General features: G+C 40.4%; 3 protein-coding genes and 1 pseudogene across 3 annotated transcripts; 1 reads left to right on the top strand and 3 right to left on the bottom strand.

Moving 5' to 3' along the window:
* Positions 1-26,421: 26,421 nt before the first annotated feature.
* Positions 26,422-27,357, bottom strand: LOC109573557 (olfactory receptor 4D1). Its single transcript, XM_019980804.2, is given in 1 exon segment — positions 26,422-27,357. A coding segment is annotated over 1 exon segment (936 nt).
* Positions 27,358-39,363: 12,006 nt separating this feature from the next.
* LOC139177748 (olfactory receptor 4D2-like) lies at positions 39,364-40,837 on the bottom strand (annotated as a pseudogene).
* Positions 40,838-50,741: 9,904 nt separating this feature from the next.
* Positions 50,742-51,827, bottom strand: LOC139177747 (olfactory receptor 4D1-like). Its single transcript, XM_070774400.1, has one exon. It carries the CDS (start codon positions 51,725-51,727, stop codon positions 50,792-50,794), a length of 936 nt encoding a protein of 311 aa, XP_070630501.1. The 5' UTR covers positions 51,728-51,827; the 3' UTR covers positions 50,742-50,791.
* A 14,801-nt stretch (positions 51,828-66,628) lies between these two features.
* Positions 66,629-67,564, top strand: LOC109573545 (olfactory receptor 4D2-like). The gene has a single exon (XM_019980789.2). The coding sequence runs from the start codon at positions 66,629-66,631 to the stop codon at positions 67,562-67,564; it is 936 nt and encodes a 311-aa protein (XP_019836348.2).
* The last annotated feature ends 4,525 nt before the right edge of the window (positions 67,565-72,089 follow it).

The raw sequence follows: 72,089 nt of genomic DNA, 5'->3' as shown, positions 1-72,089 counted from the left end.
GTGCTGAGACATGAGAAAGTGGAGAGAGATTCTCTAATTAAAAACAGGTGGTGGATACTGTATGAAGGGGATTGGAAGAGCTGTAATAAAAATCCCAAGAATTTATAAAATGTTACTGAATACAAGAACAGAAGACACAGGAAGATACCGAAATAAGAGAAATAGAATGGACAAAGGAACAAAAAGGAGAAGATTAAGATTAGGGGGGTGGAAGGAAAGGGAATGAAAAGGTGGAGGGGCGGGAGATGGAAGGGAAGAAAGGTGAAGAAGGTTAGGGAGATGAGAGATAGAGGTGACAAGTGAGGGTTAAGTGGCTTCCGCACTCCCCTGTCTTGCCTCACTCTCCTCCTCATTTGCCTCCTGCAATCCATTGTCCATCAGAGATCATTTTAAGTCTTATCCTTGGGCTTCCATCTGCCTCCACTCTTGTCCGTATACTATATCACTGTCAGAGAGATCTTTCTAAACTCATATTTGATCACCTCTCCCCATCATTATAATCTTTTAATGAGTATTGAGGGCCCACAGCTTAAAACTCAAACTTTTAGAAGTGACCTAACATGATTTATAGGTTAATTCAGGGTTGAAACACATGCTTACATACAAGTGCCTCCCTCTCAGTGTGTCACACCAAGTTCTAAAATGTAGGCTCCATCTATCCTTCTCATCGGTATCCCTGTTACCCAGGAACTGGTTGCTGTTCAGGGAATTCATAGTCTATCACATATGTCATATATTCGATTGCTTCTGTAGCTTTGGAAACGAATTCTGTTTCCTTAAATACATTCTACAACTTTCTCAACCTAGAAATCCTCAGATATCATCTTCTCTCTGACTCCTTCCCCATTTCTCCCATGCAGAATTAACCCCTCCCTTCTCAGGGTTCCAATAACATTTTATAAGTACCTCTAGTATGGCATTTATCATTCCTTTTCTGTTGTCCCTTTGAATTAGATTTTAAATTTAATTATTCAGTAGCCCAAAAATATATAATAGCAACTCTGATTTAGCAGTTGCTCAAAAAACAGTTGGCTATCCTAATGTATTAGGAGAGTTACATGATCTTGTTCAGTGTGACCGTGTGGAGAATTCTGTGGTGTATTTCTTTATCCTTTGCTCTCAACATCCTCCCTCTAAATCACAGGACCACATTCTCACTTGGTTGTTAAAAGCCTGATTTTGCACATGCAACTTGAGGAATCTGTTTTCAGAACCTCATTTCCTCTGCATTACTTTCTGAGGCTCCCTTCACACTTTAGATTTCCTGCCATCAGTCCGTGTCCCTGTTTATTTTCTGCACTCTCCAGCAAGTGACTCTGGATCCTTCTTACTGTATCCACAGGTGAGGAAACCCTGGTCTCACCTTCCTTCAGCCAGACTGGGAGAGAGTCTCCAGGTCTTCCGTCTTCTTGCAGACCGTTTTTCTCCAGCATCCCAGTTACTGCCCATACATCGAGTATGCAACAATGAGTGTGACTCTAGGGGAAGAGGAGATATCCTTGGAAGAAACTACTGGACTCGGCTCAGGAGATAGGGCTGAGCTGATTAACACTTGGGGGAAGGGAGCAATGGGAGTTGTTAAAAAGTTTCTGTTTCAAAACCACATATTCATTAAAAGTTATTCCTTGGGGGCCAAAAGGACCAAGAACAACACAATTTTATAAATTTGTAGAATACAGGATTCCTTGGTCAAGATCCAAAAGTACAGGAATCTCTTCAAAAGAAACAGACTACTGGGAGTTTTAGAAGAACCCATTTCTTAGACCAGTGATTCTTACCTTTGAGACAATGACTTGCAGAACTTGTTAAAAGATAAATCACTGTGCCCAACCTCTAGACTTTTTCATTCTGTTGGCCCATGGTAAGGCCCAGAATTTGCATTTGTAACAAGTTCTCAGGTGATTCTGATCCCCTGTTACAGGGACCACACTTTGAGAACCACAGACTTGCTGCTCAACAAACTTTTCTCTCTCTTTTCTGGAATCTTATGCATAACTGCCCAATATGCTACTGGAGATCACTGGAGAAATGACTCCAGAAAGTATGAACAGACGGAGCCAAAGCAAAAACAACACCCAGTTGTGAATGTGACTGGTGATAGAAGCAAGGTCCGATGCTGTAAAGAGCAATATTGCACAGGAACCTGGAATGTTAGGTTCATGAATCAAGGCAAATTGGAAGTGGTCAAACAGGAGATGGTAAGAGTGAATGTCGACATTCTAGGAATCAGAGAACTAAGATGGACTGGAATGGGTGAATTTAACTCAGATGACCATTATATCTACTACTGTGGGCAGGAATCCCTCAGAAGAAATGGAGTAGCCATCATGGTCAACAAGAGAGTCTGAAATGCAGTACTTGGATACAATCTCAAAAATTACAGAATGATCTCTGTTCATTTCCAAGGCAAACCATTCAATATCACAGTAATCCAAGTCTATGCCTTGACCAGTAATGCTGAAGAAGCTGAAGTTGAATGGTTCTATGAAGACCTACAAGACCTTTTAGAACTAACACTCCCAAAAAATGTCCTTTTCATTATAGGGGACTGGAATGCAAAAGTAGGAAGTCAAGAAACACCTGGAGTAACAGGCAAATTTGGCCTTGGAGTACAGAATGAAGCAGGGCAAAGGCTAATAGAGTTTTGCCAAAAGAATGCACTGTTCATAGCAAACATCCTCTTCCAACAACACAAGAGAAGACTCTACACATGGACATCACCAGATGGTCAATACTGAAATCAGATTGATTATATTCCTTGCAGCCAAAGATGGAGAAGCTCTATACAGTCAGCAAAAACAAGACCGGGAGCTGACTGTGGCTCAGATCATGAACTGCTTATTGCCAGATTCAGACTTAAATTGAAGAAATTAGACCATTCAGGTATGACCTAAATCAAATTCCTTATGACTATACAGTGGAACTGAGAAATAGATTTAAGGGACTGGATCTGATAGAGTGCCTGATGAACTATAGACAGAGGTTCATGACATTGTATGGGAGACAGGAATCAAGACCATCCCTAAGAAAAAGAAATACAGAAAAACAAAATGGCTGTCTGAGGAGCCCTTACAAATAGCTGTGAAAAGAAGAGAAGCCAAAAAACAAAGGAGAAAAGGAAATATATATCCATTTGAATGCAGAGCTCCAAAGAATAGCAAGGAGAGATAAGAAAGCCTTCCTCAGCGATCAACTCAAAGAAATAGAGGAAAACAATAGAATGGGAAAGACTAGAGATCTCTTCAAGAATATAGGAGATACCAAGGGAACATTTCATGCAAAGATGGGCTCAGTAAAGGATAGAAATATGAACCTAACAGAAGTAGAAGATATTAAGAAGTGGCAAGAATACACAAAAGAACTATACAAAGATCTTCACAACCCAGATAATAATGATGATGTGATCACTCACACTCACCTAGAGCCAGACATCCTGGAATGTGAAGTCAACTGGGCCTTAGGCAGCATCACTACAAACAAAGCTAGTGGAGGTGATGGAATTCAGTTCAGCTACTTCAAATCCTAAAAGATGATGCTGTGAAAGTGCTGCACTCAATGTGCCAGCAAATTTGGAAAACTCAGCAGTGGCCACAGGACTGGAAAAGGTCCGTTTTCATTCCAATCCCAAAGAAAGGCAATGCCAAATGCTCAAACTACCAAACAATTGCACTTATCTCACATGCTAGTAAAGTAATGCTCAAAATTCTCCAAGCCAGGCTTCAGCAATACGTGAACTGTGAGCTTCCAGAGGTTCAAGCTGGTTTTAGGAAAGGCAGAGGAACCAGAGATCAAATTGCCAACATCTGCTGGATCATCAAAAAAGCAAGAGAGTTTCAGGAAAACATCTATTTCTGCTTTATTGACTATGCCAAAGCCTTTGACTGTGTGGATCACAATCAACTGTGGAAAATTCTGAAAGAGATGGGAATCCCAGACCACCTGACCTGTCTCTTGAGAAATTTGTATGCAGGTCAGGAAGCAACAGTTAGAACTGGACATGGAACAACAGACTGGTTCCAAGTAGGAAAAGAAGTACGTCAAGGCTGTATATTGTCATCTGCTTATTTAACATAGATGCAGAGTACATAATGAGAAAAGCTGGGCTGGTGGAAGCACAAGCTGGAATCAAGATTGCTGGGAGAAATATCAATAACCTCAGATATGCAGATTACACCACTCTTATGGCAGAAAGTGAAGAAGAACTAAAGAGCCTCTTGATGAAAATGAAAAACGAGAGTGAAAAAGTTGGCTTAAAGCTCAACATTGAGAAAACTAAGACCATGGCATCCGGTCCCATCTCTTCATGGCAAATAGATGGGGAAACAGTGGAAGCAGTGGCTGACTTTATTTTGGGGGGCTCCAAAATCACTGCAGATGGTGATTGCAGCCATGAAATTAAAAGATGCTTACTCCTTGGAAGGAAAGTTATGACCAACCTAGACAGCATATTAAAAAGCAGAGACATTACTTTGTCCACAAAGGTCCGTCTAGTCAAGGCTATGGTTTTTCCAGTAATCATGTATGGATGTGAGAGTTGGACTGTGAAGAAAGCTGAGCGCCGAAGAATTGATGCTTTTGAATTGTGGTGTTGGAGAAGACTCTTGAGAGTCCCTTGGACTGCAGGAGATCCATCCAGTCTATCCTAAAGGATATCAGTCCTGGGTGTTCACTGGAAGGACTGATGTTGAAGCTGAAACTCCAATACTTTGGCCACCTGATGTGAAGAGCTGACTCATTTGAAAAGACCCTGATGCTGGGAAAGATTGAGGGCAGGAGAAGGAGACAACAGAGGATGAGATGGCTGGATGGCATCACCGACTCAATGGACATGAGTTGGGTTAAACTCTACAAGTTGGTGATGGACAGGGAGCCCTGGCGTGCTGCGGTTCATGGGGTCGCAAAAAGTCAGACAGGACTGAGTGACTGAACTGAACTGAACTGAACTGATGGATAACTGGCTTGATTTCTTTCTTTCCTTCCTGTTCTCTTCTTTCTCCCTTTTTTCCTTTTCTTCTAATTTTAAGCCTAACTGATCTTTACTTAGAAATAGTCATAGATGGACAAACATATACTATCAATACAATGGAAAGTTACTGCCTGTAAACCTTGTCCTTTATTTTGTGAACCAAAGACCTGATACTGTTTTACCATCCACCCCAAGTGTTACTAGGTCATCTCTACAGTGAACTGATGATTCTTTATTCATCTATTCTAAGATCTGTTAGATATATTCATCTAAAGTATAGATGTATTCTTTACCTGTGAACTGATACTAATACAAGGATTCGTATAGGAAACCCACATATTTCTCATTATGAGGAATTGATCAACACTGGAATTAATTGGCATTATAACCTTGATGTGCTGTAAAAACTTTCTTATTTCTTAGAATTCTGTTCTGCATAGGACTTCCAGATTGGTCTGAATTATTTCACTGCAAATGTTTATTCTTGGTAAAATAGAGTATCTGCCTTTGGTAGATAAGAGTACAATGTGAAGTTCTTCCACATACAAGTGAGGTAGATTTAAATATTATCCTGTTTTTTTTTTTTTTTTCATTTTGTGTTTATTCATTAACTTAGTCATTCAATTATATTTATTTTTTAACTTTTTATTTTATATTGAAGCATAGCCAATTTATAATGCTGTGATAGTTTCGGGTGGAGAACAAAGGGACTCAGCCATACATATAAAGTATCCATTCTCCTCCAAACTCCCCTCCCATCCAGGCTGCCACATAACATTGAGCAGAGATCCCTGTGCTGTAGAGTAGTTCCTTGCTGGTTATTCATTTTAAATATAGCAGGGTGTACATGTCTATCCCAAACTCTTTAAGTATCTCTTTCCTCCCATCCTTACCCCCTGGTAGCCACAAGTTCATTCTCTAAGTCTGTGAGTCTGCTTCTGTTCTATAAATAAATTCATTTCTATCATTTCTTTTTAGATTCCTCACATAAGGAATACCTTACAATATTTCTCTTTCTCTGTCTGACTTACTTCACTCAGTATGATAACCTCTAGGTCTATTGATGTTGCTGCAAATGGAATTATTTCACTCTTTTTAATGGCTGAGTAATATTCCATTGTATATATGCACTGCATATCTTTATCCATTCCTCTGTCAATGGACATTTAGGTTGCTTCCATGTCTTGGCAATGGTAAACAGTGCTGCAATGAGCACTGGGTTCATGTATCCTTTCAGACCATGTTTTTCATTGGATATGTGCCCAGGAGTGGGATTGCAGGGTCATATGGTAACTCTATTTTTAGTTTTTTAAGGAATTTCCATACTGTTCTCCAGAGTGTCTAAACCAATTTAAATTGCCACCAACATTGTAGAAGGGTTCCCTTCTCTCCACACTCTCTCCAGCCTTTATTGCTTGTAGATTTTCTGATAATAGCCATTTTGACTGGTTTGAGGTAATAGCTTATTGTAGTTTTGATTCACATTTCTCTAATAATTAGTGATGTTGTGCACCCTTTCATGTGCCTCTTAGCCACCTGTATGTCTTCTTTGGAGAAATGCCTATTTAGGTCTTCTGTATTTTTTTTTCCTTTTTATAGATGAGTTTATTTCTTCTTTTTTTATTTTTTACATTATGAAAGTATGCATGCATGTGTCCTAAGTCTCTTCAGTCATATCTGATTCTTTGCAACCCTATGGACTGGACTGTAGCCTGCCAGGCTCCTCTATCTATGAGATTCTTCAGGCAAGGATATTGGAGTGGGTTGCCATGCCCTCCTCCAGGGGATCATCCTGACCTAGGGATCAAACCAGTGTCTCTTATGTCTCCTGCATTGTCAGGTGTTTATTTACCACTAGTACCACCTGGGAAGCCCCTAAATTACGAAAATATGATAACGCATTTACAGGAGACTTGGAAAATACAGAACAAAGTTACATATAGTTTTACTATATATTACAATTATTTTTAAGTAGATAAATAAAGATTTTTAGTTGGTGCTTCAACATCAAACTCTCAAAAATTAATAGAATGAATAGACAGAAAAGTAAAAAGACATAGTAGACCTGAAAAGCACTATGAATCAATTCAACATAATTAAGATTTGTATTATACAGTTTTCACACAACAGCAGGCTATAAGCTCTATTCAAGTTCCCATAGGCTATAAACCAGGAGTCACTGGAACATATCCAGGGATGTGAAATCCAGGAATGTAAAACAAGGTCCAAGTATTTCACAGTCTAAAGGTACTGAAATCATACAGAGTGTGTTCTCTTTTGTCACTGTGGAATTCAAATCCAGTACACTGGGACAACCCAGAGGGATAGCATGGGGAGGGAGGGTTTGGGATGGAGGGACACATGTACACCTGTGGCTAATTTATGCCAATGTATGGCAAAAACCACCACAATATTGTAAAGTAATTAGCCTCCAATCAAAATAAATTAATTAATTGAAAAAAGAAATCACTATCAAAAGATATTTGAAAATAACCTACATATTTTCAAGTGCAATGTGACATTTACCTAGAGAGATCTTTGACTTAGCCATTGAAAGCCTCAATGAAGTTAAAAGAATGAAAAAACACAGAGAGCAATTGCAGAGAAGAAAGCATTTAAATGAGAAATTAATATAAAAATCAGAAATTAATATCAAAGATAATTTTATAATCCCATGTGCTTGGAAATTAAATGTCCACTTTTAAATGCTGGATGTATCGAAGCAGCCACAACAGGGAAAATTAGAAAATATTTGTAACAATAAAAATGAAAAGAGAATGTATCAGAATTTGTTGAATTCAGCTGAAGCTGCTCAATGCACATAAATACAATGTGGAATACTGAATAAGGTATGAAAACAAATAATGGACACTAGCATAAATTTTTGTGAAATTTGAACAAAATCTCTAGTTAATAATACATGTTAATTTCCTGGTTTGTTTGTTTGTTTGTTTTTCACAACATAGTATTTGTTTATATTCTCAGAATTGGATTAGAAGTTTCAAGCCTCATTCAATCTTTTCTTAAAAAATCATTAAAATAATAAGCTTTCTAGACTTTTAGCAGTAATACTAGATGCCAGAATAAATGGAACCATCTCAAAGTTTTAAGTAAATGTAAATTAGAAGTCTAGCATTCTATTCATACTTAGTCCTGCAAGTGGAACCAAATGTCATAAATATTTAGATAAGCAAAAATTCATGTTTTCTAAAATATATTTTTTACTAATATTATGCATACTACACACACACACACACACACAAGCTTTTCTACTACACTTGATAAAGGCCTGAGAAAGAACAACCAAAAAAGAGACAGAGAAATTGGGAAATATAAACTGAATGAAATGGGAACACTGAACATGAAATAGAAAAAGTGAAACAAACTAGATAAAAGTAAAAGATCATCACACAGTCTAGCTGTTTTCAAACATGGCTGCTCATTAGAATCACATCTAGAGCTTTGGCGAGGGTGGGGGGTGGGGGGCGGTGGGAGGTGTTTCTAATGTGCGTCTGGATTTTTTTTTTTCAATTTTAATTTAAAAAAAATTATACATGTGTTCCCCATCCTGAACCCTCCTCCCTCCTCCCTCCCTGTACCATCCCTCTGGGTCGTCCCAGTGCACCAGCCCCAAGCATCCAGCATCGTGCATTGAACCTGGACTGGCATCTCATTTCATACATGACATTTCACATGTTTCAATGCCATTCTCCCAAATCTTCCCACCCTCTCCCTCTCCCACAGAGTCCATAAGACTGTTCTATACATCAGTGTCTCTTTTGCTGTCTCGTATACAGGGTTATTGTTACCATCTTTCTAAATTCCATATATATGTGTTAGTATACTGCATTGGTGTTTTTCTTTCTGGCTTACTTCACTCTGTATAATAGGCTTCAGTTTCATCCATCCCATTAGAACTGATTCAAATGAATTATTTTTTTTATTTTTTTAATTTTATTAAAAATTAAGAGTTGGACTGTGAAGAAAGCTGAGCGCTGAAGAATTGATGCTTTTGAAGTGTGGTGTTGGAGAAGACTCTTGAGAGTCCCTTGGACTGCAAGGAGATCCAACCAGTCCATTCTAAAGGACATCGGTCCTGGCTGTTCTTTGGAAGGGAGGATGCTGAAGCTGAAACTCCAGTACTTTGGCCACCTCATGCGACAAGTTGACTCATTGGAAAAGACTCTGATGCTGGGAGGGATTGTGGGCAGGAGGAGAAGAGGACGACAGAGGATGGGATGGCAGGATGGCATCACTGACTCGATGGACGTGAGTCTGGGTGAACTCTGGGAGTTGGTGATGGACAGGGAGGCCTGACATGCTGCGATTCATGGGGTCGCAAAGAGTCGGACACGCCTGAGCAACTGAACTGAACTGAAAATCACTGCAGACAGTGATTGCAGCCATGAAATAAAAAGACGCTTACTCCTTAGAAAGAAAGTTATGGCCAACCTAGACAGCATGTTAAAAAGCAGACATTACTTTGTCCACAAAGTTCTGTTTAGTCAAGGCTATGGTTTTTCTAGTAATCATGTATGGATGTGAGAGTTGTATTATAAAGAAATCTGAGTGCTGAAGAATTGATGCTTTTGAACTGTGGTGCTGGAGAGGACTCTTGAGAGTCCCTTGGACTGCAAGAAGATCCAACCAGTCCATCCTAAAGTAGATCAGTCCTGGGTGTTCATTGGAAGGACTGATGTTGAAGCTGAAACTCCAATACTTTGGCCACCTGATGTGAAGAGCCGGCTCATTTGAAAAGACCCTGATGCGGGGAAAGATTGAGGGTAGGAGGAGACAGAGACGACAGAGGATGAGATGGTTGGATGGCATCATCGACTTACTGGACTTGGGTTTGAGTAGACTCCAGCAGTTGGTGCTGGACAGGGAGGCCTGGCATGCTTTGGTTCTTGGGGTAGCAAAGAGTCGGACGTGACTGAGTGACTGAGCTGAACTGAACTGAATTCAATCCATTTACACTTAAGGTAATTGTCAATATGTACGATTCTGTTCCCATTTTCTTAATTTTTGGGGTTTATTTTTTGTTGGACTTTTCCTTCTCTGGTATTTTCTGCCTAAAGAAGTTCCTTTAGCATTTGTTATAAATCTGGTTTGGTGGTGCCAAATTCTCTTTACTTTTGCTTGTCTGGAAAGCTTTTGATTTTTCTGTCAATTCTGGATGAGAATCTTGCTGGCTAGAGTATTCTTGGTTGTAGGTTCTTCCCTTTCATCAGTTTAAATATATGGTGCCATTACCTTCTGGCTTGTAGAATTTCTGTTGAGAAATCATCTGATAACCTGATGGGAGCTCCCTTGTATGTCAGCTGTTGGAACTCTGCATGAGGGTGGAGAAGAGTGAGAAGTGGAACTTGCCCTCTGGCCTGGATACCCCACTCTAGTTCACCTTAGTCTTCACTGGGCCTGTCTAACTTATTCATGGTTCCTGTAGGCTTGTCAAGGCAGTTGGTTTTACAACTCAGTCCAGTCATCTCTCTAACACCCTGCTACCAGGGCTTCTACCTATGTGGCAGACAATGTTGATTGCCATTTCCAATCTCCTTCTTTCTAGCTGAAACAGCCAGCCATGTACTTTCCATCCTCCTTTGCATACTGCAATGACTACATGATCCTGTTTCTGGCCAAAGACTCATAAGGGAATTCTGCTGCAATCATTTTAGATAAAGATTTTTTTTTTATTTCACAGGATAAAAAAAAAAAAAAAAAAAGCCCATGAATGTCTCTCCTCTTCCTTCTTGCTGAATTGTTTAGATATAAAGATACAATGACTGGCAGGTGGTGAGAGGAAACAAATGCCCATAATCCCCGCGATGCAGAGGCCAGCCTGGGGAGCTGAAACAAGTGCACACCAGCCCCGCGAAGCAAAGGGCAGGCCTCGGGAGCCAAAACAAGTGCACAGAGTGTGCCTGGGAAAGCTGAGACAAGTGCACACAAGCCCCGCGACTCAGAGGGTGAGCCCAGGGTGCTGAGAGAAGCCCACACAAATCGCCGCGATGCAGAAGGATCCACACAAGCACCTTCCTAGCAAGTTTCTGCCAGCAGCAGACGGCGGGACAGGGGAACAGAAGTACCAGCAATGATCCCACAGACAAGTAGAGGACTGGTGGCCCTGCAGATATGCTGAGAGGGCCACTCTGAAGCAACGGTGGAAATGGACGCTCCTAACACCGTGAAAGCAAGAGTGACTGCCAAAAGGCATACTGAACCCATCAGTTCAGTTCAGTGGCTCAGTCGTGTCCAGCTCTTTGCAACCCCATGAATCGCAGCACGCCAGGCCTCCCTGTCCATCACCAACTCCCTGAGTTCACTCAGACTCACGTCCATTGAGTCAGTGACGCCATCCAGCCATCTCATCCTCTGTCATCCCCTTCTCCTCCTGTCCCCAATCCCTCCGAGAATCAGAGTCCTTTCCAATGAGTCAAGTCATGAGGTGGCCAAAGTACTGGATTTTCAGTTTTAGCATCATCCCTTCCAAAGAAATCCCAGGGCTGATCTTCAGAATGGACTGGTTGGATCTCCTAGCAGTCCAAGGGACTCTCATGAGTCTTCTCCAACACCACAGTTCAAAAGCATCAATTCTTCTACACTCAGCTTTCTTCACAGTCCAACTCTCACATCCACACATGACTACTGGAAAAACCATAACCTTGACTAGATGGACCTTTGTTGGCAAGTAATGTCTCTGCTTTTCAATATGCTATCTAGGTTGGTCATAACTTTCCTTCCAAGGAGTAAGCGTCTTTTAATTTCATGACTACAATCACCATCTGCAGTGATTTTGGAGCCCCCAAAAATGAAGTCTGACACTGTTTCCACTGTTTCCCCATCTATTTCCCATGGATTGATGGGACCAGATGCCATGATCTTTGTTTTCTGAATGTTGAGCTTTAAGCCAACTTTTTCACTCTCCACTTTCACTTTCATCAAGAGGCTTTTGAGTTCCTCTTCACTTTCTGCCATAAGGGTGGTGTCATCTGCATATCTGAGGTGATTGATATTTCTCTCGGCAATCTTGATTCCAGCTTGTGCTTCTTCCAGCCCAGCATTTCTCATGATGTACTCTGCATAGAAGTTAAATAAGCAGGATGACAATATACAGCCTTGATGTACTCCTTTTCCTATTTGGAACCAGTCTGTTGTTCCATGTCCAGTTCGAACTGTTGCTTCCTGACCTGCATATAGGTTTCTCAAGAGGCAGGTCAGGTGGTCTGGGATTCCCATCTCTTTCAGAATTTTCCACAGTTTACTGTGATCCACACAGTCAAAGGCTTTGGCATAGTCAATAAAGCATAAATAGATGTTTTCCTGGAACTCTCTTGCTTTTTCGATGATCCAGCAAATGTTGGCAATTTGATCTCTGGTTCCTCTGCCTTTTCTAAAAACAGCTTGAACCTCTGCAAGTTCACAGTTCACTTATTGCTGAAGCCTGGCTTGGAGAATTTTGAGCATTACTTTACTAGTGTGTGAGATGAGTGCAATTGTGCTGTAGTTTGAGCATTCTTTGGCATTGCCTTTCTTTGGGATTGGAATGAAAACGGACCTTTTCCAGTCCTGTGGCCACTGCTGAGTTTTCCAAATTTGCTGGCATATTGAGTGCAGCACTTTCACAGCATCATCTTTCAGGATTTGAAATAGCTCAACTGGAATTCCATCACCTCCACTAGCTTTGTTCATAGTGATGCTTTCTATGACCCGCTTGACTTCACATTCCAGGATGTCTGGCTCTAGGTGAGTGATCACACTATTGTGATTATCTTGGTCGTGAAGATCTTTTTTGTACAGTTCTTCTGTGTGTTCCTGCCACCTCTTCTTAATATCTTCTGCTTCTGTTAGGTCCATACCATTTCTGTCCTTATCAAGCCCATCTTTGCATGAAATGTTCCCTTGGTATCTCTAATTTTCTTGAAGAGATCTCTAGAACTGAACCCATAGAGACTCCAGAACTGGACACTGCACTGCCCTTCAGAGAGAGGAGATCCAACTCCGTCAACCAGAACACAGGCACAAGCTCCCCCAACCAGGAAAACATCACAGGACCCAATCCCCATCCACAGGGGCAGACTCCACAACCAGGAGCTACAACCTTGAGAAACTTTTAAAAAAATTTTTTTTTCTCTTATATAGCACACTGTTTATTCCCCCAACATATCTCCACCTCCACTAGCCATTAGCGGTGCTGTGGACTTTTCCTCTTTGTTTTCCGCGTTAAAAAAAATTCATTCAAAATTTTGTTTTTCTTTTTTTCTTATAAATCACACAGTTTATTCCCTCTACATATTTCCACCTTCATATTAGCCTATTGTGGTGCTGTGGAGTTTTCCTCTTTGTGTTTCTTGTCAAAAAAAAGAAAGAAAGAAAAATTCATTTTCAGATTTTTTTTCCTTTCTCACCTTTTGTTCTTATTTCTTGATGAGTTTTTTGAATTTTGTTTTTGAAACATTCAACTACTTTTCCTATAATTCTTTACCAGCTGTCACTATTTTGGCTGTAGCTATGCCTGAATATATATAAATCTTTTCCACATCCATCTATTCATCTTTGCTCCTCTATTTTTTCTTTTCTCTCTCTCTCTCTTTTTCTTTAATCCTCTTCCCCACCCTTTCATTTTTTCTTTTCCCTTCCTTCTCCTCTTTCTTTTCTCTCCCTCTTTTCCCCCCCTTATTTCCTTCACTCTTTCTACTTTCAACCGGTAAGTTAAATTGTTGATCTCCTATGCTATATTCCCCAGTCGGCCCTCTGCTCATGCTCAGATTTCCAGATTAAGCATTAGCTAACTCTGCTTTCAATTGGTTGATATCACCTCGGGTTTCCCTTGCTCACCAAGTCAATCTCCTGTACTCTTTTCTTTAGAACACTTTGGTTGTAACTGTATGTGTGGAAGAGTCTGTGGCTATGTCCCAGTATTTCTGTAATCACCTGCTGTATCTCTTCCCACTAGAAAATAGGCACAAGTCACCCCCAAAAAGAAATCAACACAAAGCACCAAACCAACAATTCCCTTCAAGTATAAATATCAAAAGGAAGAATTAATACAAACCTAAAGCCTGAGAAAAGGAGACACCAAGTGGAGCAAGTTAGAAAAAAAAAGATGAAAAGACAGAAAAATACAGTACAAATGAAAGAGCAAGGTAGAAACTCACAAGACTAAATAAACAAAGAGGAAATAAGTAATCTCCTTGAAAGAGAATTTAGAATAATTATAGAAAAAATGTTCTAAATACTTGAAAATAGAATGGAGAAAATGCAAGAAGCATTTAACACAGTTAATACAATCACCAAGGACATAGAAGAAACAAAGAGTAAGCAAACAGAGATGAATAACACAATTACTTAAATTAAGAACACTCTAGAAGGAACCAATAGAAGAATAACTAAGGCAGAGGAATGGATAAGTGAGCTGGAGGACAGAATGGTGGAAATAACTGCTGAAGAGCAGAATAAAGGGAAAAGAATGAAAAGAACTGAGGATAGCCTCACAGATCTTTGGGACAATATTAAAGGCACCAACATTCGAGTTATAGGGGTCCCAGAGGAAGAAGAAAAAAAGAAAGGCACTGAGAAAATTTTTGAAGAAATGATAGTTGAAAACTCCCCAACATGGGGAAGGAAATAGTCAATCAAGCCCAAGAAGTGCAGAGAGTCCCTTACAGATTAATGCAAGGAGAAACACATCGAGACACATATTAATCAAGCTAACAGAGATTAAGCACAAAGAAAGAATATTAAAAGCAGCAAGAGAAAAGCAACAAGTAACATACAAGGGAAAGCCCATATGATTAACAGTGGATCTTTCAGCAGAAACTCGATAGGCCAGAAGGGAATGGCAGGATATATTTAAAGTTTTTCTCTGAAAGAGAAAAACCTACAACCAGGATTACTCTACCCAGCAAGGATCTCATTCAAAATTGATAGAGAAGTCACAAGTTTTATGGACAAGCAAAAGTTAGAGAATTCAACACCAAACCAGCCTTGCAACAAATACTAAAGGGACTTCCATAGCCAATAAACACAAGAGAAAGGAAAGATCTACAAAAACAAACCCAAAACAATCAAGAGAATGCAAATAGGAACATAGGTATCAATAATTACCTTAAATGTAAATGAATTGAATGCACCAACCAAAAGATACAGACTGAATCAATACAAAATTAAGACATATATATATATATATGCTTCCTACAGGAGGCCCACTTCAGACCTAGAGACACATACAGACTGAAAGCCAAAGGATGGAAAAATATACTCCATGCAAATGGAAACCAAAAGAAAGCTGGAGTGGCAATCCTTCTTTCAGGCAAAATGGACTTTAAAATAAAGGATTTTATAAGAGACAAAGAAGGACACTACATAATGATCAAAAGATCAATTCAAGAAGAAGACGACATAACAATTGTAAATGTCTATGCACCCAATATAGGAACACCTCAATACATAAGACAAATACTAACAGGCATAAAGGAGAAATCGACAGCAACAAAACAATAGTAGGGGACTTTAACATCCCACTCTCACCAATGGACAGATTATCAGAGAATCAATAAGGAAACAAAAGCCTTAAATGAAACTTTAGACCAAATGGACCTAATTGATATCTTCAGGACTTTCCACCCAAATGCAGAAGAATACTCTTTTCTCAAGTGCACATGGAACATTCTCCAGGATAGATCACATCTTAAATTTACTGAGGCTGCCAAATCAAGCCTCAGTAAATTTAAGAAAATTTAAATTGTATCAGGTATCTTCTCTGACCACAATGCTATGAGACTAGGTATCAACTACAGAAAGAAAAAAAAAAAAAAAACAGCAAAAAACACAAGCTCATGGAGATTAAACAATATATTACTAAATAATAAAGAAGTTACTGAGGAAATAAGAAAGGAAATCAAAAGATTCCTAGAAAAAAGTGACAGTTAAAACATGAGGACACAAAACCTATGGGATTCAGCAAAAGCAGTTCTAAGAAGGTGGTTTATAGCGATATAATCATACCTCAAAAAACAAAAAAAGCATTGAATAGACAGCCTAACTCTACACCTAAAGCAGCTGGAAAAATAAGAACAAAAAACCCCAAAGTCAGCCAAAGGAAGGAGATCATAAAAATTGGACCAGAAATAAGTGAAAAAGGAAGGAAATAATAGCAAAGATTAATAAAACTAAAAGTTGGTTCTTTGAGAAGATAAACAAAATTGACAAACCACTAGCCAGACTCATCAAGAAAAAAAAAGGAGAAAAATCAAATCAACAAAATTAGAAATGCAAAAGGAGAAGTTAATGACAGACAACACAGAAATACAAAGGATCATAAGAGAATATTGTGAGCACTATATGCTAATAAAATGGACAACACAACCTAGAGGAAATGGACAGACACTTAGAAAAGAACAGCCTCCCAAGACTGAACCAGGAAGAAACAGTAATTATGAAGAACCCAGTTAGAAACACTGAAATTGAAACAGTGATTAACAATCTCCCCCAAAAGCCCAGGGCCAGATGGCTTCAGAGGGGAATTATGTCAAACGTTTAGAAAAGAGCTAATGCCTGTTTTTCTGAAACTCTTCCCAGAACTTTTCCAAACTCATTCTGCTGCTGCTGCTGCTGCTGCCGCCAAGTCACTTCAGTATATGAGGCCACAATCACCCTGATACCAAAACCAGGCAAAGACAAGACGAAAAAAGAAAATTTCAGGCCAATATTACTGATGAACATAGATGCAAAAACCCTCAACAAAATTCTAGCAAACAGAATCCAACAGTACATTAAAAAGGTCATACACCATGGTCAAGTTGGGTTTATTCCAGGGACACAAGGATTCTTCAATGTACACAAATCATTCAAGGTGATATACCATATCAAGAAATTGAAAGATAAAAAACTTACAATCATCTTAATAGATGCAGAAAAAAAGCCTTCAAAAAATTCAGCATCCATTTATGATAAAAAAAAAACTCTTCAAAAAATCAGCATAGAAGGAACCTACCTCAACACAGTAAAGGCCCTATATGAAAAACACACAGAAAACATTATTCTCAATGGTGAAAAACTAAAAGCTTTCCCTCTAAGATCAGGAATAACACAAGGATGTCCACTCTCAACACTATTATTCAACATAGTTTTGGAGGTCCTAGCTATTGCAACTAGAGAAAAAAAAGAAATAAAAGGAATCCAGATAGGAAAAGAAGAAATAAAACTCTCACTGTTTGCAGATGACATGATACAATACATAGAAAACCCAAAGAAAACTATCAGAAAATTACTAGAGCTAATCAGCAAATTCAACAAAGTCGTGGGATACAAGGTCAATACACAGAAATCACTTGCACTCCTATATACTAACAATGAAAAATCAGAAAGAGAAATTAAGGAATCAATCCCATTTACCATTGCAACAAAAAGAATTAAATATCTAGGGATAAACCTACCTAAAGAGACATCTGTATATGGAAAACTATAAGACACTGATGAAAGATATCGAAGACAACATTAACAGATGGGGAGATATTCCATGTTCCTGGGTAGGAAGAATAAATATTGTGAAAATGACTATACTACCAAATGCAGTCTACAGATTCAATGTGATCCCTACCAAGTTACCAATGACATTTTTCACAGGACCAGAACAAAAAATTTCACAATTCATATGGAAACATGAAAGACCCTGAAGAGCCAAAGCAGTCTTAAGAAAGAAGAAAGGAGCTGGATGAATCCATCTTCCTGACTTCAGACTATACTACAAAGCTACAATCACCAAGACAGTGTGGTACTGGCTCAAAAACAGAAATATATACCAATGGAACAAGATAGAGAACCCAGAAATAAACCCACACACCTATAGGTACCTTATTTTTGACAAAGGAAGCAAGAAGATACGATCAGGCAAAGACAGCCTCTTCAATAAATGGTGCTGGAAACTGGACAGCTACATGCAAAAGAAGGAAATTAGATCATTACCTAATGCCATAAACGAAGATAAACTCAAAATGGATTAAAGACCTAAATGTAAGACCAGAATCTATTAAACTCTTTGAGGAGAACATAGGCAGAACATTCGATGACATAAATCCAAGCAAGATCTTCTATGATCCATCTCCTAGAGTAATGGAAATAAAAATAAATAAATAAACAAGTGGGACCTAATAAAACTTAAAAGCTTTTGCACAGCAAAGGAAACTTCAAACAAAGTGTCAAGACAACCCTCAAAATGGGAGAAAATAATAGCAAAAGAGACAACTGATAAAGAATTCATTTCCAAGATATACAAGCAGCTCATACAACTCAATACCAGAAAAGCAAACAACCCAATCAAAAAGTGGGGAAGAGACCTGAAGAAACACTTCTCCAAAGAAGACATACAGATGGCTAACAAGCAAATGAAAAGATGCTCAGCATCACTCACTATTAGAGAAATGCAAATCAAAACTACAATGAAGAGACTGGAAAAAGATGGCAAAGGAGTAGGAGGACGTTGAGCACATCTCTCTTCATGGATACATCAGGTATACCCCTTCAGGCACAGAAGTGCATGCAGAACATCAGCTGGGAGCAGACAGGAGTACCTGACCAGTGGAAAAGAATACATAGAACCATGCCACACTAGGTAGGATGAAAAAACCAAGGGGAAAAACTGGAGTCTTCATACAACTGGACCTGCCCTCAGTGGATGGGGGAACTGAAGCAGAGGTCTGATCCCCACATCAGGGCAATTGTCTGAGTCAGAGGAGAAACATTTAAGGCTGAGAGTGAAATAGCTTATCTGCAGCAGCCTAAATGGAATGAAAATCAGACATACCCTGACAGGGACGCAGGTACTGGAAGACTCAGTGGCTTGGAGTTGGAGTTTAGGGGTTGTGGAGCAATTCCAGGGTGAGAGCTGCTGTTGACTGGAGAGAGATGGATCGAGGGAATGTGAGGGAGGAGACTATGATGGGAAATGCCTGTGGAGGAAAGCCAGGCAGCCATGAAAGCAAGGCGATACTACTGAGTCATGCATATGGGGTGGAGCCATCACCATAGCCTCTCAAACCACACATGCCAGCATGGGCATCTGAACAATAGAGAGGCTGGCCCACTAAATGCCTGACACACAGAACTACAGAGTAGGACCCCACACAGGGTACCTCTTTAGTGCCTGATGCACCAGAGATGTACCCCAGGCAAGGGAGCCCTCTAAGTGCCTGAATGGGCAGAGTTACAGAGAAAGACTGACCAAAGAGGCCTTCTGATCCCCAGCTACAAGAGGCTCGAAAAAGACTGATAGAGCCATAACTCCTGGGGCAGAGGCAGTGTGTGTACCTGCACACTTGGTGCTTCCAGGACGCCGGCAAGCCAAGCAGCTGTGCCAACTTCATGTTCAACCCTCACTGGGGCAGAGCTGCCACAGGCAAAAAAGTCTTGCGTCTATGTGCACAGACTGTTATATCTGACTCTTTGACTGTAGCCTGCCAGGCTTCTCTGTCTGGGGGGTTCTCCAGGCAAGAATACTGGAGCATATTGGCCAATACTGGTTGTCATACCCTTCTAGAGCACTATATTCCCTTCTTCTCTAGCCACCAATACCCCTGAGTACCTGGTGCTGCCAGAACCCCTGTGGCCCAAGCAGCTGCACCACCTCCACACCTGGCCCTTACAGGGGCAGACCCAAGTCCTCCAGGGCAGCCTCAGGAGGAAACCACAGTGGATGACGCACATGCAGAGGCGGAAATAAAACCCTAATTGAAACCCAGGGGCACTGTGACAAAGGATGAAGACCCAAAACCTTCCCACCAGCTGCACAAGCTGCAGATTAAATCCACGTGATCAACTAGGCAGACTGTGTCTATGAAATATATAAAAGGCCATTGAGAGCTGCCACACACACACACACACACACAAATGCACTAGTTCTCATAGCTGTGGACACTGGAGGCAAGAACACAGAGGAGAAGGACCAGATTGGAATCTGAGCTGCCCTCACAGCAGGTACAGAGTGCAAGGGCATCCTAGGCAGGTGAAGTGAACTGTGACTCCCATCAAGGGAAAGGACTCTGACAGCAGTGACTAAAGAAAAACACTTATTATTCTTATGTTTTGACTTGTTCTGTAGATTCTTTTAGATTTTTTTTCTTTTTTCTTTTCCCCTTTGTTGTAGTTGTCAATTTTATTGGCACTCTGAAATCTAATTAAGCTTTGGAGCTTTTTTTCCTCAGTCACATGGATTTTGCAGTTCGGTGGAGTTTTCCTTTTTTCCTCTCTCCTTTTTATTTTAAATTAATTTAGAAAGATGGTAACAATAACCTTGTGTATGAGACAGCATAAGAGACACTGATGTATAGATCAGTCTTATGGACTCTGTGGGAGAGGGAGAGGGTGGGGAGATTTGGGAGAATGGCATTGAAACATGTATAATATCATGTATGAAACGAGTCGCCAGTCCAGGTTCGATGCACGATACTGGATGCTTGGGGCTGGTGCACTGGGACGACCCAGAGGGAGGGTATGGGGAGGGAGGAGGGAGGAGGGTTCAGGATGGGGAACACAGGTATACCTGTGGCAGATTCATTTCGATATTTGGCAAAACTAATACAATATTGTAAAGTTTAAAAATTAAATTAAATTAAAAAAAATTTTAAACCGATTATTATTTTTTATACATTTATTCCTTTGTTTGCTTTTCCTACTGTTCTTTCCCCCTTGCAATTAATCCTTAATGTATATAAATCTTCTTCATCTACCTCGATTTAACTATGCATATCTATTCTTTCTTTTTTCTTTTCCTCTCAACATATTTGTTAGTTTTATTTTTATTGCTTTATTCCCCAATTAACACCTTGCTTTAGTTTTGTTTTCCTTTTTGTGCTTCAGTTAGTTTTATTCTTAACTAGTAGATATAATTTTTGGTTTCCTTTGTTTTCTGGGTAAATTTACTGTACTTTATGTTTGTTGAACTGTTTTGAGTTTGCTGCTGGGTGTATATGTGTCTGTGTATATTCAGTCACCCTTTTTATTGTTATAAACCTCTGTGTCTACGTTGGGCTTTTGCAGTTCTGTGAAGTTCCCTCCCCGCCTTTTTTTTTGGTCCTTTTTTCTTTCTTCTTCCTTTTTTCCCCTTTTCTCTTTTTTATAATATTAATTTTTAATTTTTAAACCTATTATATTTTTTCTACATTTATTTCTTTGTTTGCCTTTCCTGCTATTCTTTTCCCCTTGAGTCAATCTTTAATGTACATAAATCTTCATCTACCTCTATTTAACTTTACATATCTATTCTTTCTTTTTTCCTTTATGTCCTTTCCTCTCAGCATATTTGTTAGTTTTGTTTTCATTGTTTTATTACCCACTTGGCACCTGACTTCAGTATTGTTTTCCAGTTTGTGCTTTAGTTAGTTTTGTTCTTAACTGGTAAATATAAATTTTATTTCCTTTGTTCGCCAGGCCAATCTGCTGTACTTTATTTTTGTTGGACTGTTTTGACTTTGCTTATGGGTATATATGTGTATAGTCTATGATTTTAATTATTATTTGCCTGATTTTGTAACTGCCATTTGTCTGGAGTTCATCTTTGGTTTCTTGATTTGGGGTATTTGTTTTAATCTCACTTAATGCCATAACAAACCACTTGTGGAATTTTCGTTTCTGACCAGGGATCAAGCCCTGAGCCTTTGGAGTGGGAGCACTGACTCCAAGACTGTAGACTACCAGAGAACTAACCCTAGGGAGGATCAAATAGTGAGAACTCTCACAAAGCAAACTACTTGAATACAAGACCCGGAATCACCCAACCACCACTAGCACTCTGTGCAGGACACCTCATCTAAACCACAACAACAACAAAAGTACAAACCAAATCATAATCAGGCAGGATTACCACCTCACTCAGCCTTGCCCATCAGAGGAAAAACAACAACAGCAACAAAACTGAGCACAAATCTCACCCTGTACAAAGTTTACACAAACAACTGGACCAACTTAAGGAGGGCAGAAACCAAAAGGAAGAAAGAATTCAACCTTGAAGCCTGGGAAAAGGAGACCTCAAACACAATAAGTTAAAAAAAAATAATGAAAAGGCAGAGAAATATTACACAAATGAAGGAACAAACTACAAACCCAGAAGTCCAAATAAATGAAAAGGAAAGAAGCAAAGTACCTGAAAAGGAATTCAGAATAATGATAGTAAACATGATAAAAAAAAAAACCTTGAAAACAAATTGGAGAAGATGCAAGAATCAATTAACAAAGATATAGAAGAATTAAAGACTATACCAAGGCAAACAACACAATTACTGAAATTAAAAATACTCTTGAAGGAATCAATAACAGAATATCTGAAGCAGAAGAACGAATCAGTGAGCTTGAAGATAAAATGGTAAAATAACTTCCAAAGAGCAACATATAGTAAAAAGAATGAAAAGAACTGAGGATAGTCTCAGAGGCCTTTGGGACAATTTCAAATGCACCATACGTGAATTGCAGGGGTCCCAGAAGAAGAAGAGAAAAAGAGGCTATGAGAAAATTTTTGAAGAGATTATAGTTGAAAATTTCCCCAACATGGAAAAGAAAATAGTCAATCAAGTCCAAGAGGTGCAAAGAGTCCTATACAGGATAAACCCAAGGAGAAAAAAGCCAAGATTCATATTAACAAAACTAACAAAGACTAAACACAAAGAAAGAACCTAAAGGGATGGGATGGGGAGGGAGCTGTGAGGGAGGTTCAAAAGGGAGGGGATATATGTATTCCTATGGCTGATTCATGTTGAGGTTTGACAAAAAAACAAAATTCTGTAAAACAATTATCCTTAAATTAAAAAATAAATTAATTTAAAAAAACTACAATGAGATACCACTTCAGGCCTGTCAGTATGGCCATCATCAAAAAGTCTACAAACAATAAATGCTGGAGAGGGTGTGGAGAAAAGGGAATGTTCTTGCATTGTTGGTGGGAATGCAAACTGATACAGCCACATGGAAGATGGTATGGAGACTCCTTAAAAAGCTTGGAGTAAAACCACCATATGACCCAGAAATCCCACTCCTAAGCATTTACCCCCTGAGGAAATAAAAACTGAAAAAGACACATGTATCCCAATGTTCACTGCAGCACTTTTTACAATTGCTAGAACATGGAAGCAACCTAGATGTCCATCAACAGACGAATGGATAAAGAAGCTGTGTTACATACATATAATGGAATACTACTTGGCCATAAAAAGGATCCCATTTGAATGCGTTCTAATGAGGTGGATGAAAATACAGCCCGTTATTCAGAGTGAAGTTAGTCAGAAAGAGAAATATAAATATCATATACTGACACACATATATAGAATAGGTAGAGATGGCACTGATGAATTTATTTTCAGGGCAGCAATGGAGAAACAGACATAGAGAATAGACCTATGGACACAGTGGGAGGAGAGGAGGGAGAAGGGGAGATTTATGGAGATAGTAACATAGAAATTTACAATACCATATGTAACCTACACAGCCAATGGGAATTCGCTGTATCACTCAGGGAACTCAAACAGGGACTCTGCAACAGGCTGAAGTGTAGGGTGGGGAGGAAGATGGGAGGGAGGTCCAGGAATGAGGGGACATGGTGTATCTATGGCTGATTCTTGTTGTATGACAGAAAACCACAAAATCCTATAAAACAATTATCCTTCAATTAAAAAATTTTAAAAATGATACAGTGACTGAAGTTTTGGGAGCCATATTGCCATCATTAAGGGAAAGACAGGGAATTATAGAGCAGCCAAACCAGATCTTAAAATGCTGGAGTTGATGAATTAACCAACAATAGAATTGCCTATCCGAAACAGTGGAAACAGTGTCAGACTTTATTTTTCTGGGCTCCAAAATCACTACAGATGGTGACTGCAGCCATGAAATTAAAAGACGCTTACTCCTTGGAAGGAAAGTTATGACCAACCTACATAGCATATTCAAAAGCAGAGACATTACTTTGCCAATAAAGGTCGGTCTAGTCAAGGCTATGGTTTTTCCTGTGGTCATGTATGGATGTGAGAGTTGGACTGTGAAGAAGGCTGAGCGCCGAAGAACTGATGCTTTTGAACTGTGGTGTTGGAGAAGACTCTTGAGAGTCCCTTGGACTGCAAGGAGATCCAACCAGTCCATTCTGAAGGAGATCAGCCCTGGGATTTCTTTGGAAGGAATGATGCTAAAGCTGAAACTCCAGTACTTTGGCCACCTGATGTGAAGAGTTGACTCATTGGAAAAGACTCTGATGCTGGGAGGAATTGGGGGCAGGAGGAGAAGGGGACGACAGAGGATGAGATGGCTGGATGGCATCACTGACTCAATGGACGTGAGTCTGGGTGAACTCTGGGAGTTGGTGATGGACAGGGAGGCCTGGCGTGCTGCAATTCATGGGGTCGCAAAGAGTCGGTCACGACTGAGCGACTGATCTGATCTGATCTGAATCTTTCGAAGTGAGATAATCTCCTCATTCTTTAAGCCACTGTGATTTGGTTATGTTGCTACTTGCAATCAAAAGCATCCTTATGGTGGATGTATATTTCAAAGAGGGCTATCATAGTGTCCAAAAGACTTCACACCCCCCATATATCTGTGTGTCATGTGCCGAGCGTCACATTTTATGAGCCATGTGATCATATGAGAGTAAATACAGAGGAGACGGTCAGATTGTTGGAATCGGGAAACTTGTCACCATAGGAATAATTGAAGGAATGTAGATGCTGCATCTGGAAGAGAGACAAATTAGAGGATGAGAAAAGTATTTTCAAACATTTAAAGGACTTTAGCATGAATGGGAAAACACTGTTCTGTGTGACCTCCCAGATTAAACATGACAGAGTTCATTTTCTCTCCTGTCATCCCCAAACACCCACTGCAAATGGGGAGAAATGTGTGAAATGGAACAGGGAAGTATAAGGGAAGAAAGGATGAATTCAGAGCTGCCATAATGGCTTGAAGAGTCTGTAACTTTTATTTCCTGCATGGGATGGTTGCTGGGAGGGAAGGGGAAACTAGAAAGCTTTCTATTATCTTAACTTTGGAGCAATGTTATACATTGTTATACATTCATTATACAATGAAATGGAGTAAATAAACACAAGTTATACAGAGATGTGGGGCTCCCCTGGGAGCTCAGCTGGTAAAGAATCTGCTTGCAATGTGGGAGACCTGGATTTGATCCCTGGGTTGGGATGATCCCCTGGAGAAGGGAACAGCTACCCACTCCAGTATTCTGGCCTGGAGAACGCCAGGGTCTGTATAGTCCATGGGGTCGCAAAGAGATGGACACGACAGAGCAAATTTCACCTCACTTTATACAGAGATAAAAGAAGATTTGAACTTCACAGGGAAAGAACAGAATGCAAGAAAAAGTAGAAATGCCTATCTGAATAGGGTAATGTCTAGGTCCTGAGAGGATTGAAAGATGAATAAAGTACAGTTCCCACCCTCAAGAAGCCCTCATTCCAGGTTAGGAAGTCAAAGAGAAAGGCAAAACCCCATGAGGCAGCAGCCTTGGTCTGAACCTCAGACCAGGACCACTAATAGACATGGTCCTGCTCTCTCTGGCCTTGGTTCCCCAACCATTCTAGAGCATCCTCTTCTTAGCCACATCATACAAATGATGTAAGGATTTGGTTCGGAAAGTAGAATAGTTTTCATATTATCCAAAGAGTATTTGGTAGAAAAGGAACAAATCTAAAGGGCAAATACCCTTATGGGAATTTTTAGATGATGCTACAAGTGAGATCTCTTCCAAAATACCACACTGAGGTTGAGGTAGAGAGACAGAGAGCAGAACAAATGTGATTGCTTCAGAGTTGAGATGAAAATATAGAGCATTCATCACAGGTATTTATCCATAGAAGAGGAACTCTCTAAGTTTTCCTTTGTGATTGTCTGAGACCCCGAGTTTCAAATTCTACCCATATCCTCTGCCTCGAAACTTGGAGTCAGAGAAACTGTCCCCTAGCCCAGCTCTTCACCTCACTTGCTCCTCATTATTGAACAAGTCACTTCTCTCTGAGTTTTCCCATTTGTAAAACTGTTTCATTCATTTAGTTGCTAAGTCATGTCCAACTCTTTGGAACACCAAGGACTCTAGCCCACCAGGCTTTTCTGTCCATGGGATTTCCCAGGCAAGAATATTGGGGTGGGTTGCTATTTCCTTCTCCAGGGGATCTTTCTGACCCAGGGATTGAACTCATGTTTCCTGCATTGGCAAGCACATTCTTTACCATTGAGGCACCAGGGGTGGGCAAAACTGTTTAATATAATAATAGCATATCCACTGTCAGTTTTCTGAGAATGACACAGAAGTATGAAAGTGCCTAACACAATACCTGACACAGGAGGAGGTCCATAGAAATATTACTTTAATCTCAGCTGCCACACTCAATAAAATCCTTTCTCCACTTCTCACATGGAAAAACAGTTCAGAGAAAACATTTGTCATTTAAAGTCAATCTATCTTAAGTTCACTTCCTGCTGGAAATCACTAGGCGCTTGCCTAATCTCTTCATGGCTGCCTGCATCTCCTGGTTCCTCAGTGTGTAGATGATAGGGTTGATCATGGGGGTCAAGACAGTGTAGCTGATAGACACAGCTTTGTCCATGCAGAAGGAACTGAAGGGTCGGGCGTAGATATAGATACTAGGAATGAAGATCATAGACACAGCGATGATGTGGGTGGTGCAGGTGGAAGCTGCCTTCCTCCTCACCTGCCCTGAGTGGGACCTCAGCATCACCAGGATGACAGTATAAGAGATCAGAAGAAGGAAGAACCAGATGAAGACCAGCATCCCACTGTTGGAGATCATAAGGAACTCTAGGAGGGAGGTGTCCATGCAGGCAAGTCTCAGCACTTGTGGAATGTCACAGTAGAAGTTATCCAAGGTGTTGGGGCCACAAAAAGGCAATGGAAGCATCAAAACAAGCTGGACAATGGAGCGGACAAAGCCCCCTATCCAGGCAGCCACCACTAGCCCCACACACACTCAAGTGTTCATAATGGTGATATAGTGGAGGGGTTAGGAGATGGCTATGTAGTGGTCATAGGCCATCACTGAGAGGAAAAAGACAGTCCCACCTCCCAAGAGGTGGAAAAAGAAGATCTGGGCCATGCAGCCCTGGTAGGAGATGGTCTTCTTCTCAGTGAGGAAGTCCATCAGCATCTTTGGGGCAGTGACTGAGGAGAAACAAAGATCTAAAACAGCCAGATTTCGCAGCAGGAAATACATGGGTGTGTTGTGCCTGGAATCAGAGGTCACCGTGACTATGATGAGGAGGTTTCCCATGACAGTGGTGGTGTAGACAAACAGTAACACCAGGAACAAGAAGAGCTGGAGCTCCTGAGTCTGTGAGAGCCCCAAGAAGACAAACTCTGACACCCATGTGTTGTTCCCTGAATCCATGCTATCTTCTCCATACACCTAAAGAAAACACACCACAAACAGAGATGTATAAAGTTACTATGCACCATTCTAGTCCTCAGTGACTCAAAGCAATTGTCCAAGTCCAGACAAAGGACACCCTCATGTGCAGATCATAATACCCTGGGCTGATATAAATGATCTTGTCTTTGGAGAGCTGATACAGGAATACTCATTCACAAGACACCTTAAATTGATCTAGAGACACATGCAACCTGCTTTTCAAAGATTCAGTGGTAATAGAGTGGTGGGAAGACACACAGAGCCCAACAGAACAGAAGTTCATAACTATATTTCTCTGAGAGTTGACCTTGAGTAAATTTCTTATCTGAGTCTCAGATTTCATCTCTGTAAGAAAAAGTTTTGTCTGTAAATTTGTCTAGGAGCTTGAATAAAATAATACATAAGTTTTCTAGAACACTGTGTAAAATAATAAATGGTAATCACTCTCCTCTGTGTAGTCTCCTACTCTTAAGATATTCTCCCTTTTCCAGTCTCTAATACATTTTTGTACCAATCATTTTTCTTTCATGCAACAGTAAACAGATAATAATGTTAATGAACTTTTTCACGTGTCTATGTTTTTCTTCTACAATTCAACAAAAATGTGCTATGGATACAATCTTCATTTCAGAATTTATTTGTGCTCTGCAGCACTCATCCTTGCTGTTAGTAACTAATAAGTACCTGGTATTAACTCTAGCTTGAGTGAAATATGCAGGTCCATGCAGGAGAACTTCTGGCCACAGCTGCACACCTGGGACATTTCGTTTTTCCCATTCTCCATGGTAGGTAGCCCCTAACTGAGTGAGGCTCAGCTCACCCAGAACATAGGTGGAGTCAAGTGGCAGAAGGGTAACTAATTAGTACAGACATAGATGAATACATTGTTTGAAGAGGAGACTTAGAGCTCTTCTGAAAAGACAGCAATTTCAGAAGCTGTCGAATCCAATCCAATAGAAGAGAAAAAAAATTATTGAAGTAGAAGAAATGGAAATAGGTGAGGAATTGAATGGAAGAAGAAATTTAAAAGCAAGGAAAATGTGGAAATAGAATGAGTGAAGGAAGGGGAATGGAAAGATGAAGGAGCAGAGGAAAAATTGGGACCAAAGGTGAAGAAAGACTCTTGGAAGGTGAGAGATAGAATGATATGTGCCCTCCCCTCCCCTTCCACTTCCTCTCATTCTCCACTCACTCTCACCTGACTCCCCAGATACATTATCCATTAGAGATCACTCCCTTCTTATTTTTCACTTTCATCTTCTCTTCCTCCAGTACACCTTCTACACAGCTGTACCTGAGATCTTTCTAAATGCTGATCTGATCACACTCCCCTCTCACATTAATTCTTGTAGTGATTCCACCATAGCCCCTTAGGAGCCACATCCAATACCCTGCAGATCAAGTCAGGATAGAAACACATACAGAAGTGTATGCAACTCAGCATGTCATACAGACTATGAAATATAATCTTCATCTTCCTTCCTAATCAGCATCTATACCTCCAATGAACCACAAGGTTTTCAATAGATTATTAAATATTTTATTTATTTATTGCCATATTGGTTTCCCAGAATTCTGATCTGACTTTCTCAAATCTAGAAAAGCCCATTCAAATGTCACCCTCTGTTACTCCTATCACCATTTCTCCCATGCAGAACAAATTCCCTGTTCTCAGGGTTCTTATAACATTTCAAAAATACTTCTGTTATGTATTTACCACCATTCATTTCCCCAGTTTCTCTCCTCAACCAACTGCATCATAATTTCAATATCTTAGTAACCCCAGAACTTGGAACAGAAACTCTGGTAACAACACATGCTCAATGAATGTTGCCAAATACTGTATTAAGTAGGTAATGGATTATGTGGAGCTATTTAAAATGAACTTACTTATCCTCTGTTTCCTATCTCACAAGGGCAGTGCTATACTTGGTTGCTAAAATTACTGGGTTTTACATGGAACCTGAAGCAGTTATTTTAACAGTACATCCACCCAAATTACTTCCCAAAGCTCTCTTCCAACATTAGACTTAGTACCATCAAGTCTATGTGAAAGTGAAGTGAAAATGAAAGTTGCTCAGTCGTGTCTGACTTTTTGCGACCCCATGGACTATACAAACCCTGGAATTCTCTGGGCCAGAATATTAGAGTGGATAGCCATTCCCTTCTCCAGGGGATCTTTCCAACCCAGGGATCGAATCCAGGTCTCCCTCATTACAGGTGGATTCTTTCCCAGCTGAGCCACAAGGGAAGCCCAAGAATACTGGAGTGGGTAGTCTATCCCTTCTCCAGAGCATCTTCCAGACCCAGGAATCAAACTGGGGTCTCCTGCATTGCAGGTGGATTCTTTACCAACTGAGCTACTATGTCATATGTTTATTCTTCAGCTGGTGTTTCAAAAAACCTAACTACCATTGACTTATATGCTTGTGTGGAAAGCCCTCAGGCTCTCACCTTCTTTCAGCCTTGAATGGGGGAAGAGAGTTGAGGTCTTACATCTTTTGGTGGGATCCTTCCTATATAGCCCCACAGCTTCCTGTTCTCTGTCCATCCCTCACACACAGGACTCAGGGGCATGACTCTAGGGAAGAGAGTATATCCTCAGGAAGAAATGATTGGACTGGGCTCAGGAAGGAGAGCTGGAATGATTCCTGCTGGGTACAAGGGAACAATGAGAGTTGTTTCAAAGTTCCAAAGTCTTTTAGAAAGACTTACTATTGGAAAGTTCTCCTTGGGCCAGAAGACAAAGAACCAAAAACAACAACAAAAACTTACACAAAACAACAAAAGAAAACAAAATCCCACCAAGAATATTGAAAACTGTAGAGATTCATAACATGCAGGATCAGGAGATGAGGATCAGAAAGGACAGAGTTTCTCCAAAATAAACAAAATTTCTGGGATTTTTGGAAAGACCCATTTCACAGTTCATTCATTCACATACTTGAACATTCACTAGAATTATCTGGAGGGGATGTTAAAACTCAGAAAACCCATGAAAAATTCTTCCTTTAGTAGGTCTTGGGTTGAGTCAGAGAATTCGCATTTCTAACAAGTTTTCAGATGATGCTAATGCTGCTTGTCTGGGGCCACAGCTTGAGAACCACCAACTTTGAGTTTTACTGCTCTTGTCAGCACAATAAAGAAAGAAAAGAAAGAAAGTGAAGTCACTCAGTTGTGTCCGACTCTTTGCGACCCCATGGACTGTGCCCATCAGGCTCTTCCATCCATGGGATTTTCCAGGCAAGAATCCAGAGTGGGTTGCCATTTCCTTCTCCAGAGGCTCTTCCCAACCCAGGGATCAAACCTGGGTCTCCCAGATTGTAGGCAGACGCTTTACCGTCTAAGCCACCAGGGAAGTTCATTGTCAGCACAATTTTCAGTTCTTTTTGTGTCATTAAAGACAACAGATTTGATAGTTTCGTTTCTTACAAAGAATTAATTGATCTTTTAAAAAATTATTTATTTTAATTGGAGGCTAATTACTTTACAATATTGTAGTGGTTTTGGCCATACATTCACATGAATCATCCATGGGTGTACATGTGTCCCCCATCCTGAACCCCCCTCCCACCTCCCTCCCCATCCCATCCCTCAGGGTCATCCCAGTGCACCAGCCCTGAGTACCCTGTCTCATGCATCAAACCTGGACTGGTGATCTATTTCACATATGGGAATATACACGTTTCAATGCTAGAATTAATTGATCTCAACTTGCACAATGCCATAGGTGGAAAACTGTTTACTACATTGGAAACAAACCTTGTAAATTCTTTTATTTTCTCAACCAGATTTGAAGGTTGACTTCCCATCCATATCCAATTATACTGAGCCATCTGTAACATTCTAGTATTCTTTATATAGGAATTATTATTCAGTAAGATCCGTCCTTTCATAAAAGTAGTAGTGCAGGATGTATATACACCATCTTCTGATGAACTGTTTAGAACTGTAATTAACTGGCTTCATAATCCTAGTGTACAATAAAAACTGTGTTTCTTGGAGTTTCCAATTCTACTTTAGATTTCAGGTTGGTCCGAATTCCTTGTTACAAATCTTTATAGCTAGCAAAATGTAATCTCTCAGATTTGTTTTTTTTTTTTTTTTTTTTAAACTGGTGAGCTCTGATTTTTCCCACATAGAAGAGATTTTAAAAACACTAAATCCTCCAAGTATTGAGTTTTAGCTCATTTTAAACTCCAGCTTCTTGTCAAAATAGCCTGGTCAATGCTAGGGAAGGGAATAGGTTTTATCGGCCTCCTTGACTATCAGATGTTAATAACGGTAGCATTATCTGTTGTTCAGTCACTAAGTCGTGTCCCGCTCATTGGGACCCCATGGACTCACTCCGCCAGTCTCCTCTGTCCGTGGAATTTTTCAAACAAGAATACTGAGTGGGTTTCCATTTCCCTCTCCCAGAGATCTTCCTGACCCAAGAATTGAAACTGGGTCTCTTGTGCCTCCACAGCAACTAATTAAATTACCTGGATTAATTCATTATTACTCTGATTTGGTTTTCAGTAAGGAAGCCCTTGTATATTCTACTTTATATATTTCTCCTCTCAAGGAATGCACTCTTTTTTTGTAAATTAATTAATTAATTTTAATTGGAGGCTAATTACTTTACAATATTGTAGTGATTTTTGCCATACATTTACATGAATCAGCCATGGGTGTACATGTGTCCCCCATCCCATCCCTCAGTGCTGTCCCAGTGCACCAGCCCTGAGTGCCCTGCCTCATGCATCAAACCTGGACTAGCGATCTATTTCACATATGGTAATACACATGTTTCAATGCTATTCTCTCAAATCATTCCACCCTCGCCTTCTCCCACAGAGTCCAAAACTCTCTTCTTTACATCTGTGTCTCTTTTGCTGTCTCACATATAGGGTCATCATTACCATCTTTCTAAATTCCATATATATGCGTTAATGTACTATATTGGTGTTTTTCTTCCTGACTTACTTCACTCTGTATAATAGGCTCCAGTTTCATCCACCTCATTAGAACTGATTCAAATGCATTCTTTTTAATAGCTGAGTAATATTCTATTGTGTATATGTACCACACTTTCTTATCCACTCATCTGCCAATGGACATCTAGGTTGCTTCCATTTCCTAGCTATTATAAACAGTGCTGCAATGAACATTGGGGTACACGTGTCTCTTTCAATTTTGGTTTCCTCAGTGTGTATGCCCAGCAGTGGGATTGCTGAGTCATATAACAGAAAGAGAAATTAAAGAAACAATTCCATTCACCATTGCAATGAAAAGAATAAAATACTTAGGAATAAATCTACGTAAAGAAACAAAAGACCTATATATAGAAAATTATAAAACACTGGGTAACGAGCAATGGCTGCACTTTGCTGGAGCAGCCATGAAGAGATACGCCACGCTCAAGGTAAGAGAAACCCAAGTAAGACGGTAGCTGTTGCAAGAGGGCATCAGAGGGCAAACACACTGAAACCATACTCACAGAAAACTAGTCAATCTAATCACACTAGGACCATAGCCTTGTCTAACTCAATGAAACTAAGCCATGCCCGTGGGGCAACCCAAATGGGCGGGTCATGGTGGAGAGATCTGACAGAATGTGGTCCACTGGAGAAGGGAATGGCAAACCACTTCAGTATTCTTGCCTTGAGAACTCATGAACAGTATGAAAAGGCAAAATGATAGGATACTGAAAGAGGAACTCCCGAGGTCAGTAGGTGCCCAATATGCTCTGGAGATCAGCGGAGAAATAACTCCAGAAAGAATGAAGGGATGGAGCCAAAGCAAAAAGAATACCCAGCTGTGGATGTGACTGGTGATAGAAGCAAGGTCCGATGCTGTAAAAAGCAATATTGCATAGGAACCTGGAATGTCAGGTCCGTGAATCAAGGCAAATTGGAAGTGGTCAAACAAGAGATGGCAAGAGTGAATGTCGACATTCTAGGAATCAGTGAACTGAAATGGACTGGAATGGGTGAATTTAACTCAGATGACCATTATATCTACTACTGCAGGCAGGAATCCTTCAGAAGAAATGGAGGGGCCATCATGGTCAATGAAAGAGTCCGAAATGCAGTACTTGGATACAATCTCAAAAATGACAGAATGATCTCTGTTCGTTTCCAAGGCAAATGATTCAATATCACAGTAATCCAAGTCTATGCCCCAACCAGTAACGCTGAAGAAGCTGAAGTTGAATGGTTCTATGAAAACCTACAAGACCTTTTAGAACTAACACCCCAAAAAGATGTTCTTTTCATTATAGGGGACTGGAATGCAAAAGTAGGAAGTCAAGAAACACCTGGAGTAACAGGCAAATTTGGCCTTGGAATACAGAATGAAGCAGGGCAAAGACTAATAGAGTTTTGCCAAGAAAATGCACTGGTCATAACAAACACCTGCTTCCACCAACACAAGAGAAGACTCTACACATGGACATCACCAGATGGTCAACACCGAAATCAGATTGATTATATTCTTTGCAGCCAAAGATGGAGAAGCTCTGTACAGTCAGCAAAAATAAGACCAGGAGCAGACTGTGGCTCAGACCATGAACTCCTTATTGCCAAATTCAGACTTAAATTGAAGAAAGTAGAGAAAACCACTAGACCATTTAGGTGTGATCTAAATCGAATCCCTTATGATTATACAGTGGAAGTGAGAAATAGATTTAAAAGCCTAGATCTGATAGAGTGCCTGATGAACTATGGAATGAGGTTCGTGACATTGTACAGGAGACAGGGATCAAGACCATCCCCATGGAAAAGAAATGCAAAAAAGCAAAATGGCTGTCTGGGGAGGCCTTACAAATAGCTGTGAAAAGAAGAGAAGCGAAAAGCAAAGGAGAAAAGGAAAGATATAAACATTTGAATGCAGAGTTCCAAAGAATAGCAAGAAGAGATAAGAAAGCCTTCTTCAGCGATCAATGCAAAGAAATAGAGGAAAATAACAGAATGGGAAAGACTAGAGATCTCTTCAAGTAAATCAGAGATACCAAAGGAACATTTCATGCAAAGATGGGCTCGATAAAGGACAGAAATGGTATGGACCTAACAGAAGCAGAAGATATTAAGAAGAGATGGCAAGAATACACAGAAGAACTGTACAAAAAAGATTTTCATGACCAAGATAATCACGATGCTGTGATCACTGACCTAGAGCCAGACATCCTGGAATGTGAAGTCAAGTGGGCCTTAGAAAGCATCACTACGAACAAAGCTAGTGGAGATGATGGAATTCCAGTTGAGTTATTCCAAATCCTGAAAGATGATGCTGTGAAAGTGCTGCACTCAATATGCCAGCAAATTTGGAAAGCTCAGCAATGGCTACAGGACTGGAAAAGGTCAGTTTTCATTCCAATCCCAAAGAAAGGCAATGCCAAAGAATGCTCAAACTACCACACAGTTGCTCTCATCTCACATGCTAGTAAAGTAATGCTCAAAATTCTCCAAGCCAGGCTTCAGCAATATGTGAACCTTGAACTTCCTGATGTTCAAGCTGGTTTTAGAAAAGGCAGAGGAACCAGAAATCAAATTGCCAATATCTGCTGGATCATGGGAAAAGCAAGAGAGTTCCAGAAAAATATCTATTTTTGCTTTATTGACTATGCCAAAGCATTTGACTGTGTGGATCACAATAAACTGTGGAAAATTCTGAAAGAGATGGGAATACCAGACCACCTGACCTGCCTCTTGAGAAATTTGTATGCAGGTCAGGAAGCAACAGTTAGAACTGGACATGGAACAACAGACTGGTTCCAAATAGGAAAAGGAGTACGTCAAGGCTGTATATTGTCACCCTGTTTATTTAACTTATATGCAGAGTACATCATTAGAAACGCTGGGCTGGAAGAAGCACAAGCTGGAATCAAGATTGCTGGGAGAAATATCAATCACCTCAGATATGCAGATGACACCACCCTTATGGCAGAAAGTGAAGAGGAACTCAAAAGCCTCTTGATGAAAGTGAAAGTGGAGAGTGAAAAAGTTGGCTTAAAGCTCAACATTCAGAAAACTAAGATCATGGCATCTGGTCCCATCACTTCATGGGAAAAAGATGGGGAAACAGTGGAAACAGTATCAGACTTTAGTTTTCTGGGCTCCAAAATCACTACAGATGGTGACTGCAGCCATGAAATTAAAAGACGCTTACTCCTTGGAAGGAAAGTCATGACCAACCTAGATAGCATGTTCAAAAGCAGAGACATTATTTTGCCAACAAAGGTTCGTCTAGTCAAGGCTATGGTTTTTCCTATGGTCATGTATGAATGTGAGAATTGGACTGTGAAGAAGGCTGAGCGCTGAAGAATTGATGATTTTGAAGTGTGCTGTTGGAGAAGACTCTTAAGAGTCCCTTGGACTGCAAGGAGATCCAACCAGTCCATTCTGAAGGAGATCAGCCCTGGGATTTCTTCGGAAGGAATGATGCTAAAGCTGAAACTCCAGTACTTTGGTCACCTCATGCAAAGAGTTGACTCATTGGAAAAGACTCTGATGCTGGGAGGGATTGGGGCAAGAGGAGAAGGGGACGACAGAGGGTGATATAGCTGGATGGCATCGCTGACTCGATGGACATGAGTCTGGGTGAACTTTGGGAGTTGGTGATGGACAGGGAGGCCTGGCGTGCTGCAATTCATGGGGTCGCAAAGAGTCGGTCACGACTGAGCGACTGATCTTATCTGATCTGATCTGATCTGATGAAAGAAATCAAAGAGGACACAAATAGGTGGAGAAATATACGGTGTTCATGGATTGGAAGAATCAATATAGTGAAAATGAGTATACTACCCGAAGCAATCTGTAGATTCAGTGCAATCCTTATGAAGCTACCAACGGTGCTTTTCAGAAGACTAGAACAAATAATTTCACAATTTGTATGGAAATACAAAAAACCTCGAATAGCCAAAGCAATCTTGAGAAAGAAGAATGGAACTGGAGGAATCAATCTTCCTAATTTGAGACTATACTACAAAGCTACAGTCATCAAGACAGTATGGTGCTAGTACAAAGACAGAAAAATAAAACAATGGAACAAAAAGGAAGACCAGAGATAAATCCACGCACTTATGGACACCTTATCTTTGACAAAGGAGCCAAGAATGGAGAAAAGAAAATCTCTTTAACAAGTGGTGATGGGAAAATGGGTCAACCACTTATAAAAGAATGAAACTAGAACACTTTATAACACCACACACAAAAATAAACTCAAAATGGATTAAAGATCTAAAGGTAAGACCAGAAACTATAAATCTCCTAGAGGAAAACATAGGCAAAACACTCTCCGACATAAATCACAGCAGGATCCTCTATGACCCACCACCAAAAATATTGAAAATAAAAGCAAAAATAAACTAATGGGACCTAATTAAAATTAAAAGCTTCTGCACAACAAAGGAAACTATAAGCAAGAATAAAAGACAGACTTCAGAATGGGAAAAAATAATAGCAAAGCAACTGACAAAGAATTAATCTCAAAAATATACAAGCAACTCCTGCAGCTCAATTCCAGAAAAATAAATGACCCAATCAAAAAATGGGCCAAAGAACTAAACAGACATTTCTTCAAAGAAGACATACAAATGCTAACAAACACATGAAAAGATACTCAACATCACTCATTATCAGAGAAATGCAAATCAAAACCACAAAGAGGTATCATTTCACACCAGTCAGAATGGCTGTGATCCAAAAGTCTACAAGCAAAAAATGTTGGAGAGGGTGTGGAGACAAGGGAACCCTCTTACACTGTTGGTGGGAATGCAAACTAGTACAGCCACTATGGAGAACAGTGTGGAGATTCCTTAAAAAACTGGAAATAGAACTGCCATATGACCCAGCAATCCCACTGTTGGGCATACACACCGAGGAAGCCAGAATTGAAAGAGACACATGTACCCCAATGTTCATCGCAGCACTGTTTATAATATCCAGGACATGGAAGCAACCTAGATGTCCATCTGCAGATGAATGGATAAGAAAGCTGTGGTACATATACACAATGGAATATTACTCAGCTATTAAAAAGAATGCATTTGAATCAGTTCTAATGAGGTAGATGAAACTGGAGCCTATTATACAAAGTGAAGTAAGTCAGGAAGAAAAACACCAATACAGTATATTAACTCATATATATGGAATTTAGAAAGACGGTAATGATGACCCTATGTGCGAGACAGCAAAAGAGACACAGATGTAAAGAAGAGACTTTTGGACTCTGTGGGAGAAGGCGAGGGTGGGATGCTTTGAAAGAATAACATTGAAATATGTATATTATCATATGTAAAATAGATTGCCAGTCCAGGTTCAATGCATGAAACAGGGTGCTCAGGGCTGGTGCACTGGGATGACCCTGAAGGATGGAATAGGGAGGGAAGAGGGAGGGAGGATCAGGATGGGAAACACATGTACACCCATGACTGATTCATGTTAATGTATGGCAAAAACCACCACAATGTTGTAAAGTAATTAGCCTCCAATATAATAAAAAAATAAATAAAATAAAAATGGCAACGAACACAAAAGGACAAAACAAAATAAACAAAAAAATGAATGAGAAACAAACAAATGATGTGGGAGACAGAAGAAAAGATTATACAATCAGTATCCTTTAAGAGAAGCAAGAATGCATTCCTGTCTGCTGAGAAAAGAATCTATGTTTAAATATTAGGTCTCAATAAACACTAACACAGAAATGAAAGATTGATACACATGACTATGTGAAAACTAATACCCAAAATAAAGAAGACAAACCACAACTTGGGTGAAAGAAAGTGAAGTCGCTCAGTCATGTCCGACTCTGTACAACCCCATGGACTGTAGCCTGCCAGGCTCCTCTGTCCATGGGATTCTCCAGGCAAGAATACTGGAGTGGGTTGCTGTTTCCTTCTTCAGGGGATCTTCCCAACCTAAGGATTGAGCCTGGGTCTCCCGCACTGCAGGCAGACTCTTTACCATCTAACCCATCAGGGGAGCCCTCAAACTGGGTGAAGGTATTATAACAAATAAAACTGAAAAAGACCAGTAACCAAATTATATAAGAACTTCTACATTAACAAGAAACAGGCAATAGAAAATCATGCTAAAGGCATTCATGGGAAATTTGAATATAATTAAAACATGGGGAAATGTTACAGAAATGCAAATCAAGGCTACAGTGAAATACCATTTTTTACCTGCTTAATTGAGAAAAATGAAAAAGTATGACAATCAACTGTTAGGAGGATGAGAATCAAGGGAAACACTGCAGTGCTGCTGATAACCAAGTAATTTGGTACAACTCCTTTGGAAAACAACTTAGCCCTAAAACTTTGAAGATCTCATGATCCAGCAATTACACTTCCAAGTAATGACCCATAGCTCCTCAACATGACAACTGGAGACAAGCTGAAGATTATTCAAAAGAGCATTGTTCCAAGAGCAAAAACTGGGAACCTTCCCAGTAAGCTTAGTCTCATGTTGGAATATTGTACAACAGAGCAAATGAATGAACTACAGCCAAACAGAACAATATGTGACGTTTAGAAACAAAATGTTGAGTGAAAAAAATCAAATGCCAGACTATTACCTTAAGTCTAATATTTTATAAACTCAATAAAACAATATAGTGCTTATGTTAAAATGTGATAAAATTGTTTTTATGAATGATGGAATGATAAACACAAAACTCAAGAAAGTGATTTCATCTGGGTGAAGTGATGTGATGAAGAGGTCCTATAGGCAGGTATAAGCTATTGGTATCACGTGGTTCTTGAACTGAGGAGCATGTACATGTGTTCATATAATATAGTGTCTTATAACTTACATGCTTATTACACACAATCATTTGCTTGCAATAATTATACTATACTAAAACATACAGTGGAAAATTGGAATACTCATGATTTCTAAATTGAAAATTAAATAAAATATAATTATATGGTTAACTCAGTGTTTTTTCACAATTTTTTGATTTGATACTTATAATAAGCCTGAGGGATTTGGGGTCAGATATTAATTTCAGTGAGTTTGTTGAGGAAGAAGTTATGAGTTCAAGAGAGGCCATATGTCTCATTCAAGGTCATCTGTCAGATAAATGATGGACATGGTCTCCAATTTAAGGCATAAGACAAAATATAGTTCAGTTTACAACAATCCAGCCTCACACCAAAACACGGTCCTGGGAAAAGAGGTCAAATACAGAAACTAGAACTGCTCTTCTTGGGGAATGCTGTCATCCTAACAGAAAACTATCTGCCAAGAAGACAAAAAGGAGGGTGTGGCTTTCCAGAATGTGTCCATGGCAACACATCTTATTGTCATAGGAGAGTTCAAATCATCCAACACAAACAAAAGTAACAATAGTTAACTTTATCCTCAAAATCTGGATAAGTTGCTCATTTTCAAGTTATGAAAAGGCCAGATACAGCAGCGCTCTCTCCAGCTTATTGATGGAAAACCAAAAAGCCAAAGCCAGAGAGAAGTGACCCACTGTCACTCGCTTTTACAAAGCAGCCTGGTGCCTCCCTAATCTCTTTACTGCTGCCTATATCTCCTGCTTCTTCAGGGTGTAGATCAGTGGGGGCTGAGCATGTGAGTCATGACCATGTGGCTGATGGATATAGCCTTGTCAATGGAGAAATAAATGAAGGGCCGGGCATAGAGGTAAGTGCTTGGGATGAAGACAATAGACACCATGACAATGAGGGCGGTGCAGGTGGAAGCTGCCTTCCTCCTTGCCTGTCCTGAGTGGGACCTCAGCATCACCAGGGATGGCTGAGTAAGAGACCAGGAGGAGGAGGAGGAACCAGATGACATCCAGCATCCCACAGTTGCAGATCATTAGGAACTCCAGGACAGAAGTGTCAGCGCAGGCGAGTCTCAGTACCTGTGGAACATCACAGTAGAAGTTATTTAGGACACTGGGGCCACAAAAAGGCAGTGGGAGCATCAGAGCCAGTTGGGAGATGGAATGAACAAAACCTACCATCCAGGCTGTCACAAGCAGCCCCACACAGAGCTGAGTGATCATGATGGTGACATAGTGGAGGGGCCGGGATACAGCAACCAAGGTGGTCATAGCCATCACTGAGAGGAAGAAGACCATGGCACCTCCCAGAAAGTGGAAGAAGAAAATCTGGGCCATGCATCCCTGGTAGGAGATGGTGGTCTTCCTTGCTGAGAAGAAGACCATCTTCTTCTCTTCTTCTCAGCAAGGAAGACCACCAGCATCTTTGGGGCAGTGACTGAGGAGAAACAGAGGTCTATGACAGCCAAGTTTCACAGCAGTGTGAGGTGTGCAAATTTCACAAAGGTGTGTGGAGCCTGAAATCAGAGGTCACTGTGACCATAACCAGGAGGCTTCCCGTGATGGTGGTTGTGTAGACAAACAGGAAAACCAGAAACAAGACTAGCTGGATCTCCTGAGTCTGTGAGAGCCCCAAGAAGACAAAATCTGACACCCACATGAGGTTCCCCAGTTCCATGGTGTCTTCTCCAGGCATCTAAAGAAAACACACCACAGACAGTAATGTACTAATGCTCAGGGACTCAAATTGAGTTCCTCAGATCTAGATGATGGATATTTATGTGTACATCCTAATTCCAGTTGCTCACTAAATGGTCCTACCCCTGGAACGTGTACAACTTGGTAATAGAATATATACTCATGAAATATTTAGATCCATCCAGAGACACATGCGACCTACTTTTAAAAGATTCGGTGTTACTGAGGAAAACAGAATTGAAAGAGACGTGTACCCCAATGTTCATCACAGCACTGTTTACAATAGCTAGGACATGGAAGCAACCTATTTGTCCATCAGGAGATAAATGGATAAGAATGTTGTGGTACATATTTACAATGGAGTATTACTCAGCTATTAAAAAGAATGAATTTGAATCAGTTCTAATGAGGTAGGTGAAACTGGAACCTGTTATACAGAGTGAAGTAAGTCAAAAAGAAAAACACCAATACAGTATATTAATGATATATATATATGGAATTTAGAAAGATGGTAATGATGACCCTACATATGAGAGAGCAAAAGAGACAGATATAAAGAACAGACTTTGGACTCTGTGTGAGAAGGTGAGGGTGGGATGATTTGAGAGAATAGCATTGAAACATGTATATTCAGATCAGATCAGATCAGTCGCTCAGTCGTGTCTGACTCTTTGCGACTCCATGAATTGCAGCACGCTAGGCCTCCCTGTACATCACCAACTCCCAGAGTTCACTGAGACTCATGTCCATCGAGTCAGTGATGCCATCCAGCCATCTCATCCTCTGTCATCCCCTTCTCCTCCTGCCCCCAATCCCTCCCAGCATCAGAGTCTTTTCCAATGAGTCAATTCTTCACATGAGGTGGCCAAAGTACTGGAGTTTCAGCTTTAGCATCATTCCTTCCAAAGAAATCCCAGGGCTGACCTCCTTCAGAATGGACTGGTTGGATCTCCTTGCAGTCCAAGGGACTCTCAAGAGTCTTCTCCAACACCACAGTTCAAAAGTATCAATTCTTCGGCGCTCAGCCTTCTTCACAGTCCAACTCTCACATTCATACATGACCACAGGACAAACCATAGCCTTGACTAGACGAACCTTTGTTGGCAAAATAATGTCTCTGCTTTTGAATATGCTATCTAGGTTGGTCATAACTTTCCTTCCAAGGAGTAAGCATCTTTTAATTTCCTGGCTGCAGTCACCATCTGCAGTGATTTTGGAGCCCAGAAAACTAAAGTCTGACACTGTTTCCCCATCTATTTCCCATGAAATGATGGGACATGTATATTACCATATGTGAAATAGATAGCCAGTCCAAGTTTGAAGCAAGAAAGAGGGCACTCAAAGCCAGTGCACTGGGACAACCCTGAGGGATGGGATGGGGAGGGAGGTGGAAGGGAGTTTAGTATGGGGGACACATGTACCCCTGTGGTTGATTCATGTCAGTGTATGGCAAAAACCACCACAATATTGTAATTAGCCTCCAGTTAAAATAAATTAATTTTTTAAAAAAGATTCAGTATTAATATAGTGATAGAAAACACTTAGAGTCCAACTGATTTGTAGTTAAATTCCAGGTTCTTATTCCTTGAGATTTGACCTAGAATAAGTTACTCAAGCTCTGTTTCAGTTTCCACATCTGTAAGGTGGGAAGAATAATGTTGTCTTTATAGAATGTCTAGGGGTAAAAATGAGATAGCATATAAGGTTCCTAGAACAGTATCTGGAATAATAAATGCTAATCACTGTCCTCTGTGTAGTCTCCTACTCTGAAGACATCCTACCTTCTTAGAGTCTATAATACATTTTTGTACCAGTCATTCCTCATGCAATAGTTAATACATTAAAATGTTAGTGAACTTTTCATATTTCTAGGTTTGTACCAGTCATTCCTCATGCAATAGTTAATACATTAAAATGTTAGTGAACTTTTCATATTTCTAGGTTCCTCCACAGTTCAACCATAATGTGCTTGCCTGCCCACAATTCAGCCAACCTATGTCTTGATTCAAAATTTATTTGTGCCCTGAAGTTCTCATGTTTGCTCACAGTCAATGCTCAAAAAACATGGGGTTTGACTCTGAGTACATAAATAATTATAGGGGTGCCCCCTCACTGGTGTGGTGGCCCCTTATTGGGTGAAGCCAGGACATACATGGTGTGTGTGCTTAGACATAAGAATGTGGGGAGAGATTCTCTGCATTAAGAAATGGGTGATGGATCTTGTATGAAGGGGACTGCAAGAGCTGTTCCAAAAGGCACAAATGTTTTAGATGTTACTGAATACAAGGAGAGAGACACAGGAAGATATTGAAATAAAAGAAATAGAGTAGACAAAGGAATAAAGAGGATAAGATTAAGGAGGAGAAAGGAAAGGTAATGACAAGGTGGAGGAGCAGGAGATGGAAGGGAACAAAGGTGAAGAAGGATAGGGAGGTGAGAGATAGAGGTGACAGTTGAGGGCCAAGTGGCCTCCCCACTTCTCTGCCGTGTCTCAGTCCCCTCCGTCACCTGCCTCCTGCAATTTACTGTCTCATCCTTCTGCTTCCATCTGTATCCACTCCAGTCCATCTTCTATATCATTGTCACAAAGACCTTTCTAAACACATATCTGATCCTACCTCATTATAATCTTTTAATGACTACTGAGGAGCCACAGCTTAAAACCCAGACTCTTAGAAATTGCCTAACTTGCTTTGTGGGTTAATTCAGGGTAGGAAAATATACTTACATACGTGTATGCAACTCCCTCTCCGTGTGTGACACCAAGCTCTAAGATGTAGGCTCCATCTACCCTTCTCATCAGTATCCCTGTTACCCAGGAACTGGTTGCTGTTCAAGGAATCCATGGTCTCTCGCACATGTCATATGCTTGGTTATTTCTGTAGCTTTGGGAATGAATTCTACTTCCTGAAGTACCTTCTGTAACTTTCTCAACTTAGAAGATTCAGATATCACCTTCTCTGTGACTCCTTCATTTCTCCCATGCAGAATTAATCCCTAACTTCTCTGGATTCAAATAATATTTTATAAATATTTCCTTTATATATTTATCATATTGTTGTCCCTTTGAATGAGATTTTAAACTCAATAACTTATTCAACCCAGCACCTACAATAACATCTCTGATTTAGCAGTTGCTAAAAAAGGTTTGCTAACATAATTTATTAGCAGATGATTATGTGACCTTGTTCAGTATGACCATGTGAAGAATTCTGTGATGTATTCCATTATTATTTGCTTTATGTGATCTTGTTCAGTGTGACCATGTAAAGAATTGTGTAGTGTATTATCATTTGCTCTCAGCATCCACCCTGTAAATCACATGACCAAGTTTTCACTTGGTTGTTGAAAGCCTGGTTTTGTACATGCAACTTGAGGAATCTGTTTTTGATACCTCATTTCCCCTGCGTTACTTTCTGAAGCTTTCCTCACACTTCAGCCTTACTATCAAGTCTAAATCTCTTGCTCTTTCTCTGCACTCTCCAGCAAGTGTGTCTGGAAACTTCTTACAGCTGCGCTATCTACAGGTGAGAAAACCCTGGTCTCTTCAGCCTAGACTGGGAGATAGCCTTCAGGTCTTCCATCTTCTTGGAGATCTTTTTTCTGCAGATTTAGCTTCCCAGTCACTGCCCATATGTCACCTATCCAACAATGGATGTGACCCTTGGGGAAGAGGGAATGTCTTTGGGGAGAAACTACTGGACTCAGTTCTGGAAGCAGAATTGGGCTGATTACCACTGGGGGAAAGGGAGCAATGGGAGTAGTTAAAAAGTTGTTAAATGTCTCAAAAACACATATTCATTAAGGCTTATTCCTTGGGACCAAAATGACAAGGACAATACAATTTTATAGATTTGTAGAATGTAGGATTCTCAGGCCAAGATCTAGAAGGATGAGTCTCTTCAAAAGAAACAGACTCTGGGACTTTTAGAAGAACCCATTTCTTACCCAGTGATTCTCACTGTTGAGACAATGACTTGCAGAGCTTGTTGGAAAACAAATGACTGTGCCCCAGCTCCAGCTTTTCTCATTCTATTGGTCAATGAAAAGGCCAAGATTTTGCATTTGTAACAAGTCCTCAGATGATGCCGATGTCCCTGTTTCCAAGATCACACTTTGAGAACCACAGACTTGCTTCTCAGCACAGGGACTGTTCTCTCTCTCCTGAAATCTTCCAGACAACTGATCTGATTTCTTTCCTTCTTCTCCACCTTCTTCTTCACCTTCTTCTCCTCCTTCTTCCCTTCTTCCTTTTCTTCTACTTTGAGGCGTAATTAATTTTTATTTATGGATAGCCATAGATGGGCAAATGTGTACTATCAATACAATAGAAACTTACTTTTCTGTAAATGTTGTCCTTTATTTTGTCCACCAAAGCCCCAGTATTGACTTACCACCAGTACCCAAGTCTACTACGTCATCTATAAAATGCCAGCATTCTTTACTTGTGAATTCTTACTGACTCTAATACAAGGATTGATATAAGAAACAAATATAATGCTCATTATGAGGAATTGGCCAACCCTGGAATTAATTGAAAACTAAAGTTTTAAAACTGAAGTGCTGTTAAAAAAAACTCATTTCTTAGACAGAGCCCTCTGATTTGCATAGGACTTACAGGTTGGTCTGAATTATTTCACTGCAAATGTTTATTCCTGGCAAAATGGAGTATCTGCCTTTGGCAGGTGAGAGTATTATGTGAAACTCTTCTACATACAAGAGGTGTAGATTTTTAAAAAAATCTTATTTAGAGCTCTAGTCCACTTTGAAATAGAGCCACTAAGAAAAAACTAATAAAATAAAATTGAGTCACTTAGAAAAGCAGCCCTGGTTGATTCTGGGGAAGGGGGCAGGATGTGTCCACCTCACTGATTATCATGTGGATGATTTTGATTCAGATTTTGATTTATATTTCAATAAGTGAAACCTGATATGTTCCAGTTTATATTTTCTCCCATTTGGGCACATGTAAGTCTATAAAATGTTCACCAAACTTCATCTATTTACTGCATCCAGCCACCAAAATAATGATTTCCAAACCCCAGAATGGCTGGAATGGAGTCATTATGCTAAAGACCTAGTCATGGACAATGAACTGAGAAAATGATTTTCCTGTGTGTAACACATCTAAGAAACTATGTATTTGTCAGACTTAACTTCAAACTGCTTAATGGATGCAGGATGCATTTAGAAGGTGCTTCATTTACCTCCTCATTAGGGAGCCCAGCATCACTGATGATTAAGATTTCTCCCCTTGTGATGGTCCATTTTATGTGTCAGCTTGACTAGTCTATAGGTCTCAGTTATGTAAACATAGTCTAAGTGCTGCTGGGAAGATATTTTATAGACATGATTGATTCTATTGCATAATCTGTTGGTTTTATTTGTTTATTTATTAGAATCAGTTGGTTTTATGTAAAGGAGACCACCCTAGCTAATCTAGACATGCCCGATTCAATAAGTTAAAGGGTCTTAAGAGCAGGACACGGGTTTCCTTGAAGAAGATGAGATTCTGGACTGTAGCTTTATACCTAAGAGCTCCAGCCTGCCCTTCCTGTTGGCCAGCCTACATGTTTCATACTTACCTTGCCAGTCTCACAATCAGGTAAGGAATTCCTTCAAGAAATTTCCCTTATTCTCTCTCTGTCTCCATGGCATGTGGCTTATTTTGAGCTGAAAACAATCAAGGCTCAAAAGACTCAGGGAGAAACCTTGAGCTTTTCCTTCAACTGCCTAAAGAATTTAGATAGAGGACCTGTTCCCATAATAAAGCTCTCATCAGAGACACCTGCAAAGAATGTGGCATAAGTGTGAGTGGGGGTGGGGGTGGGGAAACAGAGCCTAGGGATCAGTGTCCACTCTGTGTTCCAATGTCTCTACATGGCCCAACAAATATTTACTTTTCAAACACTTTCTTTTCCATCTCTATGTGAATTGTCTTTCTCCCTTTGCAAGTCCTACACCCCTTTCTCCAATACCCTCTTTTGTCTGTAGCTAAAGATGGTGTTTAAGGTGAAGGTTTCAGCCATTTTTATGGGTTACTCAGTTTGCCTGGGTCTCTCCCATGTGTACATGTTCTCAAATCTTGCTTGACTTTTTCCCGTTAAACTGTCTCATGTCAATTTCCTTTATAGTTTCAGCAGGAGAACCTGTAAGGGTAAAGGAAAATTTTTCTTCCTTCCCAACATTTCCATATCATACTGTAACTGAAAGTGGTGTCTGGCTGCTCGTTACTGGAAAGTCAATGAAGAGGTAAGATTGGTGGAAAGGCAAGTTTGCTTTACTTCAGATATTGGCAACTGGTGGGGGTGGGAAAAGGAAGGAGCACTTCTACTCAAAGGCCAACTGCCTCCCCCCTCAACAAGAGCTTTTATAGATGGAAAGAGGGACCTACAAAGAGAAACAGCAAGTCAACTCTGACAGTCATCTTCCAATTGGTCATATGGTGTTCTGAAAAGTGTCATTTTGATTATTTTAGGTACAATCAATCTTCAGTTCCAGAATCTGTCTGTTTCCATTTTCTTGAGGCCAATTCTTGGAATTGTGGCAGGTTATGTCATGGCTTCAGTCTGGTCATAACTTCTTCCACATGGCAGAGATTTTAGTATCTACAAGATAGCTCACAGGATATGGCTCAGAAAATTATTTATAGGTCCTTGACTATGCTTAATGACTAATATATAATTATTTATTCTTTTTGGACTGTTTTCCTTTGTTTCTATATTTTCTCACTTCTCTGATTAAACTTGTTATTCTTTGGCTAAAGTTTTTCCACTAACAAAAGACAGGCAAAGGACATGGAGGGCAAGGACTAGGGTCCTGCTCCATTTCTGTACTGGTTCTGTTCCTCTAGCAGAACCCTGATTGATACACCACTTTTAATGGATCATATATGAAGTAAACCACATCAGCAAGTTTGTTAAGGTCTTTCACTTACACTTAAATCATCCCTGAGTTCAGTTATAAATACAAGTGGGATGGCAAAATCAAGAAATTAATGAGGCTGAGAAGAAGGGAAGAACTCTCTGGACCATAATATTTTTTCTGGATCATAATTAATCTACCATCACTGGAATGACTTACAGCCTTCCATCAACAACTTTTAAGAGAGTTGCTTTCACTAATCATATAAATAAAATAACTGAAGAGTAGCATTTGACCTGATAGTTCATTATTCATTTAGGATCAATAAATTTTGAGTTGAGTCAAATTCACATCATAAACACAGCAGAACTTCCATCAGAGATGTCTTAAAGGTATAAATTCTCATGTAAAGAGCTGTATTCATTGAGGCTTCTGTTTGGGATGATCAGATCAGTTGTTTTGTCAGAAGATCCCTGAATGCCAGTTGGGAATATGGTCAATTTGGGAAGATGGCCAATTTGGAAAGACGGCCTGGACTGTTTCTCTGGAGCTATTTAGTATCTCTAGATAAAATCCTTCTGATTGTTGTGTAAAGACTTAGATATTGGAGCTCTGCATAAGGATGGGAAAGAGCCCACTGGCCTGCATGTGTACCATCTACTTCACCTTAGGTTCACTGGGCCCACTTAACGTCTTAATGTTACTTATCATTTCCTTTAGGCATTTGATTTTATGACCCTGTCCATGACAAACTTTGTTCCTTGTCAAGATTTCTGACTCTCATGTCTACCATCCTGCAACCAGGGGCTTCTGCCATATGGCAGACACTGTTGATTGTCATTTTCAATCCCCTTTTTCTGGATGAAATAACCAGCCATTCACTTCCCATCCTTCCCTGTAGATTGGGGTGACCATATGACCCAAGTTTCTGGCCAAAAAGTCATAAGGGAATTCTGCTGGAATGCAGGAATGGAACTAGAAAAAGAATTCACCCCAGGTTTTTTAGAAAAAGTACATGAATGCCCTTCTTCCTTCTTGCTGAACTATTTGGATATAAAGGTATGATAATTGTAGTTTTAATAGCCACATTGCCATCATGATGGGAAAGACAGGGAATTATAGAGCAGCCAACCCAGGCCTCTAAAATGTTAGAACTGAAGAATTAACCAACTCTAGAATTGCCTATTCTCTGCTTCCCTGGTGGCTCAGAGGGTAAAGTATCTGTTTGCATTGCAGGAGACTGGGTTCGATCCCTGGGTCAGGTAGATCCCCTGGAGAAGGAAATGGCAACCCACTCCAGTGTTCTTGCCTGGAAAATCCCATGGATGGAGAAGCCTGGTAGGCTACAGTCCATGGGGTCACAAAGAGTCGTGAGTGACTTCACTTCTTCACTTCTAATCTTTATAAGTGAGATAATCTCATTCTTTAAGCCATTGTGATTTGGATGCTGTGATTTGCAATCAACAGCATCCTATGGGTATATATTTCAAAGAGGACTATCATAGTATCCAAAAGAGCTCACATCCTCCCATAGAGACGTGTGTCGTATGTTTAGTATCACATTTTATAAGGCATGTGGTCATATGACAGTAAATATAGAGGAGATGGTCAGTATGTTGGAATCAGGAAACCTGTCACAATGGGAACAATTGAATGAATGTAGATGCTGCATCTGGAGAAGAGACAAATTAGAAGATGAGAAAAGTATTGTCAAATATTTAAAGGACTTTACCATGAATGGGAAAACACTGTTCTGTGGGACCTCCCAGATCAAACATGACAGAGTTTATTTTCTCTCCTGTCATCTCACCCACTGTGAATGGGGAGAAATGTGTGAAATGGGGCAGGGAAGTATAAGTGAAGAAAGGATGAACTCAAAGCTGCCATGATGGCCTGGAGAGCCTATAGCTTTTATTTCCTAGATGTGATTATTGCTGGGAGGGAAGCAGAAACAAGAAAATGTTTTTATTATCTTCTTAACTTCGGAGCAATGTTATACATTGCCCAAGATGTTAACAAAGGGAAACATACCTCAAAGAGATGGGGTATATAAATACTGGTTATAGAGCGACAAATGAAAAGATTTGAACTTGAAAGGGAAAGAACAGGGTGCAAGAAAAAGCAGAAATGCTTATCTGAATAGGATAATGTCTAGGTGCTAAGAGGATTTAAAGATGAATACAGCTCAATCCTCAACCCCAGGAAAGCCCTCATTCCAGGGTAGGAACTCAAAAAGAAAGGCAAAACCCCATGAGGTTGGCAGCTTTGGACTGAACCCATACCTAAATCAGGATCACTAATAGACGTGGCCCTGCCCTCTCTGGCTTTGGTTCCCCAACCATACTACAGCATCCTCTTCTTAGCCATATCATGCAAGTGATGTAAAGATTGTGTGCAGAAAGCAAAATAGTTCTGATTATCCAAGGAGCATTTGGTAGAAAAGGAACAAATCAAAGGAAAATACTCTTATGGGAAATATCTAGATAATATTAAAAATGAAAAAAGAGTTATGTAATAAAAACTCATTGTTTATGAAAAAATATTAAAAATAAGACTACTTCCAAAATACCACCATGGAAAATGAGGCATAGAGGCAGGGAACAGAAAAAAAAATGTGATTGCTCTAGAATTCAGATGAAAGTGTAGGCCATTCTTCACAGATATCCATCCACAGATGAGGAATTCTCCAAGTTTTCCCTTGTGATTATATCAGACCCTGAATTTCAAATTCCATCCACATCTCCTGCCTCGAAACTTGGAGTCAGAGGAACCGTCTATTGACCAGGCTCTGCCCCTCACTTGCTCTTTTTTGTTGAGAAAGTCAGTTCTCTCTGAGTTTTTTCACTTGCAAACTGTTTAATATAATAATAATATATCCACTGTCAGTCTTCTGAGAATAAGACAAAAGTGTAAAAGTGCCTAAACACAACATCTGACACAGGAGAAGTTCTGTAGAAATACTAGCTTAATTTCAACTGCCACACTCAATAAATATTTTTCATTGTTTCTCACATGGAAAAACAAAAGTTCAGAGGGAAGATCTGTCATTTAAAGTCAACCTATTTTAATTTCACTTCCTGCTGGAAATCACTAGGCGCTTGCCTAATCTATTCATGGCTGCCTGCATCTCCCGGTTCCTCAGGGTGTAGATGATGGGATTGAGCATGGGGGTCAAGACAGTGTAGCTGATGGACACAGTCTTGTCCATGAGGAATGAAGTGAATGGCCGGGCATAGATACAGATACAGGGAATGAAGATCATAGACACAACGATGATGTGAGTGATGCAGGTGGAAGCTGCCTTCCTCCTCGCCTGCCCAGACTGAGACCGCAGCATCACCAGGATGACAGTATAAGAGATCAGAAGGAGGAGGAACCAGATGAGGACCAGCATCCCACTGTTGGAGATCATAAGGAACTCCAGGAGGGAGGTGTCTGTGCAGGCAAGCCTCAGCACTTGTGGAATGTCACAGTAGAAGTTATCCAGGGTGTTGGAGCCACAAAAAGGCAATGGGAGCATCAGAACCAGCTGGACAATGGAGTGGACAAAGCCCCCTACCCAGGCAGCCACCACCAGCCCCACACACACTCGAGTGTTCATGATGGTGATGTAGTGGAGAGGCCGGGAGATGGCTATGTAGCGGTCATAGGCCATCACTGAGAGGAAGAAGACAGTCCCACCTCCCAAGAGGTGGAAAAAGAAGATCTGGGCCATGCAGCCATGGTAGGAGATGGTCTTGGTCTCATGCAAGAAGTCCACTAACATCTTTGGAGAAGTGACTGTGGAATAGCAGAGGTCTATGACAGCAAGATTTCGCAGCAGGAAATACATGGGTGTGTGGAGCCTGGAATCAGAGGTCACTGTGATCATGATGAGGAGGTTTCCCATGACAGTGGTGGTGTAGACTAGCAGGAACACCAGAAACAAGAAGAGCTGGAGCTCCTGAGTCTGTGAGAGTCCCAGGAGGACAAATTCTGACACCCACGTGAGGTTCCCTGATGCCATGGTGTCTTCTCCATACACCTAAGTAACACAAACGACAGACCTCTGTCTGAAGTTGCTGCTCACCTTTCAAGTGCTCAGGGGCTCAAAATGATTTGTCCAAGTCCAGAAGATGGACATTCTCATGTGCATATCATAATACCGGGTGCTGATCTAAGTAGTCCTTCTCTAGACAGGTCACTAATTGGTGCTGGAATACATATTCATGAAATAGCTTAAAGCTGTCAAAAGACACATGCAACCTGCCTTTCAAATATTCAGTGTGACATAGTGGTAGCAAGACACTTGGAGTCCAATAGAAACAGTCAAAATTTCAAGCTTCTACATCCTTGAGATTTGACCTTCAGCAAGTCACTTAATCTGAGTCCTAGGTTCTACATCTATAAGAAAATGTTTTCCCTATGAATTGTCTAGGGAATTAAATAAAATAATACATAAATTTCATAGAACAGTATCTGGAATAATAAATGGCAATCAATCTTCTCTGTACAGTCTCTTACTCTAAAGCCCTCCTCCCTTTTTCCAGTCTTTAATATCAATACATTTTTGTACCAGTAGTTTTTCATGTAACAGTTAACACATCATAACGTTAACAAACATTTCATTTGTCTATGATTTTCCTCCACTATTGAACCATACTGTGTTACAGACATAGGTCTTGATTTCACAATTTGTATCCTTGCTCATAGTGCATGATAGGTACCTGATGTTAACTGCTTTGGTTGTTCAGTTGCTAAGTCGTGTCCAACTCTTTGTGACCCTGTGGACTGCAGCATGCCAGGCTTCGTTGTCCTCCACTATCTCCCAGAGTTTGCTCAAATTCATGTCCATTGAGTCAGTAGTGCTATCTAACCATCTCATCCTCTGCTGCCCCTTCTCCTTTTATTTTCAATCTCTCCCAGAATCAGATTCTCTGGGTGCATGAAAAGCTATTGTATGTGCAGGTCCTGGAAGGGGAGCCTCTGGACACAGTTGCACCCTGGGATATTTCATTTCTCCCCATCCCCAGCAGTAGGTGGCTCCTTACTGGGTAAGGCCCCCCAGATCACAGGTAGATACAAGAGTCAGAGGAGTAACTACTTCATTAGTGGAGAAACAAATGATGCATATATTGCTTCAAGACTAGAACTCTTCTGAAAGGACAGCAATTCCAGAAAATTATATTGAATCCAAGGGTAGAAGAGAAAAAATGTTGAAAAAAAATGGAAATAGATGAAAACTCTAAAGGAAGGAAGCAAACTATAAGGGAGGAAAATAGGGGAATAAAATTAGTGAAGGAAGGAGAGATGGGGTGAAGGAAGGAGAGATGGGGTGAAGGAAGGAGAGATGAAAGATGGTGGGTCAAGGGAGGAAATACAAAGGTGAAGAAGAACTCTCAGGGTGAGAGATAGAGGTGACAGGTGAAGGTCAAGTGTTCTCCTCTCTCCCTGCCTCATCTCAGCCCCACTCTCTCCCACCTGACCTCATGCATTCCATTATTGATCAGAGATCACTCCCTTCTTATTTTTCACTTCGGTTTGCTTTCACTTCACTCTTCCTTCTACAAAGCTCTCCATGAGACCTTTCTAAATGCTGATCCAATCACTTCCCCCCTCACATCTTATAGTGATGCTCACCAGAGCCCCTTAGAAGCCACATCCAATATTTTGCAGGTCAAGTCAGGGTAGAATCACATACTTACACTTGTACATGCAACTCAGCTTGTCATATAGGGCTATAAAACATAACCTCCAGATGCCTTTCTAATCAATATCCCCACCTCTGATTATAGTCTCAAACATGATAACATATTTATTCATTTCCATGTTTGTTTCCTGGAATTTTCTCCCTACCATCTCATCTCAACCTTAGAAAAGCCCACCTTACCCTCTCTGTCACTCCTATCAGCATTTCTCCCTTGCAGAAAAAAATCCTATTGCTCAAGTTTCTTTAAACATTTAAAGCATACCCCAATAATGTTTATCATCATTTGTTTCCTTTTTCAGCTTCTCCCCTAAACCAACTGTATCATGATTTCAGTGTCTTAGTAACCTCAGAAATTGGAACAGCAACTCTGATAACAGCACATGCTCAGTGAATGTTGCCAAATAATGTATTAAGTAGGTGATGGATTATGTGTAGTATTTTTAGTGATTTTAAGTATCCTGTTTCTTGTCTCATGAAGCAAGTTCTATGCTTGGTTGCTGAAATTCCTAGGGTTTACATGTAACATGAACCCTCTGTATTAACAGCACAGTGCCCCCTCCAAATTACTTCCCAAGGCTCTCCTCTTTTTTAGACTTAGTACTATCAAGTCTATGACACTGGCTTATTCTCCTCACCTTCTAGCAGGTGTTTTTAAAAACCTAACTACTATTTTCCTATCAGCAGGCATGGAAACCCTCAGGCTCTCACCTTCCTTCAGCCCCAAGTGGAAGAAGAGAGTTCATGTCTTACACTTTCTGGGAGGTCCTCTCCATGCAGTCTCATAGCTTCCTGATCTCTGCCGTCACTCACACACATGACTCATGGGCATGGCCTTGGGGAAGAGGGGATCTCCTCAGGGAGAAATAATTGGACTGGGCTCAGGAAGCAGAGCTGGAATGAGTCCTGCTGGGGATGAGGGAACAATGGGACCTGTTAATAAGTTTCTAGGTCTCTCAAAAGCATTATTTGAAAGGCCATCTTGAAGCCAAAAAACAAAGAAGTAATCAAAAACAAATAATAGAAGCCCCACAAAACAAAAACAAACAAAAACCCACCAAAGACACTGAAAATTGTGGAGGTTCATGACATGTTTGATAGGATATCAAGATCAGGAAGAACAGAACCTCTCCAAAAGAATCAAAATCTCTGGGCGTTTTGGAAGGACCCATTAGATCACCTAGAATGGATATAAAGACTCAGAAATGCCCACACAGAATTTTTGATGCAGTAGATCTTAGTTGGAGCATGAAAATGTGCATTTCAAACAAGTTTTCAGGTGATGATGATGATGCTTCTCTGAAACCACAGTTTGAGACCAGCTGACCCTGACTTTCACTGCTTTCTGTCAGCACGGTGTTGGTGGTTTAGGCCCTAAGTCATGTCCGACTCTTGTGACCCTATGGACTATGGCCCACCAGGCTCCTCTGCCCATGGGATTTTCCAAGCAAGAATACTAGAGTGAGTTGCTATTTCCTTCTCCAGGGAATCTTCCCAACACAGGAATTGAACCTGGGTCTCCTGCAGGCAGATTCTTTACCCACTGAGCCACCAGGGAAGCTCATCAGCACAGTGGACAGTTCTTTCTCATATTATCAAAACAACTTGATTGATAGCTTACTTTAAAAAAATTAATTGATCTTAATTTGGATGATATCATAGGTGGGAAAATGTTTGTTTACTAACTACATTGGAAAAAAATCCTGTAAACTCTTTCATTTTGTCACCCAGATCCCAAGATCGATTTCTCATCCATATGCAATTATTGCACCATCTTAAAACTTTAACTCAGATGACCATTATATCTACTACTGCGGGCAGGAATCACTTAGAAGAAATGGAGTAGCCATCATGGTCAACAAAAGAGTTCAAAATGCAGTGTTGCTGCTGCTAAGTTGCTTCAGTCGTGTCCGACTCTGTGTGATCCCATAGACGGCAGCCCATCAGGCTGCCCCGTCCCTGGGATTCTCCAGGCAAGAATACTGGAGTGCGTTGCCATTCCTTCTCCAATGCATGAAAGTGAAAAGTGAAAGTGATGTTGCTCAGTCATGTCCGACTCTTAGCGACCCCATGGACTGCAGCCCACCAGGCTCCTCCGTCTACGGGATTTTCCAGGCAAGAGTACTGGAGTGGGGTGCCATTGCCTTTTCCAAAATGCAGTACTTGGATGCAATCTCAAAAACGACAGAATGATCTCTGTTCATTTCCAAGGCAAACCATTCAATATCACAGTAGTCCAAGTCTATGCCCCAACCAGTAACACTGAAGAAGCTGAAGTTGAACGGTTCTATGAAGACCTACAAGACCTTTTAGAACTAACACCCAAAAAAGATGTTCTTTTCATTATAGGGGACTGGAATGCAAAAGTAGGAAGTCAAGAAATACCTGGAGTAACAGGCAAATTTGGCCTTGGAATATGGAATGAAGCAGGGCAAAGACTAATAGAGTTTTGCCAAGAGAATGCACTGGTCATAGCAAACACCCTCTTCCAACAACACAAGAGAAGACTCTACACATGGACGTCACCAGATGGTCAACACCGAAATCAGATTGATTATATTGTTTGCAGCCAAAGATGGAGAAACTCTATACAGTCAGCAAAAACAAGACCAGAAGCTGACTGTGACTCAGATCATGAACTCCTTATTGCCAAATTCAGACTTAAATTGAAGAAAGTAGGGAAAACCACTAGACCATTCAGGTATGACCTAAATCAAATCCCTTATGATTATACAGTGGAAGTGAGAAATAGATTTGAGGGCCTGGATCTGATAGGTAGAGTGCTTGATGAACTATGGAATGAGGTTTGTGACACTGTACAGGAGACAGGGATCAAGACCATCCCTATGGAAAAGAAATGCAAAAAAGCAAAATGGCTGTCTAGGGAGGTCTTACAAAGAGCTGTGAAAAGAAGAAAAGCAAAAAGCAAGGGAGAAAAAGAAAGATATAAGCATCTGAATGCAGAGTTCCAAAGAATAGCACGAAGAGATAAGAAAGCTTTCCTCAGGGATCAGTGCAAAGAAATAGAGGAAAACAACAGAATGAGAAAGACTAGAGATCTCTTCAAGAAAATTAGAGATACCAAGGGAACATTTCATGCAAAGATGGGCTCAATAAAGGACAGAAATTGTATGGACCTAACAGAAGCAGAAGATATTAAGAAGAAGTGGCAAGAGTACACAGAAGAACTGTACAAAAAAGATCTTCACGACCCAGATAATCACGATGGTGTGATCACTGACCTAGAGCCAGACATCCTAGAATGTGAAGTCAAGTGGGTCTTAGGAAGCATCGCTACGAACAAAGCTAGTGGAGGTGATGGAATTCCAGTTGAGCTATTTCAAATCCTGAAAGATGATGCTGTGAAAGTGCTGCACTCAATATGCCAGCAAATTTGGAAAACTCAGCAGTGGCCACAGGACTGGAAAAGGTCAGTTTTCATTCCAATCCCAAAGAAAGGCAATGCCAAAGAATGCTCAAACTACTGCATAATTGCACTCATCTCGCACGCTAGTATACTACTGTTAAGTCGCCTCATCGTGTCCGACTCTGTGCGACCCAAGAGACAGCAGCCCACCAGGCTCCCCCATCTCCGGGATTCTCTAGGCAGGAACACTGGAGTGGGTTGCCATTTCCTTCTCCAATGCATGAAAGTGAAAAGTGAACGAGAAATCACTCAGTCGTGTCCGACTCCTAGGGACCCCATAGACTCCAGCCTATCAGGCTCCTCCGTCCATGGGATTTGCCAGGCAAGACTACTGGAGTGGGGTGCCACTGCCTTCTCCAATGCTCAAAATTCTCCAAGCCAGGCTTCAGCTTGGAGTTCACATGAACCGTGAGCTTCCAGACGTTCAAGCTGGTTTTAGAAAAGGCAGAGGAATAAGAGGCCAAATTCCAACATCCGGTGGATCATCGAAAAAGCAAGAGAGATCCAGAAAAACATCTATTTCTGCTTTATTGACTATGCCAAAGCCTTTGACTGTGTGGATCACAATAAACTGTGGAAAATTCTGAAAGAGATGGGAATCCCAGACCACCTGACCCGCCTCTTGAGAAACCTATATGCAGGTCAGGAAGCAACAGTTAGAACTGGACATGGAACAACAAACTGATTCCAAATAGGAAAAGGAGTACGTCAAGGCTGTATATTGTCACCCTGATTATTTAACTTCTATGCAGAGTACATCATGAGAAACGCTGGGCTGGAAGAAGCACAAGCTGGAATCAAGATTGCTGGGAGAAATATCCATAACCTCAGATATGCAGATGACACCACCCTTATGGCAGAAAGTGAAGAGGAACTCAAAAGCCTCTTGATGAAAGTGAAAGTGGAGAGTGAAAAAGTTGGCTTAAAGCTCAACATTCAGAAAATGAAGATCATGGCATCTGGTCCCATCACTTCATGGCAAATAGATTGGGGAAATAGTGCAAACAGTGTCAAACTTTATTTTTGGGGGCTCCAAAATCACTGCAGATGGTGACTGCAGCATGAAATTAAAAGACCCTTACTCCTTGGAAGGAAAGTTATGACCAACCTAGATAGCATATTCAAAAGCAGAGACATTACTTTGCCAAAAAAGTTCCATCTAGTCAAGGCTATGGTTTTTCCAGTGGTCATGTATGTATGTGAGAGTTGGACTCTGAAGAAAGCTGAGCACTGAAGAATTGATGCTTTTGAAGTGTGGTGTTGGAGAAGACTCCTGAGAGTCGCTTGGACTGCAAGGAGACCCAACCAGTCCATTCTGAATGAGATCAGCCCTGGGATTTCTTTGGAAGGAATGATGCTAAAGCTGAAACTCTGGTACTTTGGCCACCTCATGCAAAGAGTTGACTCATTGGAAAAGACTCTGATGCTGGGAGGGATTGGGGGCAGGAGGAGAAAGGGATAACAGAGGATGAGATGGCTGGATGGCATCACTGACTTGATGGACATGAGTTTGAGTGAACTCCAGGAGTTGGTGATGGACAGGGAGGCCTGGCGTGCTGAGATTCATGGGGTCACAAAGAGTTGGACATGACTGAGTGAATGAACTGAACTGAACTGAAAATTCTAGCACTCTTTATATATGAATTAGTACTCAATGAGATCCTTCCTTTCATATAAGCACTCTTACAGGAAATGTTTGTATTTTCTTAATATGATGAACTGTTCAGAATTGGAATTACTGGCTTCATAACCTCAGTGAACAATAAAAACTAATATTTCTTAAATAGCTTTCTGTTCTACATGAGATTCCCGGTTGGTCTGAATTCTTTTGAAATAAATATTTATGCTTAGCAAAATGTAATCCCTCTGGAATATTAAAAAATGTGAAGCTCTGTTTTTTCCCCCCCAGGTGGTGCTAGTGGTAAAGAAACCACCTGCCAATGCAGGAGACAAGAGACATGGGTCTGATCCCTGAATCAAGATCTCCTGAAGATCCCCTGGAGAAAACTAAGATCATGGCATCTGGTCCCATCACTTCATGGCAAATAGATAGGGAAATAATGGAAACAGTGACAAACTTAATTTTCTTGGGCTCCAAAATTACTGCAGATGGTGACTGCATCTATGAAATTAAAAGACACTTGCTCCTTGGAAGAAAAACTATGACCAACCTAGACAGCATATTAAAAAGCAGAGACATTACTTTGCCGATGAAGGTCCATCCAGTCAAAACTATGGTTTTTCCATTAGTCATGTATGGATGTGAGAGTTGGACTATAAAGAAAGCTGAGTGTCAAATAATTGATGCTTTTGAACTCTGGTGTTGGAGAAGACTCTTGAGAGTCCTTTGGACTGCAGGGAGATCCAGCCAGTCCATCCTAAAGGAAATCAGTATTCAATATTCATTGGAAAGACTGATGCTGAACCTGAAACTCCAATACTTTGGCCACCTGATGCAAAGAACTGACTCCTTGGAAAAGACCATATGCTCAGAAAGATTGAGGGCAGGAGGAGAAGGGAGTGATAGAGGATGAGGTGGTTGGATGGTATCCCTGACTCAATGGACATGAGTTTGAGTAAACTCTGGGTATTGGTGATGGACAGGGAAGCCTGGCATGCTGCAGTCCATGGGGTCACAAAGAGTCGGACTCAACTGAATGACTGAACTGAACAGCTGTCTTCTTTGGAGAAATGTCTGTTTAGTTCTTTGGCCCACTTTTGATTGGGTCATTCATTTTCTGGTATTGAGTGGCATGAGCTGCTTGTATATTTTGGAGGTTAATTCTTTGTCAGTTATTTCATTTGCTATTATTTTCTCCCATTTTGAAGGCTGCCTTTTCTTCTTGCTTATAGTTTCCTTTGTTGTGCAAACACTTTTAAGTTTAATTAGGTCTCATCTGTTTATTTTTGCTTTTGTTTCTATTACTCTGGGAGGTGGGTCATAGAGGATCTTGCTGTGATTTATGTCAGAGAGGGTTCTACCTATGTTTTCCTCTAAGAGTTTTATAGTTTCTGGTCTTACATTTAGATATTTAATCCACTTTTAATTTATTTTTGTGTTTGGTGTTAAAAAGTGTTCTGGATTCATTCTTTTACAAGCAGTTGACCAGTTCTCCCAGCACCACTTGTTAAAGAGATTTTCTTTTCTCCATTGTATATTTTTGCCTCCTTTGTCAAAGATAAGGTTTGCATAGATGTGTGCTCACTCTCAACACTACTATTTAACATAGTTTTGGAAGTCCTAGCCACAGCAATCAGAGAAGAAAAAGAAACAAAAGGAATCCAGATTTGAAAATAAGAAGTAAAACTCTCACTGTTTGCAGATGACCTAATCCTCTACATGGAAATCCCTAAAGATACTACCAGAAAATCACTGGAGCTAATCAATAAATACAGTAAAGTTGCAGCATATAAATTTAATACACAGAAATCCCTTGCATTCCTATACACTAACAGTGAAGAAACATAAAGAGAAATTAAGGAAAGAATCCCATTTACCATTGCAACAAAAAGAATAAAATACTTAGGAATAAATTTACCTAAGGAAGCAAAGACCTATATATATAAAACTATAAAACACTGATGAAAGATATCAAAGATGACATAAGTAGATGGAGAAATATACCATGTTCATGTTTGGGAAAAATCAATGTAGTGAAAATGAGTATACTACACAAAGCAATATATAGATTCAATGCAATCCCTATCAAGATACCAATGGTACTTTTCACACAACTTGAACAAACAATTTCACAATTTGTATCAGATCATATCAGATCAGATCAGTCACTAAGTCGTGTCCCACTCTTTGCGACCCCATGAATCGCAGCACGTCAGGTCTCCCGGTCCATCACCAACTCCTGGAGTTCACTGAGACTCACATCCATCGAGTCAGTGATGCCATCGAGCCATCTCATCCTCTGTCGTCTCCTTCTCCTCCTGCCCCCAATCCCTCCCAGCATCAGAGTCTTTTCCAATGAGTCAACTCTTCGCATGAGGTGGCCAAAGTACCAGAGTTTCAGCTTTAGCATCATTCCTTCCAAAGAAATCCCAGGGCTGATCTCATTCAGAATGGACTGGTTGGGTCTCCTTGCAGTCCAAGGGACTCTCGAGAGTCTTCTCCAACACCACAATTCAAAAGCATCAATTCTTTGGTGCTCAGCCTTCTTCACAGTCCAACTCTCACATCCATACATGACCACAGGAAAAACCATAACCTTGAATAGATGGACCTTTGTTGGCAAAGTAATGTCTCTGCTTTTGAATATGCTATCTAGGTTGGTCATAACTTTCCTTCCAAGGAGTGAGCATCTTTTAATTTCATGGCTGCAGTCACCATCTGTAGTGATTTTGGAGCCCCCAAAAATAAAGTCTGACACTGTTTCCACTGTTTCCCCATCTATTTCCCATGAAATGGTGGGACCGGATGCCATGATCTTCGTTTTCTGAATGTTGAGCTTTAAGCCAACTTTTTCACTCTCCACTTTCACTTTCATCAAGAGGCTTTTGAGTTCCTCTTCACTTTCTGCCATAAGGGTGGTGTCATCTGAATATCTGAGGTTATGGATATTTCTCCGGGCAATCTTGATCCCAGCTTGTGCTTCTTCTAGCCCAGCGTTTCTCATGATGTACTCTGCATAGAAGTTAAATAATCAGGGTGCCAATATACAGCCTTGACGTACTCCTTTTCCTATTTGGAATCAGTTTGTTGTTCCATGTCCAGTTCTAACTGTTGCTTCCTGACCTGCATACAGATTTCTCAAGAGGCAGATCAGGTGGGATTCCCATCTCTTTCAGAATTTTCCACAGTTTATTGTGATCCACACAGTCAAAGGCTTTGGCATAGTCAATAAAGCAGAAATAGATATTTTTATGGAACTCTCTTGCTTTTTCCATGATCCAGCGGATGTTGGCAATTTGATCTCTGGTTCCTCTGCCTTTTCTAAAGCCAGCTTGAACATCAGGAAGTTCACGGTTCACATATGGCTGAAGCCTGGCTTGGAGAATTTTGAGCATTACTTTACTAGCATGTGAGATGAGTGCAATTGTGTGGTAGTTTGAGCATTCTTTGGCATTGCCTTTCTTTGGGATTGGAATGAAAACGGACCTTTTCCAGTCCTGTGGCCACTGCTGAGTTTTCCAAATTTGCTGGCATATTGAGTGCAGCACTTTCACAGCATCATCTTTCAGGATTTGGAATAGCTCCACTAGCTTTGTTTGTAGTGATGCTTTCTAAGGTCCACTTGACTTCACATTCCAGGATGTCTGGCTCTAGGTGAGTGATCACACCATCATGATTATCTGGGTCGTGAAGATCTTTTTTGTACAGTTCTTCTGTGTATTCTTGCCATCTCTTCTTAATATCTTCTGCTTCTGTTAGGTCCATACCATTTCTGTCCTTTATCGAGCTCATCTTTGCATGAAATGTTCCTTTGGTATCTCTGATAGTCTTGAAGAGATCCCTAGTCTTTCCCATTCTGTTGTTTTCCTCTATTTCTTTGCGTAGATCGCTGAAGAAGGCTTTCTTATCTCTTCTTGCTATTCTTTGGAACTCTGCATTCAGATGTTTATATCTTTCCTTTTCTTGTATATAAACAGGTAAAACCTTGAATAGCCAAAGCAATCTTGAGAAAGAAGAATGGAACTGGAGGAGTCAACCTTCCTGACTTCAGGCTATACTGCAAAGCTACAGTCATCAAGACAGTATGGTACTGGCACAAAGACAGAAATATAGGTTAATGGAAATCAGATAATTTTTATAGCACATCAAGATTACAATACCAGTTAATTACAGTTTTGAGCAATTCCTCATAATGAAAAAAAAATGTGGGTTTCCTGTACCAATCCTTGTGCTAGAGGTGGTAAGAATTCACATGTAAAAAATGTTGACATTGGTATGGGTGGTTAATCAATTTTGGGGCTTTGATTGGCAAAATAAGGGGCAAGGTTTACAGGGCCGTAAGTTTCCACTGTAGTCTACAAGTATTTTTCCACCTAAAAATTTCCCTAGGAAAAGATCAATTAGGTTTAAAAGTAAGAGAACAAGATGAAAAGAAGAAGAAGGGGAACAAGGAGGAAAGAAATTAGACTAGTTAGCTCAAAGATTGCACAATAGAGAGAACAGTCCCTGTGCTGATAAGAAAGTTCATGGGTCTCAAAGTGTCGTCCCCAGAACAGGGGCATCAGCATCATCTGAGAACTTGCTATAAATGCAGATTCTTGGCCTTATCATTGACCAATTAAATGAGAAAGTCTGGGGCAGGAACACAGTCATTTGTCTTTTAAGAGGCATTCCAGGTGATTGTCTCACAGGTAAGAACCACTGTTTTAAGAAGTAATTTATTCGAAAACTTTCAGAGAATTGGCTGCTTTTGAAGAGACTCTTGTCCTTTTGGATATTGGCCTGAGAATCCTATATTCTACAAATCTATAAAATTATATTGTCCTTGGTCCTTTTGACCCCAAGGGAATAGCTCTTAATGAATATGTGTTTTTGAGGCATTTTGAAACTTTTTAACAACTCCCATTGCTCCCTTTCCCCCAGTGGTAATCGGTCCAGCCCTGTTTCCTGAGTGAGTCCAGTAGTTTCTCCCTAAGGATATTCCATCCTCCTTGAGTCACACTCCTTGTTGTACCCGTGATGTATGGGCAGTGGCTGGTAAACTAAAACTAAAGCAGAAAAAGGATCTTCAAGAAGATGTTAGTCCTGAAGACTCTCTACCATTCTGGGCTGAAAGAAGGTAAGAGACCCAGGCTCTCCTCACCTGTACATAGAACTGCTGTAAGAAGCATCCAGAAACACTTGCTGGAAGGTGGAAAGAATAAACAGATGATATAGACTTGATAGAAGTAATTTATAAATGTGATGAGAGCATCAAAAAGTTATGCAGGGAAAACAAGCTATTGAAAACAGATTCCTCAAGTTGCATGTGCAAAACCAAGCTTTTCACAACCAAGTGAAAACTTGGTCCTGTGATTTAGAGGGAGAATGCTGAAAGCAAAGGATAACAGAATACACCACAAAATTTTCTACGTGGTCACGTTGAATGAGATAACACAATTACCTACTCATACATTATGTTAGCAAACTTTTTTGAGCAACTGCTAGATCAGAGTTGTTATTCTAGATGATGGGGCTACTAAGTAATTGAATTTACAATCTAGCTAAGAGAGACAACAGAAAATAAATGATAAAAGCTATAACTAAGAGAACTTAGAACCTCTGAGCTTCCCTCGTGGCTCAGAGGTTAAAGCGTCTGCCTGCAACGCAGGAGACCTGGGTTCGATCCCTGGGTTGGGAAGATCCCCTGGAGAAGGAAATGGCAACCCACTCCAGTATTCTTGCCTGGAGAATCCCATGGACTGAGGAGCCTGCTGGGCTACAGTCCATAGGGTTGCAAAGAGTTGGACACGACTGAGCGACTTCATTTCACTTTAAGAGAACTTATAAAATGTTATTGGAACCCTGAGAAGTTAGAGATTAATTCTGCATGGGAGAAATGGAGAAGGAGTCACAGAAAAGGTGATATCTGGAGACTTCTAGGTTGAGAAGGTTGTAGAAGGTATTTCAGGAAACACAATTCATTCCCAAAGCTACAGACATAACCAAGCATATGGCATATGACATATGTGAGAGACTATGGATTCCTTGAACAATCAGTTCCTGGGAAACAGGGATACTGATGAGAAAGTTAGACGGAGCCTACATTTTAAAGCTTGCTGTGACATACTGAGAGGGAGTTACATGTATGTAAGCATGTATGTCAACCCTGAATTAACCCATTAAATCACATCTAAGAGTTTGAATTTTAAGCTGTGGGCCCTCCATACTCATTAAAAGATTATTGAAAAAGTTGGCTTAAAGTTCAGTGTTCAGAAAACGAAGATCATGGCATCCAGTCCCATCTCTTCATGGCAAATAGATGGAGAAACAGTGGCTGACTTTATTTTTCTTGGCTTCAAAATCACTGCAGATGGTGACTGCAGCCATGAAATTAAAAGACGCTTACTCCTTGGAAGGAAAGTTATGACCAACCTAGACAGCTTATTAAAAAGCAGAGACATTACTTTGCCAACAAAGGTCCATCTAGTCAAGGCTATGGTTTTTCCAGTGGTCATGTATGGATGTGAGAGTTGGACTATAAAGAAAGCTGAGTGCCAAAGAACTGATGCTTTTGAACTCTGGTGTTGGAGAAGACTCTTAAGAGTCTTTTGGACTGCAAGGAGATCCAACCAGTCCATCCTAAAGGAGATCAGTCCTGGGTGTTCATTGGAAGGACTGGTGCTGAAGCTGAAACTCCAATACTTTGGCCACTTGATGCAAAGAGCTGACCCTGATGCTGGGAAAGATTGAGGGCAGGAGGAGAAGGGGACGACAGAGGATGAGATGGTTGGATGGCATCACTGACTCAATGGACATGGGTTTGGGTGGACTCTGGGAGTTGGTGATGGACAGGGAGGCCTGGCGTGCTGCGGTTCATGGGGTTGCAAAGAGTCGGACACAACTGAGCGACTGAACTGAACTGAATGAGGGAGGAAGATGATGAGATATGAGTTTAGAAAAGTCTCTGTGACAGCGATGTAGAAGATGGACTGGAGTGGCTGCAGATGGAAGCAGAAGGATGAGACTAAAATGACCTCTGATGGACAATAGATTGTAGGAGGCAGGTGAGGGAGGGGAGTGAGGAAGCCCCTTACCCCTCACCTGTCACCCCTATCTCTCACTCTCTATGTCCTTCTTCACCTTTGTTCCCATTCCCACCCCTGCCCCGCCTCCTTTCCATTCCTTCTTCTCCCTTCCTTTTAATCCACATTCTTTATTCCTTTGCCTATTCTGTTTCTCTTATGTCAATATCTTCCTTTGTCTTCTCCCTTGTAATCAGTAATATCTTCTAAAATTGTTTCTTTGAGTGTTCCAGTCTCCTTTATACAAGATCTATCACCCATTTCTTAATCCAGAGAACCCCTCTCCCCCTTTTCTTGTCTCAGGACACATATCATACGTGTCCTGTTACTGCTCCCAGTAAGGGACCACCTACATCAGTCAGAGGAGGCACTCCCTATAGCTTTTCACCCACCCAGAATCAACACCACATACTTTTTGAATATTGACTATCAGCAAAGTGTGCATGGTAGGGCATAAATAAATTATAAGATACATATTTATACCTCTTGGAGCTGAGAGTTGAATTATAGAGGGAAAACATAGATTCATGAAACATCCATTCATATTATAATGTGTTAACTGTTGCTTGATAAATGACTGATACAAAAAATGTATTAGAGACTGGAACATGGGTTTATTTAGATTAGGACACTACACAGAGGAGAGTGATGAACATTTATTATTCCAGATATGTTCTAGAAACCTTATGTGTTATTTAATTCCATGGAAAATTTCTAGAAAGGAAAACTTCTTAGAGATGTGGAAACAGACTCAGGTAAATACCTTACTCAAGGTCAAATCTCATGGAATATAAAGTTCTGAGATTTGACTCTGGTTCTGTTGGACTCTGTTTTCCCACCACTATATTACACTGAATCTTTGAAAAGCAGATAGCATGCATCTGGATGGCTTTAAAATATCTCATGAATGTGTATTCCAGCATCAACTAGTGAAATCTCCAAAGACGAGGCCACTTATATCAGAACATGGTATTATGATTTACAGATGAGGGTGTCCATCATTTGGACTTGGACAGTTGCTTTGAGTCACTGAGCACTAAAACAGCATGTAGCAACTTCACGCATCTCTGTCTGTGGTGTGTTTTCTTTAGGTGTATGGAGAAGACATCATGGCATCACGGAACCACACGTGTATGACAGAATTTGTCTTTCTGGGGCTCTCACAGACTCAGGAGCTCCAGCTAGTCTTGTTTCTGGTGTTCCTGTTTGTCTACACAACCACTGTCATGGGAAACCTCCTCATCGTAGTGACAGTGACCTCTGATTCCAGGCTCCACACACCCATGTATTTTCTGCTCAGAAACCTGGCTATCTTAGACCTCTGTTTCTCCTCAGTCACTGCTCCAAAGATGCTGGTGGACTTGCGTGCTGAGAAGAAAACCATCTCCTACCAGGGATGCATGACTCAGGTCTTCTTCTTCCACTTTCTGGGAGGTGCCATGGTCTTCTTCCTCTCAGTGATGGCCTATGACCGCCTTGTTGCTATATCCCGGCCCCTCCACTATGTCACCATCATGAACACTCAGCTCTGTGTGGGGCTGGTGGTGACAGCCTGGATGGTAGGTTTTGTTCATTCCATCTCCCAACTGGTCCTGATGCTCCCACTGCCTTTCTGTGGCCCCAATGTCCTAGATAACTTCTACTGTGATGTTCCACAAGTTCTGAGACTCGCCTGCACTGACACTTCTGTCCTGGAGTTCCTCATGATCTGCAACAGTGGGATGCTGGATGTCATCTGGTTCCTCCTCCTCCTGGTCTCCTACTCAGTCATCCTGGTGATGCTGAGGTCCCACTCAGGACAGGCAAGGAGGAAGGCAGCTTCCACCTGCACCACCCACATCATCGTGGTGTCTATGGTCTTCATTCCAAGCATTTACCTCTATGCCCGGCCCTTCACCTCCTTCTCCATGGACAAGGCTGTATCCATCAGCCACACGGTCATGACCCCCATGCTCAACCCTATGATCTACACCCTGAGGAACCAGGAGATGCAGGCAGCAGTGAAGAGATTAGGGAAACGCTGGGTGCTTTGTAAAAAGGAGTGATAGTGGGTCACTTCTCTTTGACTTTGTTTTCTATTTGCAAAGTGGAGAAAAAGCTGTCGTATCTGTCCTCTTAATAGCTTGTGGATGTGCTGTGAGGGTAATTGTAGAAGTGAATGAGTATCAAAGATAAGAAACTTGTTCAGATTTTTAGGAAAAAGGAAAATATCCTTTTTTTTTTTTTTTTATGTGGTGGACTGTTTGAACACTCCAACGCAATAAGATGCGTTGCCATGGAAACTTTCTGGAAAGCCATACCCTCCTTTCTGCCTTCTTGGTGAACAGTTTCCTCTTAGGATGACAGCATTTCCCCAGAAGAGCAGTTCTGTTTTCTGTATTTGACCTATTTTTCCTGTACCCCATGTAGGTGTGAGTCTGGATTGTTGGAAACTGTACCCTAACCCATCACTTATCAAATAGATAAGCTTGAATGAGACACTTGGCCTCTCTTGAACTCATAACTTCTTCTTCAACAAAGTTACTGAAATTAGTATCTGACTCCACACTTCCCAGCTTTATTATAAGAATCAAATCCAAAAAATTGTGAGAAAACATTGAGTAAACCATATGTTTTATTTGATTCAATTTTCAAGTTTGAAATTATCATGAATATGTAATTTTTTCTCTTTACCTTTTAATATATAGAGTAATTATTACAAGCAAAAGATTATGTGTAAAATGCATGTAAGTTGTAAAACACTATTATGTGAACATTCATATACCTGCTACTCAGTTCAAGAACCATAGGGTACCAAAAGCTTATACCTACCTACCCGTAGATTCTCTCATCACATCACTTTTCCACAGATGAAACTATATTTTTGAATTTTATGTTTATCATTCCATTGCTCATAAAAATAGCTTTACCACATTTTTACACAATCAGTTTATTGTAATGTTTTGCTTCTTTGAGTTTTATAATCATATCAGACTGCATATAATATTCTGGTTTTTTCACTCAACAATGTTTTTTTTTTAATTTATTTATTTTAATTGGGGGCTAATTACTTTACAATATTGTAGTGGGCTTTGCCATACATTGATGTGAATCAGCCATGGGTGTACATGTGTTTTAAATGCTGCATATTATTCTTTTTGGATTAGTTTAGTCATTTGTACTGCTGTATAATATGCCATTATGAAAATTAGCTTTGGGGGATTGTGCCGTTTTCATTTTAGCCAACAGTACTCTTTTGCATATTCTTTTACTTGTCTCTAGCTGTTTTGTTGAGGAGCTATGGGCTTTACCTTGAAATGGAATTGCTGAGTCATGATATCTTCAAACATTTACCTTTACGTAAAAAGTGCCAAATGGTTTTCCAAAGTTGTGTCTCATTCACCTTCATCAGCAGTGCTGAAGTGTTCGCATTAATTCATGTTCTCCTAACAGTGGAGAACTTCATTTTTGCCCATTAAGTGGGTAAAAATGGTATTTCACAATAGTCTTAATTTTAATTTCTCTAACGTTTCTTTCCATATTTTTTATTGTATTCAGGTTTTCCATGAATGCATTTTGTTCACTTTTTCTATTGAATTTTTCTAGTTTATGTAGGAATTCTTATATAATTTGTTGATGATCTATTTTCAGTTATATTTATTATAATGCGTATGTGCATGCTAAGTCGCTTCAGTCATGTCTGACTCTGCTACCCTATGGACTGTAGCCCACAAGGCTCCTCTGTCCCTGGGAATCTCCAGGCAAGAATACTGGAGTGGGTTGCCCTCCTCCAGGGGATCCTCCCAACACAGGGATTGAACCTATGTCTCTTAAGTGTCTCTGGCATTGGCAGGATTTATTGCTACAACTTCTCCCAGTTTGTGATTTGTCTTCTCTACTTTTGTTGTTAGTTTTCATGTAGTCAGGCATACCAATCTTTTATTTTAGTATTTGTTCTTATTGAGACCAAATTTTTAAACATTTTTTTCTTATTCAGAGGACAGAAAAATATTTCGCTAGTTCTTTTAACTTAAAAACATCCACTTTAAAAACATCTTAAGCTTTTTGAAAATTTTCAGACTTACAGTAAAGTTGCAAGTATAGTATAAAGGACTTTTTTCCTGACCATTTTAGGTCACTGCTTAAGTTGCCAACCTGATGCCCACCATTCCTTAATATTTGTCTACATTTTCTAGAGTCATTTCCCTCTATTACTGCCATACAGTCATTAAAATTGATATGCTATCAGTACGTTGCTATAATTTTTAGCCTGTACTCAAGTTTTGCCAAATGTCTCAATAAAGTCTCATAGAAAGAAAATCTGCTTCAAAAACAAGTGTTGCATTTAGTTGTCATGTCTCTCCAGACTTTTTTGATCTGGAAGATCTCCTTGATTTTGATTATCTTGGGAACTTTAAAAAATTATTGGCCACTTATTTTGCAGGATATCCTCCAGTTTGGATTTGTCTGATGTTTCATGATGATTACACTCAGGTGATGCATCTCTGTCACCTTGCCAGAAACAACCCTCCAGTCATGCTGCGTCCCTATTGCAGCCTATGAGGTGTGAATGGCTTTGTCCCATCACTAATGTGCCATCACTAGACTACTTGACTAACAGGTGCTCACTAGATTTCATCCCTGATTTTTCTTAATTACCTTTTAATCCTCCTCCTTCTTTCTTGGCTCCCATCTCCTTTTCCCTTTCTCCTCTAGCTCTTCACCCTCCTCACATCATTAATGATTTTGAAGCTGGTATAGCTGAGTCCTGAACATAGGAAAATTATACACCTTTAACTGCCTTCATTAAGTCTTTGCTGAAACAGGATGGGAATATGAATAAACAGAGGAGCTGTACACCGCTCTGTCCATCCTCTCAGCTCTCCCCTCTTTCCTCTTCCCTCTTCCCTCTTGCCACAGAGGCCCTCCTCTGTACTCTTTTGCAAACTTCCTCCACTGGCTTCTAACCTCCCTCAAGGTAAAACGTAAATGTAGGCACCTGGTATCTTAACATTATTCAGAGTGATTTGTGCCTCCTCTTCTCTCTAATGTCCCACCACTTCCCCCTGTGCTCCAGCCTTGTCAAGGCTTTCAGGGTTCATGAAGTGTATGCTGTACCATTTCATCTCTAGATCCCTGTTCTGCCAGAAACACACTTTCCCTCCTTTGTCTGCCTAACACACTTGAATTTCACTTCTGTCTAAATGTTATATCCTCTGGGAAGCCATCCCCTCTTTCCCAGTCATGGTTACTAAGTCTTTTAACCTTTCGTGTTCCTCTAGTTAAGCTATCTCTCCTGTGAAGTACATTTCTGTATTTCTGGGTCTGTTTTTCCCATGAGCCTGTAAGTTTGTTGAGAGGAGAATGTATGTCTTCTTTTTGTATTCTCAGCATTAAATATTGAGGTATACACAACTTGCCTTTTACTGCTCTGAGTCTGAGTGAACTCCGGGAGTTGGTGATGGACAGGGAGGCCTGGCGTGTTGTGATTCATGGGGTCGCAAAGAGTCGGACACGACTGAGCGACTGAACTGAACTGACTCTTAAAAAAGGATAACTTTCAGTTATGTTAACAAATGTTGACCTAAAACAAATAGCAAATATTTCTCCAGCAAAGATGGGTTTATTCAGCATCAGCAGAGAATTGCAATTCAGGCTCTGCACCCATGATGAGTGGAAGTGCAGCCATGTGCAAGTCTTTCAAGGCAAGAGACGAAGACTGTTTTTATGGAGAGGGAAAGGAGGGTGAGAAGGCAGGAATAAACAAAGCGTTCATGGCTTTTCACTGGCTGAGTCCTTGCCAGGAAAGAAGAGGTGTCTTTCTTTTTCCTGTTGGGCTCTGCTATTGTCACGCGGTGTGAGAGCTCCCTGCTCTGGTCTCCCAACTCTACTTAACTGAGGTTTCAGCTTATTAACTTTTTACATTTATGAACTTTCAAAATAGCCCAATACAATAACTTCAAAACTACAAGCCATATTAGAACCATTTTCTAAAGCAGATAAATTATCCACAATCCTGATCTGAAGAATCAACTTTGAATTTTAGATGTGGTTTGGTAAATATTTTGTACTCATTTATGTGCCTTGAGAGGACAAATATATAAACTAGAGCATACAAAGTCTATCTTACTGAGAATTAACTCAGAATCATAAGGAATTAATTCAGGCAATTAATTAGTCACTTTATCAATAGTGACATCTGACAGTCAAGGAGATTGACAAGACATATTCACTTCCCTAGCATGAACTCAGGCTATCTTATTTTTTATTTTTAAATTATTATTTTATTTTTAAAATTATTATTTTTTTAGCTACAATGTGCAATCTGTGGGATCTTCATTTCCCAACCAAGGATCAAACTTGGGCCCTTGCAGTAAAAGTTCTGAGTCCTAACCAGGGAATTCCACCATGGAATTCCTCAGTCTGTTTTATTAAATGGTTGGATTTTAAAATGAACTAAAGCTAAGTGTGTGAGATGAGTACAATTGTGCAGTAGTTTGAACGTTCTTTGGCATTGCCTTTCTTTGGGATTGGAATGAAAACTGACCTTTTCCAGTCCTGTGGCCACTGCTGAGTTTCCCAAATTTGCTG

The sequence above is a fragment of the Bos indicus genome, chromosome 19 (assembly GCF_029378745.1).
Source record: "Bos indicus isolate NIAB-ARS_2022 breed Sahiwal x Tharparkar chromosome 19, NIAB-ARS_B.indTharparkar_mat_pri_1.0, whole genome shotgun sequence".
NCBI lineage: Eukaryota > Metazoa > Chordata > Mammalia > Artiodactyla > Bovidae > Bos > Bos indicus.
The sequence above is the reverse complement of the archived record's forward strand: the minus strand, read 5'-3'. Positions and strand labels throughout refer to the sequence as shown.

Coding starts and splice junctions, on each gene's coding strand:
- LOC139177747 (XM_070774400.1), bottom strand. CDS start 51,727: ATGGCATCAGGGAACCTCACGTGGGTGTCAGAATTTGTCCTCCTGGGA.
- LOC109573545 (XM_019980789.2), top strand. CDS start 66,629: ATGGCATCACGGAACCACACGTGTATGACAGAATTTGTCTTTCTGGGG.